General features: G+C 42.1%; 3 protein-coding genes across 4 annotated transcripts; 2 read left to right on the plus strand and 1 right to left on the minus strand.

Annotated features, from left to right (window-relative positions):
- Nucleotides 1–16,396: 16,396 nt before the first annotated feature.
- On the minus strand, nucleotides 16,397–31,310 carry LOC311145570 (putative deoxyribonuclease TATDN3). 2 transcript variants are annotated; one of them, XM_084181837.1, is made up of 9 exons: nucleotides 31,130–31,310; nucleotides 30,977–31,009; nucleotides 29,883–30,041; nucleotides 29,718–29,780; nucleotides 27,872–27,981; nucleotides 27,675–27,730; nucleotides 18,637–18,749; nucleotides 18,298–18,375; nucleotides 16,397–16,940 (listed from the first exon to the last, which is right to left on the minus strand). In XM_084181837.1, exons 1-9 carry the CDS (start codon nucleotides 31,181–31,183, stop codon nucleotides 16,797–16,799), a joined length of 810 nt encoding a protein of 269 aa, XP_084037963.1. In that variant the 5' UTR covers nucleotides 31,184–31,310; the 3' UTR covers nucleotides 16,397–16,796. The 2 variants fall into 2 exon arrangements, with proteins under 2 accessions (XP_084037963.1, XP_084037962.1); XM_084181836.1 differs by having other exon boundaries at nucleotides 18,298–18,378.
- A 72-nt stretch (nucleotides 31,311–31,382) lies between these two features.
- fuca2 (alpha-L-fucosidase 2) lies at nucleotides 31,383–40,748 on the plus strand. The gene is made up of 7 exons (XM_084182497.1): nucleotides 31,383–31,676; nucleotides 31,907–32,094; nucleotides 32,275–32,614; nucleotides 35,518–35,728; nucleotides 36,305–36,495; nucleotides 39,190–39,298; nucleotides 39,587–40,748. The coding sequence occupies exons 1-7, from the start codon at nucleotides 31,483–31,485 to the stop codon at nucleotides 39,722–39,724; spliced, it is 1,371 nt and encodes a 456-aa protein (XP_084038623.1). The 5' UTR covers nucleotides 31,383–31,482; the 3' UTR covers nucleotides 39,725–40,748.
- Nucleotides 40,749–48,224: 7,476 nt separating this feature from the next.
- Nucleotides 48,225–60,099, plus strand: LOC311145501 (transcription factor HIVEP2-like; the record flags this gene model as incomplete). The annotated part of the gene is made up of 6 exons (XM_084181755.1): nucleotides 48,225–52,160; nucleotides 54,191–54,360; nucleotides 57,917–58,092; nucleotides 58,299–58,397; nucleotides 58,587–59,431; nucleotides 59,632–60,099. 6 exons carry the CDS (start codon nucleotides 48,225–48,227, stop codon nucleotides 60,097–60,099), a joined length of 5,694 nt encoding a protein of 1,897 aa, XP_084037881.1.
- Nucleotides 60,100–60,948: the final 849 nt, after the last annotated feature.

Below are 60,948 nucleotides of genomic sequence, written 5' to 3' on the forward strand. Positions count from 1 at the left end.
TCTACACATCTATCACTCCAGTGTTAATACTAAATTATAATTGTAATTATTTTGCACTATGGCCTATTTATTGCCTTACCTCCATAACTTACTACATTTGCACACACTGTATATAGATTTTCTATTGTGTTATTGACTGTACGGTTTGTTTATTCCATATGTAACTCTGTGTTGTTGTTGTTTTTTCTGCACTGCTTTGCTTTATCTTGGCCAGGTCGCAGTTGTAAATGAGAACTTGTTCTCAACTGGCTTACCTGGTTAAATAAAGGTGAAATAAATAAAATAAATAAAGATAGACCTTTATTGTTTCAATTTCTCGTTGCTTCTGAGTAAGACAAAGAGCCTTAGAGTGACCACAGTTTTTCAGTTCATCCTGTCTTTTACTATCTTCCAAGGGCACAGCTGTGTGGAGATATGGGCAGTAACGGAGCTAATGTTATTACTTGTTTGTGCGCTATGATCCGATACACATAGCCACAAGAAGAAAACACGGTGGCTTCTGATCTGCCAGGGAAGGGAGGGCTAGTATAAAAAGCAGAAATTGTTCTAGACACTTTGCAGAATTTATGAAGAGATATACAAATCCTGTTGACTCTGTATTAACTTCTGCCTGCAATTGCATAACTAAAGATATTTTACATATACTCAGAAGCCGTTGTCTGTGTCATTTTCTAAAGTTTAAAGTTTGTTTAAGAATAAGAGAATATCAGCACTGTGCAAAGAATCCTCAACAGGAGACTCAAAGAAGGCAGGCTCTAATGGCCGGACAGTGTGACACGGGAATGCCCCGATGATCCGGACAACCCCGCAAATTAATATTCTTATGAGATAAACCTGAGACTCATCTTTTTCTTGTACAGAAGACAGTTTCATAATCTTTAACATAGAATACGTAGCCTGTAGAGTCCAAACACTTCTTGTGTAAAATCTATACATTTTATGTTACACTGAAATACCAATTATACTTATTTTATAACATAGGAAAATCAGAAGAAAGATATCACATTGTTTCAGGTTACATCAACATGTCATGAGTCCTTCAGTTTTAATACAGTTTAGAAAACATGTTTAAATGTCCTTTTGCGCTCTTGGTGCCATTTTCTCTTTGTTATAAAGAGTAACAATTCCTGATTCTCCTCTTGGGATACACATGCAGATCACCAGGTGGTCTGCTGACTTTGCAGAAGGTTTATGTCTCCTGACCTGCTCAGGGCCATTCAGAGTCGTAAAGAGATAAATGGAGAGAAGTTTATTGGTCTTGTGATGGGTTGAAAGGGGGCACCGTCAATTACAGAACTGTAAATCTTGGCCTAGAATGTGGTATTCTGTCCACTCGTGGGCTCTCATTACAACAACACTTAACTAACTGATTTAAGTCGTTTAAGTTCTGACTAGTATTTTTTCATAACACCCACGACACATTCAAAACCTCCTGCGACCCACCAGTTGAGAATCGCTGGTCTACTGCATGCAGTACCAGGACCCCACGGACTGACACCACTATCACTATGGGGGTTGAGACTGAACTAAAGGGCTATGGTGGAATGACTGAACCCATTATGCGTTCAGTCATAGGGAGATCTTACTGATGTATTCAGCATGAACCCAGAACAAAATCTAGCATGTGCTGGCTGGCTGCTTGATAAACATTTATGTTAACAGTGAGTGACTTAGTTATTCTCTAATACCTTGTTGTATACCTCCTGAATGTCAAATATACAATTCAATCTCTGTAAAATTGCTGTTTAAAAGCAGGCACATTTGTGACTGACAGCCTCGATTCGGTCTTATGTAGCAAAATTTGAAATTGTGTTTTTTAAATGGGATAAAAGTAGAAACTCAGAGCTAGAAAATGGTATATCATACACTACAGTTGAGGAACAATGGGAAAGTAATTCTGCTTTGAAAGTTGATAAACTTGTAACCTCACTTTTGAGAAAATGGCCCTTGAATGTTTTGGTACACCTACTGGAGAGCTCTTCTTTGTCAACACCCATTCAGCATCGTTCACACCCTCTTAAGCCTTAGCCCCACCCATCTCTTTAAGGATTCACGTGAGGCCATGTACTAAACAACCAGAGATTTCAAGACTAAAGGCTGGTTTATACCACGGGTGTGTTCGTAAATTCAAGCTGGAGTGCCAGAGTGTGCTCAGAGTGCGCCCTGGGCGTTCGTGAACTCAGAGCGTTGTCAGATTGTCTGTTTGTAAATTCTGAGTGTTTCGCTCTCGAAGCGCTCAGAGTGCACACTGGATGCTCTGGCCCGAGGAGTAGGGTTGATCTGAGCGTTCTGACCAAACAACAGCAGTCAACACCTAAGCTAACTGGCTAATGTTGGCTAGGTTGCTAGCTACTTCCAGACACAAATGAGGGAACACTGACCATTTTACTCGCCCTAGCAGAGCTGGTTAGGCAGTTTTTATGTTATCCAGAGCATTGGTGACTGCAACTGTGCTGCTGGCAACAATTTACTTACGCTTTTTTGCCAATGTTTACTGACACTGGCCATATATATACATGTATATGTGCTTTCTTGAGCAGGGGGACCTTGCGGGCGCTGCAGGATTTCAGTCCTTCACGGCGTAGTGTGTTACCAATTGTTTTCTTGGTGACTATGGTCCCAGCTGCCTTGAGATCATTGACAAACTGAGATTAGGGAGTGCTCCTAATCTCAGCTTGTTACCTGTATAAAAGACACCTGTCCACAGAAGCAATCAATCAATCAGATTCCAAACTCTCCACCATGGCCAAGACCAAGGAGCTCTCCAAGGATGTCAGGGACAAGATTGTAGACCTACACAAGGCTGGAATGGGCTACAAGACCATCGGCAAGCAGCTTGGTGAGAAGGTGACAACAGTTTGGTGCGATTATTCGCAAATGGAAGAAACACAAAAGAACTGTCAATCTCCCTTGGCCTGGGGCTCCATGCAAGATCTCACCTCGTGGAGTTGCAATGATCATGAGAACGGTGAGGAATCAGCCCAGAACTACACAGGAGGATCTTGTCAATGATCTCAAGGCAGCTGGGACCATAGTCTGTCTGGACCTCTGGCAGTCTCTATGGGGGTGCCACAGGGTTCAATTTTCGGGCCGACTCTATTCTCTGTGTATATCAATGATGTCGCTCTTGCTGCTGGTGACTCTCAGATCCACCTCTACGCAGACGACACCATTTTGTATACATCTGGCCCTTCATTGGACACTGTGTTAACAAACCTCCAAACGAGCTTCAATGCCATACAACACTCCTTCCGTGGCCTCCAACTGCCCTTAAATGCTAGTAAAACTAAATGCATGCTCTTCAATCGAACGCTGCTTGCACCCGCCTGCCTGACTAGAATCACTACTCTCAGCGGCTCTGACTTAGAATATGTGGACAACTACAAATACCTAGGTGTCTGGTTAGACTGTAAACTCTCCTTCCAGACTCACATTTAGCATCTCCAATCCAAAGTTAAATCTAGAATTGGCTTCCTATTTCGCAACAAAGCCTCCTTCACTCATGCTGCTAAACATGCCCTCGTAAAACTGACTATCCTACTGATCCTTGACTTTGGCGATGTCATTTACAAAATAGCTTCCAACACTCTACTCAGCAAATTAGATGTAGTCTATCACAGTGCCATCCGTTTTGTCACCAAAGCCCCATATACTACCCACCGTTGTGACCTGTACGCTCTCCTTGGCTGGCCCTCACTACATATTCGTCGCCAAACCCACTGGCTCCAGGTCATCTATAAATCCCTTCTAGGCAAATCCCCGCCTTATCTTAGCTCATCGGTCACCATAGCAACACCCACCCGTAGTATGCGTTCCAGCAGGTATATCTCACTGGTCATCCCCAAAGCCAACACCTCCTTTGGTCGCCATTCCTTCCAGTTCTCTGCTGCAAATGACTGGAACGAACTGCAAAAATCTCTGAAGCTGGAGACACTTATCTCCCTCACTATCTTTAAGCATCAGTTGTCAGAGCAGCTTACCGATCACTGCACCTGTACACAGCCCATCTGTAATTAGCCCACCCAACTACCTCATCCCCATATTGTTATTTACATTGTTATTTATTTTGCTAATTTGCAACCCAGTATCTCTATTTGCACATCATCTTCTACACATCTATCACTCCAGTGTTAATACTAAATTATAATTGTAATTATTTTGCACTATGGCCTATTTATTGCCTTACCTCCATAACTTACTACATTTGCACACACTGTATATAGATTTTCTATTGTGTTATTGACTGTACGGTTTGTTTATTCCATATGTAACTCTGTGTTGTTGTTGTTTTTTCTGCACTGCTTTGCTTTATCTTGGCCAGGTTGCAGTTGTAAATGAGAACTTGTTCTCAACTGGCTTACCTGGTTAAATAAAGGTGAAATAAATAAAATAAATAAAGATAGACCTGTATTGTTTCAATTTCTCGTTGCTTCTGAGTAAGACAAAGAGCCTTAGAGTGACCACAGTTTTTCAGTTCATCCTGTCTTTTACTATCTTCCAAGGGCACAGCTGTGTGGAGATATGGGCAGTAACGGAGCTAATGTTATTACTTGTTTGTGCGCTATGATCCGATACACATAGCCACAAGAAGAAAACACGGTGGCTTCTGATCTGCCAGGGAAGGGAGGGCTAGTATAAAAAGCAGAAATTGTTCTAGACACTTTGCAGAACTTATGAAGAGATATACAAATCCTGTTGACTCTGTATTAACTTCTGCCTGCAATTGCATAACTAAATAAATTTTACATATACTCAGAAGCCGTTGTCTGTGTCATTTTCTAAAGTTTAAAGTTTGTTTAAGAATAAGAGAATATCAGCACTGTGCAAAGAATCCTCAACCGGAGACTCAAAGAAGGCAGGCTCTAATGGCCGGACAGTGTGACACGGGAATGCCCCGATGATCCGGACAACCCCGCAAATTAATATTCTTATGAGATAAACCTGAGACTCATCTTTTTCTTGTACAGAAGACAGTTTCATAATCTTTAACATAGAATACGTAGCCTGTAGAGTCCAAACACTTCTTGTGTAAAATCTATACATTTTATGTTACACTGAAATACCAATTATACTTATTTTATAACATAGGAAAATCAGAAGAAAGATATCACATTGTTTCAGGTTACATCAACATGTCATGAGTCTTTCAGTTTTAATACAGTTTAGAAAACATGTTTAAATGTCATTTTGCGCTCTTGGTGCCATTTTCTCTTTGTTATAAAGAGTAACAATTCCTGATTCTCCTCTTGGGATACACATGCAGATCACCAGGTGGTCTGCTGACTTTGCAGAAGGTTTATGTCTCCTGACCTGCTCAGGGCCATTCAGAGTCGTAAAGAGATAAATGGAGAGAAGTTTATTGGTCTTGTGATGGGTTGAAAGGGGGCACCGTCAATTACAGAACTGTAAATCTTGGCCTAGAATGTGGTATTCTGTCCACTCGTGGGCTCTCATTACAACAACACTTAACTAACTGATTTAAGTTGTTTAAGTTCTGACTAGTATTTTTTCATAACACCCGCGACACATTCAAAACCTCCTGCGACCCACCAGTTGAGAATCGCTGGTCTACTGCATGCAGTACCAGGACCCCACGGACTGACACCACTATCACTATGGGGGTTGAGACTGAACTAAAGGGTTATGGTGGAATGACTGAACCCATTATGCGTTCAGTCATAGGGAGATCTTACTGATGTATTCAGCATGAACCCAGAACAAAATCTAGCATGTGCTGGCTGGCTGCTTGATAAACATTTATGTTAACAGTGAGTGACTTAGTTATTCTCTAATACCTTGTTGTATACCTCCTGAATGTCAAATATACAATTCAATCTCTGTAAAATTGCTGTTTAAAAGCAGGCACATTTGTGACTGACCGCCTCGATTCTGTCTTATGTAGCAAAATTTGAAATTGTGTTTTTTAAATGGGATAAAAGTAGAAACTCAGAGCTAGAAAATGGTATATCATACACTACGGTTGAGGAACAATGGGAAAGTAATTCTGCTTTGAAAGTTGATAAACTTTATTATTATAAACTTGTAACCTCACTTTTGAGAAAATGGCCCTTGAATGTTTTGGTACACCTACTGGAGAGCTCTTCTTTGTCAACACCCATTCAGCATCGTTCACACCCTCTTAAGCCTTAGCCCCACCCATCTCTTTAAGGATTCACATGTGAGGCCATGTACTAAACAACCAGAGATTTCAAGACTAAAGGCTGGTTTATACCACGGGTGTGTTCGTAAATTCAAGCTGGAGTGCCAGAGTGTGCTCAGAGTGCGCCCTGGGCGTTTGTGAACTCAGAGCGTTGTCAGATTGTCTGTTTGTAAATTCTGAGTGTTTCGCTCTCGAAGCGTTCAGAGTGCACACTGGATGCTCTGGCCCGAGGAGTAGGGTTGATCTGAGCGTTCTGACCAAACAACAGCAGTCAACACCCAAGCTAACTGGCTAATGTTGGCTAGCTTGCTAGCTACTTCCAGACACAAATGAGGGAACACTGACCATTTTACTCGCCCTAGCAGAGCTGGTTAGGCAGTTTTTATGTTATCCAGAGCATTGGTGACTGCAACTGTGCTGCTGGCAACAATTTAATTACGCTTTTTTGCCAATGTTTACTGACACTGGCCATATATATACATGTATATGTCCTTTCTTGAGCAGGGGGACCTTGCGGGCGCTGCAGGATTTCAGTCCTTCACGGCGTAGTGTGTTACCAATTGTTTTCTTGGTGACTATGGTCCCAGCTGCCTTGAGATCATTGACAAACTGAGATTAGGGAGTGCTCCTAATCTCAGTTTGTTACCTGTATAAAAGACACCTGTCCACAGAAGCAATCAATCAATCAGATTCCAAACTCTCCACCATGGCCAAGACCAAAGAGCTCTCCAAGGATGTCAGGGACAAGATTGTAGACCTACACAAGGCTGGAATGGGCTACAAGACCATCGGCAAGCAGCTTGGTGAGAAGGTGACAACAGTTTGGTGCGATTATTCGCAAATGGAAGAAACACAAAAGAACTGTCAATCTCCCTCGGCCTGGGGCTCCATGCAAGATCTCACCTCGTGGAGTTGCAATGATCATGAGAACGGTGAGGAATCAGCCCAGAACTACACGGGAGGATCTTGTCAATGATCTCAAGGCAGCTGGGACCATAGTCACCAAGAAAACAATTGGTAACACACTACGCCGTGAAGGACTGAAATCCTGCAGAGCCCGCAAGGTCCCCCTGCTCAAGAAAGCACATATACATGCCCATCTGAAGTTTGCCAATGAACATCTGAATGATTCAGAGGAGAACTGGGTAAAAGTGTTGTGGTCAGATGAGACCAAAATGGAGCTCTTTGGCATCATCTCAACTCGCCGTGTTTGGAGGAGGAGGAATGCTGCCTATGACCCCAAGAACACCATCCCCACCGTCAAACATGGAGGTGGAAACATTATGCTTTGGGGGTGTTTTTCTGCTAAGGGGACAGGACAACTTCACCGCATCAAAGGGACGATGGACAGGGCTATGTACCGTCAAATCTTGGGTGAGAACCTCCTTTCCTCAGCCAGGGCATTGAAAATGGGTCGTGGATGGGTATTCCAGCATGACAATGACCCAAAACACACGGCCAAGGCAACAAAGGAGTGGCTCAAGAAGAAGCACATTAAGGTCCTGGAGTGGCCTAGCCAGTCTCCAGACCTTAATCCCATAGAAAATCTGTGGAGGTAGCTGAAGGTTCGAGTTGCCAAACGTCAGGCTCGAAACCTTAATGACTTGGAGAAGATCTGCAAAGAGGAGTGGGACAATATCCCTCCTGAGATGTGTGCAAACCTGGTGGCCAACTACAAGAAACGTCTGACCTCTGTGATTTCCAACAAGGGTTTTGCCACCAAGTACTAAGTCATGTTTTGCAGAGGGGTCAAATACTTATTTCCCTCATTAAAATGCAAATCAATTTATAACATTTTTGACATGCGTTTTTCTGGATTTTGTTGTTGTTATTCTGTCTCTCACTGTTCAAATAAACCTACCATTAAAATTATAGACGGATCATGTCTTTGTCAGTGGGCAAAGGTACAAAATCAGCAGGGGATCAAATACTTTTTTCCCTCACTGTATATCCATCCTGCCCTGCCTTTCGAAAGTATTTGAAAGCCAAGTTAACAAACAGATCACCGACAATTTAGAATCCCACTATACCTTCTCCGCTATGCAATCTGGTTTCCGAGCTGGTCATGGGTGTACCTCAGCCACGCTCAAGGTTCTAAACGATATAATAACCGCGATCGATAAAAGACAGTACTATGCAGCCGTCTTCATTGACCTGGCCAAGGCTTTTGACTCTGTCAATCAATGTGTCAAATCGGAGGGCCTGTTGTCTGGACCTCTGGCAGTCTCTATGGGGGGGCCACAGGGTTCAATTCTCGGGCCGACTCTATTCTCTGTGTATATCAATGATGTCGCTCTTGCTGCTGGTGACTCTCAGATCCACCTCTACGCAGACGACACCATTTTGTATACATCTGGCCCTTCATTGGACACGGTGTTAACAAATCTCCAAACGAGCTTCAATGCCATACAACACTCCTTCCATGGCCTCCAACTGCTCTTAAATGCTAGTAAAAATAAATGCATGCTCTTCAATCGAACGCTGCTTGCACCCGCCTGCCTGACTAGAATCACTACTCTCGGCGGCTCTGACTTAGAATATGTGGACAACTACAAATACCTAGGTGTCTGGTTAGACTGTAAACTCTCCTTCCAGACTCACATTAAGCATCTCCAATCCAAAGTTAAATCTAGAATTGGCTTCCTATTTCGCAACAAAGCCTCCTTCACTCATGCTGCTAAACATGCCCTCGTAAAACTGACTATCCTACTGATCCTTGACTTTGGCGATGTCATTTACAAAATAGCTTCCAACACTCTACTCAGTAAATTGGATGTAGTATATCATAGTGCCATCCGTTTTGTCACCAAAGCCCCATATACTACCCACCGTTGTGACCTGTTCGCTCTCGTTGGCTGGCCCTCACTACATATTCGTCGCCAAACCCACTGGCTCCAGGTCATCTATAAATCCCTTCTAGGCAAATCCACACCTTATCTTAGCTCATCGGTCACCATAGCAACACCCACCCGTAGTATGCGTTCCAGCAGGTATATCTCACTGGTCATCCCCAAAGCCAACACCTCCTTTGGTCGCCATTCCTTCCAGTTCTCTGCTGCAAATGACTGGAACGAACTGCAAAAATCTCTGAAGCTGGAGACACTTATCTCCCTCACTATCTTTAAGCATCAGTTGTCAGAGCAGCTTACCGATCACTGCACCTGTACACAGCCCATCTGTAATTAGCCCACCCAACTACCTCATCCCCATATTGTTATTTACATTGTTATTTATTTTGCTCATTTGCAACCCAGTATCTCTATTTGCACATCATCTTCTACACATCTATCACTCCAGTGTTAATACTAAATTATAATTGTAATTATTTTGCACTATGGCCTATTTATTGCCTTACCTCCATAACGTACTACATTTGCACACACTGTATATAGATTTTCTATTGTGTTATTGACTGTACGGTTTGTTTATTCCATATGTAACTCTGTGTTGTTGTTGTTTTTTCTGCACTGCTTTGCTTTATCTTGGCCAGGTCGCAGTTGTAAATGAGAACTTGTTCTCAACTGGCTTACCTGGTTAAATAAAGGTGAAATAAATAAAATAAATAAAGATAGACCTGTATTGTTTCAATTTCTCGTTGCTTCTGAGTAAGACAAAGAGCCTTAGAGTGACCACAGTTTTTCAGTTCATCCTGTCTTTTACTATCTTCCAAGGGCACAGCTGTGTGGAGATATGGGCAGTAACGGAGCTAATGTTATTACTTGTTTGTGCGCTATGATCCGATACACATAGCCACAAGAAGAAAACACGGTGGCTTCTGATCTGCCAGGGAAGGGAGGGCTAGTATAAAAAGCAGAAATTGTTCTAGACACTTTGCAGAACTTATGAAGAGATATACAAATCCTGTTGACTCTGTATTAACTTCTGCCTGCAATTGCATAACTAAAGATATTTTACATATACTCAGAAGCCGTTATCTGTGTCATTTTCTAAAGTTTAAAGTTTGTTTAAGAATAAGAGAATATCAGCACTGTGCAAAGAATCCTCAACAGGAGACTCAAAGAAGGCAGGCTCTAATGGCCGGACAGTGTGACACGGGAATGCCCCGATGATCCGGACAACCCCGCAAATTAATATTCTTATGAGATAAACCTGAGACTCATCTTTTTCTTGTACAGAAGACAGTTTCATAATCTTTAACATAGAATACGTAGCCTGTAGAGTCCAAACACTTCTTGTGTAAAATCTATACATTTTATGTTACACTGAAATACCAATTATACTTATTTTATAACATAGGAAAATCAGAAGAAAGATATCACATTGTTTCAAGTTACATCAACATGTCATGAGTCCTTCAGTTTTAATACAGTTTAGAAAACATGTTTAAATGTCCTTTTGCGCTCTTGGTGCCATTTTCTCTTTGTTATAAAGAGTAACAATTCCTGATTCTCCTCTTGGGATACACATGCAGATCACCAGGTGGTCTGCTGACTTTGCAGAAGGTTTATGTCTCCTGACCTGCTCAGGGCCATTCAGAGTCGTAAAGAGATAAATGGAGAGAAGTTTATTGGTCTTGTGATGGGTTGAAAGGGGGCACCGTCAATTACAGAACTGTAAATCTTGGCCTAGAATGTGGTATTCTGTCCACTCGTGGGCTCTCATTACAACAACACTTAACTAACTGATTTAAGTCGTTTAAGTTCTGACTAGTATTTTTTCATAACACCCGCGACACATTCAAAACCTCCTGCGACCCACCAGTTGAGAATCGCTGGTCTACTGCATGCAGTACCAGGACCCCACGGACTGACACCACTATCACTATGGGGGTTGAGACTGAACTAAAGGGACCACTATGGTGGAATGACTGAACCCATTATGCGTTCAGTCATAGGGAGATCTTACTGATGTATTCAGCATGAACCCAGAACAAAATCTAGCATGTGCTGGCTGGCTGCTTGATAAACATTTATGTTAACAGTGAGTGACTTAGTTATTCTCTAATACCTTGTTGTATACCTCCTGAATGTCAAATATACAATTCAATCTCTGTAAAATTGCTGTTTAAAAGCAGGCACATTTGTGGCTGACCGCCTCGATTCGGTCTTATGTAGCAAAATTTGAAATTGTGTGGGATAAAAGTAGAAACTCAGAGCTAGAAAATGGTATATCATACACTACAGTCGAGGAACAATGGGAATGTAATTCTGCTTTGAAAGTTGATAAACTTGAGAAAATGGCCCGTGAAAGTTTTGGTACATCAACTGGAGAGCTCTTCTTTGTCTATACACATTCAGCATCGTTCACACCCTCTGAAGCCTTAGCCCCACCCATCTCTTTAAGGATTCACATGTGATGCCATTTGCTAAACAGAGTGATTTGTTTAGTTACGTAAACAACCAAAGATTAATCACCCCCAGACACACCTGGCTAACTTGATGGGTCATGTAATCTGGCGAAGTGTTTTGTTTAGACATGTAGCTCGCTAGCTAGCTAGCTAAACAATGAACCGGCATAATCCCAACTCTTACTACTACCAGCCAATACAAACATTGTCATAGCTGTAGTATGAATCTGCAGGTAGCTAAAGCTAACCAACCAGGTTCAATGTTAGCTAGCTAACATTAGGCTATAACTAAGAATGCTAATTTATTTATGATTCTAATAATATTACTACACAGATCATACACGTAATGTTAGCTAGCGAGCCAGCAAGCTAACGTTCGCTAGCTAACAGTACGCTTTAACTTGCAATGAAAACGACTTTCTGACAAAATTAGAAACTTAAAATACCTGAAAATGTAGCTAGACTCTTACCCGTGTACATGGATGAATGCTTCATGGCAGACTGGAACCATTTAACTAAGTTTTTGGTTGGCCAGCGTTGTGTCAAGTCACTCCGGTTCACACTGACTGTGGCATGTGCAGAAAGTAGCAAATCACTTTTATCTGTCGATAGATTCAGGGCATCAATATTGTTGAGAAAAGTAGCAAAACTTTTGTAGTTCTCGATGGCTAGCGTTATATATTTCAAAAGACGGCGCGGTAGAAAGGACTATCAACACATTCTGAGCAGCTCATGTTATAAACAGAAGCATGCTACATGGCATACCAGAACTCCCGGCATGTCCAGCCATTATCTCAGCCAATCATGGCTAGCGGGAAGGTTCCTGTCTTTTTCCGTGGCTAAACCAACTAGGTTTCGTAATTTAACAATTGTATTTGCATTTACGGATGGAATACAAGTTTGTTATTAAGGCACATGAAAGTTCACGTCCAGAAGGAATTTCTGCCAAAAAATGCATTTAGATTAAACATTTATGTTTACGTTCAAATTCCTCTCCTGTGAAGTAGTGACATGTGACATATGCCTAGTTTCCTGAAACAAGTCACATTTGTCCGTAAATAATGAAGTGCTACTGTAATTTCATGAATAAGTCATTACTGTGTATTTATGGTTTTCTCCAGGTTATGCTATAAGGTAGTGTTCCTGGTGTAGCACTTCTGTGGGAAAGCTCCTGTTTCAATCAATATAGATTGTTCTATTAATAGAACAGACAAGGTCTACCGAAACTAAATATATTGTCAGGTGTTGTTGTAATTAGTGCTGTTGCGGTGACCATATTACCGCCACACCGGCGGTTACGAGTCATGAAGGCAGTCAAATTCGACGTGACCGTTTAGTCATGGTAATTAGGCTTCTCCAAGCTCTGATGCTGCTGCTGGTGGTCATTAGTAGCCTACCAAACTTGCTAACTGCCTGGTACTCAGCACTCTATTGTCCCTCTAATTACTCTGACATCAATGCAAATGTAATCGAAAATCTAATCAAACACTTCATGAGAGCCCATGAGCTCATGTTGCGCAACATTTCTATAGGCTATGCAATTGCGTGAGAAAACAGATGGCCTCTACTAAAAAGAGGAGGATCCCATCAGCTTTCTATAGGCTAGGCCTACTATATTTATTTCTCTACTTTCCTAATATTAAGCACATTGCTTATATTTACAACAGGAGTATAGCGTACCTGGCTGGCATGAAAATGAACCATGCGAAAAGCGTCCTCCATTCGCTATTTAAGTGCATAGATTACATGTGTTTTTTCCCGCTGCCCGTTACGATCAGGTGCATGATAATGGTCCATTCTAAATCAAAACAAATTTCACACATATATTATTTAGTATATGTGAAGACAAGATTAAATCAAGAATAGTCTGATGGGTGACAATATTAGCCTATCACCTGTGAATTATATATTATCACTTGTGAATGATGCCCAGCATAAGAAACAATGCCTTTTTTTTGCGACTTTTTCTAATCATAGTCACACACCTCATGTAGCCTAGCCCATTGGCCTATATGTTTTGATAAGGTTTGTATCACAACTAAAGTGGCCAAATAACTTCTTAAAATGAAGCACATTAATCCGCTTTACAATGGGTGTAGAGCCTAACTGGCATACATAAGCAGCGCGTGAGTTTCAAGTTTGGGGAAGATAATTTTCACCATAAAAATGCACCTTTATAATAAAAGCATTACATGCATAATTGCATTTGCAGTCACTTTTGATATACTGTTTTCCGCTAATCAAAAATTCACGCTTATAGCCTACTGCCGTGTGCGCATTGCTGCACTTATAATGTGAAGCATAGCCTAATAGTTTATCAACATTTTAAGCGAAAAGTTCTGATCTGTTGCGTGAAAAAGTTTTTTTTTAATGCTAGTGGTTGTATTAATTTGGGATCTATCGCATCTCACAACTGTCCCAGACTATGTTTGGAATATTTATTTCTCGCACAGAATAGAATAGGTTGACTTTTGTACGATGGGGGATAGTAGATTGACATATACTAGTGCTTTTTCTGTTTGTTAGGCTTACTCATCTTGTTGGCTGATGAAAAGTTATTCCAATATCTTCAATATGCACCTCGGAATTGGATATGGACACGCGCAGTTGCGTCCCCGATGTGTCAGTCTTCACTTGTAGCCTGTGAGAAAGGCCCGATCACCTGATGGAGAGCCATGTGAGTGAGAGGTGATTCGGAGCACTCAGGGAGAAGGGCACAACGGCCACTGGCCGCAAAAGGCATGTGCAACGCAGGTCAACTAATGTTGAATACTTATCGTTACTAGTGATATTCCAGTAACCAAGCATATTATATTGTGATATGTTTACAAGTTGACAGCTATTACAAATCAGCTGTCAGAAGCTGCATGACGAGCAGTTTATTTTGAGCCAATCAAAACTCAATATTCTATCTTAGTCCCTCTCCTAACTTCACGTTCTACACCAGTGGGCACCAACATGTTGAAAACGAGCTAGAACGGAACGTGAAGCGCTACTGCCATTCTATGGAAGAAAAACAAAGTTTCAAATCGTTGTGAGAAGTTGTATAAAACTGAACTAAAAAGAGAAAAACGGATATTAACACTCACTTATCTATACGAACGCGCTGTGAAGGGGTTGAGGGAAAGATTGACGCCAGGATTTGGTGAGTTTTCATAAGAGAACGAGCTGCTAGCGATTAGCCTAGCTAAGCTATTGCTAGCATTTTTTGCATGTTCATACTGAACCAAGCATATGCACAAGCCGTTAACATTTAGGCTAGCTCAGCTATCGATCAATTGAAATAGCAAACGTTAGTGATCATGCTAATCATGCATGCAACTATTTTAGTTTTCATACTTTTATAAAATGTGATTAGCTATTATCATAATCCATTTTGGTACACAGTTATGTTTTAGATTACTTTATAAGAAGTTGTGTATAGGTGTAAGCACTAGTACTTTCCATTTGCCCAGGCTAGTCTATTGTTCAGTTCATGTGAGCCTGGTGCTGTAGTTGTGTAAGGTCCTTTGCATTGCCCAGGCTAGTTTATTGTTTAGTTCATGTGAGCCTGGTGCTGTAGTTAAAGTGTAAAGCATTTTGACTAAGTTTTATTTTCTTATTCCTTTAAGAGATTAAAGCTAAGAGCTATGTTATTCCATCTCATAGTGGTTTATGTCAGTTGTTGTGAATTTGGTTGTGTTTTTCTGTGGATTCATGTTTATTGTATTTGTATTGAACTTTGAAAACTGAGATACCCTCAGATTAAAATAGTTGGGTGCACCCTAGTAAACTATAGGCAGGATATATGACCGATATCTAAGTCTATTGTACTGTTGATGTATTGAATTCATATTGAGCTCATTGTACAAATTTCACATATCAATATTTACAAGGTGATTTCTTTTGTAATAATTTTTATTTACAAAATACAAGCCGGCATTCTTTTCCTAAATTAATCAGTTGTGCGGTCTTCATTTCTCCCTACTGCTCCAGTAGCGAACCTAACTGGTCTAATATAGTTTAAGCTTAAACATACAGTAGCCCATAGTGTTAAGCAATTGTTACACATGGATTTTTTTAGGGTGCATTACAGCCACACAAAGGGGATGCCGCCATGAAATTCTAGGCATTATCAAGTGCTTGTCAAGTTGTGAATGATGTAGTGTTTACAGTCTGCGCAAAAACAAAGCAGAGCTCATGCCTTTCAAGCAACTTTTTTAAAATCATCATTAGAGTCGCATCATGCAGCCTTACAATGTATTAAAAATCAAAACATATAGCCCAACGTTTGTAGAACAACTAAAGTTACATTAATAACTCTAAATTAAGCATATAGGAATACCTATTTCTTTGTTAACCGCTCAACACACAATAGCCGTATGTGCGCACTCCCTCAAATTGTTTGGAGAAAATATCCTTTCTATTTTATTCAGCTTTGTTCAATTGTATTCTTCATGCTATAAAATAATGCCAAATCCTGTCTGCTAAATTAACTAGTGTAGCCCACAGCCATTTGGCATAGCCAGATCAGGACCTAACATAAGGACAACTCAGAGTATGCTATCCTGTTCTTCTGAAATAGACTACATTTTCTTCATATTATGCTTTTTAGACCCGTCTAAAATAAATAATGGATTTATTGTGAAGGTGTAGGCTATATTACATGGATTTATTATACTTTTTCAAATGTAGATGTTCCAGAGGTCTGCATCAGTGGCTTGTAGGCTATGTGTGGAAGCCAGGAGATGCTAAATGAGTTCGTTAATTAACGGTCAATTACCGTGAGACCGACAGTTATTTGCTTGACTGTCACCGGCTGACGGAATTTCGTGACCACCACAGCCCCAGTTGTAACACATAATTAACATATTTATTTAAAGAAATACATTTATCATATTTACTTAGTTTGTTAGATAACAGATGTTGGATATGAACAGAAATACTGAAACATTTCAATCTCAGTTTATTTTTTTAACTGTACACCTCAACTCCAAGGCATACACTGAGAGTCCAAAAGCAGCTCCAACTTGAAAGTCATTATAAATGCTGTTCAGTTTGTAGGCCTTTCGGTTGCCTTATTTCCCTCTACATCCTTGCTGATATAACACCAAGGTGTGACTTTCAGGGACTTCACCCAAGAGGGTGAGATTCAATCCAAGGCCTCTTATAGAGCAGCGCACTGGACAGCTGAACATGCGCCTTTGAAAGGAAATATCCCTGACGTTCGAGGGTATCACATTCACGGTAAACACTGTGCATGTCAGCTCAAGTATAAATTACCTTTAAAAGTCAAGAGCCATGCGCTGCTATATAACGTGCCTTGGATTGAATCCCAGACTTGGTTGTTCAGGCTCTGAGTAATGTCTTGAGCCTGGGGAACAGGCGCAGGGCATTCTGTGTCGTCACCTCCATCACCGTCTCCAAGGGAACCCCTTTGATCTTACTGATGTACTCAGCACAGACAGAGATATTCTTCGGCTCATTTCTCACCTATGTTTAAGACGCAAAAGCATGACTAGTGTTAGTAATACCATCTCTAAAAAATAATCTTAGATGTATAAAATCACTTTCAAACATTCTTTGATGTACAACCACTTTCAAACCAGGATAAAGTCAATGTTCTACACTGAACAAAAATATAAACATTTCAAAGATTTTACTGAGTTACAGTTCATATAAGGAAATCAGTCAATTGAAATGAATTCATTAGGCCTTAATCTGCGGATTTCACATGACTGGGAATACAGATATGCCTCTGTTAGTCACTGATACCTTTAAAAAAAAGGTAGGGGCGTGGATCAGAAAACCAGTCAGTGTCTGGTGTGACCAACATTTGCCTCATGCAGCGCAACACATCTCCTTTGCATAGAGTTGATCAGGCTGTTAATTGCGGTCTGTGGAATGTTGTCCCACTCCTCTTCAATGGTTGTGCGAAGTTGCTGGATATTGGTGGGAACTGGAACATGCTGTCGTACACATTGATCCAGAGCATCACAAACATGCTCAATGGGTGGCATGTCTGGTGAGTATGTAGGCCATTGAAGAACTGGGACATTTTCAGCTTGTGTACAGATCCTTGCGACATGGGGCTGTGCATTATCATGCTGAAACATGAGGTGATGGCGGTGGATGAATGGCACGACAATGGGCCTCAGGATCGCGTCACGGTATCTCTGTGCATTCAAATTGCCATTGATAAAATGCAATTGTGTTCGTTGTCCGTAGCTTATGCCTGCCCAAACCATAACCCCACCGCCACCATGGGGCACTCTGTTCACAACGTTGACATCAGCAAACCGCTCGCCCACATGAAGCCATACACGTGGTCTGCGGTTGTGAGGCCGGTTGGACCTACTGCCAAATTCTCTAAAACAACTTTGGAGGCAGCTTATGGTAGAGAAATTAACATTCAATTATCTGGCAACAGGTCTGATAGGCATTCCTCCCTCAAAACTTGAGACATCTGTGGCATTGGGTTGTGTGACAAAACTGCACATTTTAGAGTGGCCTTTTATTGTCCCCAGCACGAGGTGCACCTGTGTAATGATCATGCTATTTAATCAGCTTCTTGATATGCCACACCTGTCAGGTGGATGGATTATCTTGGCAAAGGAGACATGCTCACTAACAGGGATGTAAACACATTTGTGCACAACATTTGAGAGAAAGAAGGTTTTTGTGTGTATGGAACATTTCTGGGATCTTTTAGTTCAGCTCATGAAATATGGGACCAACACTTTACATGTTGTGTTTATATTTTTGTTCAGTATATATAAACTGTGTTATGTTTTATGTATATTGCACTTTGTTTTTGTGTGTAAATAAATAAATAAGTTAACAATCCTACCTGTTTCTCTGGACCCAAGGCAGGTGAATCGGTTTCTAGACACATGCTCTCCAGCGGCAGCTGTTTCACTAGCTTCTGCTTCTTGTGGGAAAACACATTTAAAAAAAGAAAGAGACATAAGTTCAAATTAAGTGACATAGTTCAGACAGTACAAGACTCACATCTGTTCAGATAAAATGCATCAAAACATTTTTTTTTAACAATGTGTGAACAAGTGCTGTAGTGTTAGTACTACTAAGTGTGAGAAAACAAATCAAATTGCTATTTATTTAAATGCATTTAACAAAAGCCTCAATACACTTAAAGAAAAAGAAAGTTATAATTTAAAAAACTATTTACCTGTTCACTTCTTACTATAGATGGAGGAATGGAGAAGAAATACCCAGCCTTCACTCCCTCCATGGCAACTGAGGGTTTCCCATCAAAAGCATGAAGAAGAGCTTTCTCAACACCTAGTGGAAAGTCAAAAGACATGCATTGTTTTCTATATGAATTATTTTGGCAAAGTATTCACACCCCTTGACTTTTTCCACATTTAGTTGTGATACAAGGTGGGATTAAAATGGATGTCCTTTTTTTGTCAAAGTTCTACACTAAATACTCTGTCAAAGTGGAAGAAAAATTATAACGTTTGTAAAAATAAAAAAACACGAATATATCTTGATTACATACAGTGGGGAGAACAAGTATTGATACACTGCCGATTTTGCAGGTTTTCCTACTTACAAAGCATGTAGAGGTCTGAAATGTTTATCATAGGTACACTTCAACTGTGAGAGACGGAATCTAAAACAAAAATCCAGAAAATCACATTGTATGATTTTTAAGTAATTCATTTGCATTTTATTGCATGACATAAGTATTTGATACATCAGAAAAGCATAACTTAATATTTGGTACAGAAACCTTTGTATGCAATTACAGAGATCATACATTTCCTGTAGGTCTTGACCAGGTTTGCACTCACTGCAGCAGGGATTTTGGACCACTCCTCCATACAGACCTTCTCCAGATCCTTCAGGTTTCGGGGCTGTCGCTGGGCAATACGGACTTTCAGCTCCCTTCAAATATGTTCTATTGGGTTCAGGTCTGGAGACTGGCTAGGCCACTCCAGGACCTTGAGATGCTTCTTACGGAGCCACTCCTTAGTTGCCCTGGCTGTGTGTTTCGGGTCGTTGTCATGCTGGAAGACCCAGCAACGACCCATCTTCAATGCTCTTACTGAGGGAAGGAGGTTGTTGGCCAAGATCTCGCAATACATGGCCCCATCCATCCTCCCCTCAATACGGTGCAGTCGTCCTGTCCCCTTTGCAGAAAAGCATCCCCAAAGAATGATGTTTCCACCTCCATGCTTCACGGTTGGGATGGTGTTCTTGGGGTTGTACTCATCCTTCATCTTCCTCCAAACACGGCGAGTGGAGTTTAGACCAAAAAGCTCTATTTTTGTCTCATCAGACCACATGACCTTCTCACATTCCTCCTCTGGATCATCCAGATGGTCATTGGCAAACTTCAGACGGGCCTGGACATGCACTGGCTTGAGCAGGGGGACCTTGCGTACGCTGCAGGATTTTAATCCATGACGGCGTAGTGTGTTACTAATGGTTTTCTTTGAGACTGTGGTCCCAGCTCTCTTCAGGTCATTGACCAGGTCCTGCCGTGTAGTTCTGGGCTGATCCCTCACCTTCCTCATGATCATTGATGCTCCACGAGGTGAGATCTTGCATGGAGCCCCAGACCGAGGGTGATTGACCGTCATCTTGAACTTCTTCCATTTTCTAATAATTGCGCCAACAGTTGTTGCCTTCTCACCAAGCTGCTTGCCTATTGTCCTGTAGCCCATCCCAGCCTTGTGCAGGTCTACAATTGTATCCCTGATGTCCTTACACAGCTCTCTGGTCTTGGCCATTGTGGAGAGGTTGGATTCTGTTTGATTGAGTGTGTGGACAGGTGTCTTTTATACAGGTAACGAGTTCAAACAGGTGCAGTTAATACAGGTAATGAGTGGAGAACAGGAGGGCTTCTTAAAGAAAAACTAACAGGTCTGTGAGAGCCGGAATTCTTACTGGTTGGTAGGTGATCAAATACTTATGTCATGCAATAAAATGCAAATTAATTACTTAAAAATCATACAATGTGATTTACTGGATTTTTGTTTTAGATTCCGTCTCTCACAGTTGAAGTGTACCTATGATAAAAATTACAGACCTCTACATGCTTTGTAAGTAGGAAAACCTGCTAAATCGGCAGTGTATCAAATACTTGTTCTCCCCACTGTAGGTATTCAGCCCCCTAAGTCAACACATGTTAGAATCACCTTTGGCAGCGATTACAGCTGTGAGTCTTTCTGGGTAAGTCTTTAAGAGCTTTTCACATCTGGATTGTACAATATTTGCACATTATTATTTTTAAAGTTCTTCAAGCTCTGTGAAGTTGGTTGTTGATCATTGCTAGGTGGCCATTTTCAAGTCTTGCCATAGATTTCCAAGCCAATTTAAGTCAAAACTGTAACTAGGCCACTCAGGAATATTCAATGTTGTCTTGGTAAGCAACTCCAGTGTATATTTGGCCTTGTGTGTTTTAGGTTATTGTCCTGTTGAAAGGTGAATTTGTCTCCCAGTGTCTGTTGGAAAACAGACTGAACCAGATTTTCTTCTAGGATTTTGCCTGTGCTTAGCTCTATTCTGTTAATTTTTATCCCAAAAAACTCCCTAGTCCTTGCCGATGACAAGCATACCTATAACATGATGCAGCCACTACCATGCTTGAAAATATGAAGAGTGGTACTCTGTGATGAGTTGTGTTGGATTTGCCCCAAACATAACGCTTTGTATTCAGGACTAGGGCTGTTACGGTGACTGTATTACCGCCACACCAGCGGTTACGAGTCATGACGGCAGTCAAATTACACGTGACCGTTTAGTCACGGTAATTAGGCTTCTCCAACTCTGATGCTGCTAATAGTCATTAGTAGCCTACCAAACTTGCTAACTGCCTGGTACTCAGCACTCTATTGTCACTCTTATCACTCTGACATTAATGCAAATGTAATCGAAAATCTAATCAAACACTTCATGAGAGACCATGAGCTCAAGTTGCGCAACATTTCTATAGGCTATGCAATCGCATGAGACAACAGAGTGATGGCCTCTATTAAAAAGAGGAGGATCCCATCAGCTTTCTATAGGCTAGGCCTACTATATAGCACACTGCTTCTCTTTACAGCAGGAGTATAGCCTACCTGGCTGGCATGAAAATGAACCATGGGAAAAGCGTCCTCCATTCTCTATTTAAGTGCATAGATTACATTAATTTTTTTCCGCTGCCCGTGTTTCGAGACAGGTGCATGATAATGGTCCATTCTAAATAAAAACAAATTTCACACATATTATTTAGTATATGTAAAGACAATATTAAATCAAGATGGGTGACAATATTAGCCTATCACTTGTGAATGATATATTATCACTTGTGAATGATGCACAGCTTATGGCAAGAAACAGCGCATATTTTTTGTGTGACTTTTTCAAATCATAGTGGCACACCTCATGTAGCCTAGCCCATTGGCCTATAAGGTTTGTATCACAACTAAAGTGGCCAAATAACTTCTTAAAATGAAGCACATTAATCCACTTTACAATGGGTGTAGAGCCTAACAGGCACACATACGCAGCGCGTCAGTTTCATGTTTGGGGAAGATACTTTCACCAATAACTCTAAATTAAGCATATAGGTGTACCCGTTTCTTTGTTAACCGCTCAACACAGAATAGCCGCATGTGCACACGCCCTCAAATCGTTTGGAGAAAATATCCTTTCTATTTTATTAAACTATGTTCAAATGTATTCTTCATACTATAAAATAATTCCACAGAATTCGAATCAAATCTTGTCTGCTAAATTAACTAGTGTAGCCAACAGCCATATGGCATAGCCAGATCAGGGTCTAACATAAGGACAACTCAGAGTATGCTATTCTGTTCTTCTAAAATAGACGACATTTTCTTCATATTGTTAACTCAAAATGACACAACGACTAGGTTCCAGTTTAACAACGTATTTCCACAGTCCATAGTTGCCATCACACTCAGGCCAGGTCTATCTCCAGTGAGACTACTGCGCAGATGCACTAATAACAGAGTGATAGTGCCGTCATAATAACATAGGGATATTTAACACATGAACTTAACACATATCATGTTTCTTTAGACCTGTCTAAAACAAATAATGGATATATTGTGATGGTGTAGGCTATATTACATGGATCTATTAGACTTATTAAAATGTAGATGTTCTGAAAGGTCTGCGTCAGTGGCTTGTAGGCTATGCGTGGAAGGCAGGAGATACTACATGTGTTTGTTAATTAACAGTACATTACCGTGAGACCGGCAGTTATTTGCTTGACTGTCACCGGCTGACAAAATTTCATGACCGCCACAGTCCTATTCAGGACATAAAGTACATTTTTTGCAGTATTACTTAAGTGACTTGTTGCAAACAGGATGCATGTTTTGGAATATTTTTAATCTGTACAGTCTTCCTTCTTTTCACTCTGTCATTTAGGCTAGTATTGTGGAGTAACTACAATGTTGTTGAACCATCCTCAGTTTTCTATCACAGACATTAAACTCTGTATCTGTTTTAAATTCACCATTGGCCTCATGGTGAAATCCCAAAGCAGTTTCCTTCCTCTCCGGCAACTGAGTTAGGAAGGACGCCTGTCTCTTCGTAGTGACTGGGTGTATTGATACACCATCCAAAGTGTAATTAATAACTTCACCATGCTCAAAGGGATATTTAATGTCTGCTTTTTTTTTTTACCCATCTACAGTACCTATAGGTGCCCTTCTTTGCAAGGCATTGGAAAACCTCTCTGGTCTTTGTGGTTGAATCCGTGTTTGAAATTCACTGCTCGACTGAGGGACCTTAAAAATAATTGTACAGTGGCTTGCGAAAGTATTCACCCCCCTTGGCATTTTTCCTATTTAGTTGTCTTACGACCTGGAATTAAAATTGATTTTTGGGGGTTTGTATCATTTGATTTACACATCATGCCTACCACTTTGAAGATGCAAAATATTTGTTCTTGTGAAACAAACAAGAAATAAGACAAAAAAACAGAAAACTTGAGCGTGCATAACTATTCACCCCCCCAAAGTCAATACTTTGTAGAGCCACCTTTTGCAGTAATTACAGCTGCAAGTCTCTTGTGGTATGTCTCTATAAGCTTGGCACATCTAGCCACTGGGATTTTTGCCCATTCTTCAAGGCAAAACTGCTCCAGCTCCTTCAAGTTGGATGGGTTCCGCTGGTGTACAGCAATCTTTAAGTCATACCACAGATTCTCAATTGGATTGAGGTCTGGGCTTTGACTAGGCCATTCCAAGACATTTAAATGTTTCCCCTTAAACCTTGAGCGTTGCTTTAGCAGTATGCTTAGGGTCATTGTCCTGCTGGAAGGTGAACCTCCGTCCCAGTCTCAAATCTCTGGAAGACTGAAACAGGTTTCCCTCAAGAGCTTCCCTGTATTTAGCGCCATCCATCATTCCTTAAACTCTGACCAGTTTCCCAGTCCCTGCCGATGGTGTTCTCGGGGTGATGATAGGTGTTGGGTTTGCGCCAGACATAGCGTTTTCCTTGATGGCCAAAAATATCAATTTTAGTCTCATCTGACCAGAGTACCTTCTTCCATATGTTTGGAGAGTCTCCCACATGCCTTTTTGCGAACACCAAACGTGTTTGCTTATTTTTTTCTTTAAGCAATGGCTTTTATCTGGCCACTCTTCCGGAAAGCCCAGCTCTGTGGAGTGTACGGCTTAAAGTGGTCCTATGGACAGATAATCCAATCTCCGATGTGGAGCTTTGCAGCTCCTTCAGGGTTATCTTTGGTCTCTTTGTTGCCTCTCTGATTAATGCCCTCCTTCCCTGGTCTGTAAGTTTTGGTGGGCGGCCCTTTCTTGGCAGGTTTGTTGTGGTACCATATTTTTTAAATTTTTTAATAATGGATTTAATGGTGCTCCGTGGGATGTTCAAAGTTTCTGATATTTTTTATAACACAACCCTGATCTGTACTTATCCACAACTTTGTCCCACACCTGTTTGGAGAGCTCCTTGGTCTTCATGGTGCCGCTTGCTTGGTGGTGCCCCTTGCTTAGTGGTGTTGCTCTGGGGCCTTTCAGAACAGGTGTATATATACTGAGATGTGGATATGCTCTGATGTACAGTTGAAGTCAGAGGTTTACATACACTTAGGTTGGAGTCATTAAAACTTGTTTTTCAACCACTCCACAAATGTCTTGTTAACAAACTATAGTTTTGGCAAGTCGTTTAGGACATCTACTTTGTGCATGACACAAGTAATTTTTCCAACAATTGTTTACAGACAGATTATTTCAATTATAATTCACTGTATCACAATTCCAGTGGGTCAGAAGTATATATACACTAAGTTGACTGTGCCTTTAAACAGCTTGGAAAATTCCAGAAAATGGTGTCATGGCTTTAGAAGTTCTGATAGGCTATTGACATCATTTGAGTCAATTAGAGGTGTACCTGTGGATGTATTTCAAGGCCTACCTTCATACTCAGTGCCTCTTTGCTTGACATCATGGGAAAATCAAAAGAAATCAGCCATGACCTCAGAAAATAAATTGTAGACCTCCACAAGTCTGGTTCATCCTTGGGAGCAATTTACAAACACCTGAAGGTACCACGTTCATCTGTCCAAGCAATAGTACGCAAGTATAAACACCATGGGACCACGCAGCCGTCATACCGCTCAGGAAGGAGACGTGTTCTGTCTCCTAGAGATGAACGTACTTTGGTGCGAAAAGTGCAAATCAATCCCAGAACAACAGCAAAGGACCTTGTGAAGATGCTGGAGGAAACAGGTACAAAAGTATCTACAGTAAAACGAGTCCTATATCGACATAACCTGAAAGGCCGCTCAGCAAGGAAGAAGCCACAGCTCCAAAACCGCCATAAAAAAGCCAGACTACGGTTTGCAACTGCACATGGGGACAAAGATCATACTTTTTGGAGACATGTCCTCTGGTCTGATGAAACAAAAATAGAACTGTTTGGCCATAATGAACATTGTAATGTTTGGAGGAAAGAAGTGGTGGCTTGCAAGCCGAAGAACACCATCCCAACCGTGAAGCACGGGGGTGGCAGCATCATGCTGTGGGGGTGCTTTGCTGCAGGAGGGACTGGTGCACTTCACAAAATAGATAGCATCATGAGGAAGGAAAATTATGTGGATATATTGAAGCAACATCTCAAGACATCAGTCAGGGAGTTAAAACTTGGTCACAATTGGGTCTTCCAAATGGACAATGACCCCAAGCATACTTCCAAAGTTGTGGCAAAATTGCTTAAGGACAACAAAGTCAAGGTATTGGAGTAGCCATCACAAAGCCCTGACCTCAATCCTATAGAACATTTGTGGGCAGAACTGAAAAAGCGTGTGCGAGCTATTATTATTATTCTATTATTCTGACATTTCACATTCTTAAAATAAAGTGGTGATCCTAACTGATCTAAAACAGGGAATTTCTACTAGGATTAAATGTCAGGAATTGTGAAAAACTGAGTTTAAATGTATTTGGCTAAGGTGTATGTAAAAATCAGACTTCAACTGTATATACTGAGATCATGTGACATCATGTGACACTTAGATTGCACACAGGTGGACTTTATGTAACTAATTATATGACTTCTGAAGGTAATTGGTTGCACCAGATCTTATTTAGGGGCTTCATAGCAAAGGGGGTGAATATATATGCACGCACCACTTTTCTGTTATTGATTTTTTCGAATTTTCTGAAAAAAATTGTTTTTTTCACTTCACTTCTAAGCTGAAATATGCTTTAAATATTAAATATGAGTGTTCGTGACTATCGTGTTCGTAAGAGCCTTCCACGGAGTGGTCATAATAGTTTGTAGGTCAAACCATTCGGACGCTACAGACGTTTTCATGAGAAGACCGATTTTCAGGATGTCTCATGGTCTGATAAACACCGCTCTAGCTCTGCCACCTTTCACTGCAGATGCGGAAGTGTGACATAGGCGGATGCGGTTGATTGACACGGATTTTGATGGGGATTTTTTTATTATTTTACTTAGATTGACGCACCGCTGCGTCAATTGACTCTAGGGGGTTAAACACTATTATTGCACACAGAGTGAGTCCATGCAACTTATTAAGCACATTTTTACTGCTGAACTTATTTAGGCTTGCCATAACAAAAGGGTTGAATACTTATTAACTAAAGACATTTCAGCTTTTCATTTTTAATTAATTTGTTTTAAGAAATCTGGGAAAATGTGGAAAAAGTCAAGGGGTGTGAATACTTTCTGAAGGCACTGTATATGCATGTGAACAGAAATATGTAATATTGATCATAACCCAGAACCATATGGAGATACACTATATATACAAAAGTATGTGGACACCCCTTCAAATTAGTGGATTTGGCTATTTCAGCCACACCCTTTGCTGACAGGTGTATAAAATCGAGCACACAGCCATGCAATCTCCATCAACAAACATTGGCAGAATAATGCCTTACTGAAGAGCTCAGTGACTTCCAACATGGCACCGTCATGGCACCTTTCCAACAAGTCAGTTTGTCAAAATTCTGCCCTGCTAGAGCTGCCCCGGTCAACTGTAAGTGCTGTTATTGTGAAGTGGAAACAGCTAGGAGCAACAATGGCTCAGCCGCGAAGTGGTAGGCCCCACAAGCTCTCCGAATGGAACCGCCGAGTGCAACACTCACTACCAAGTTCCAAACTGCCTCTGGAAGCAACGTCAGTACAGTAACTTTGTCGGGAGCTTCATGAAATGGGTTTCCATGGCCAAGCAGCCGCACACAAGCCTAAGATCACCACGCGCAATGCCAAGCATCGGCTGGAGTGGTGTAAAGCTCACTGCCATTGGACTCTGGAGCAGTGGAAACGCGTTCTCTTGAGTGATGAATCACGCTTCACCATCTGGCAGTCCGACGGACAAATCTGGGTTTGGCGGATGCCTGGAGAACACTACCTGTCTCACGGTAACTTGACTGGCCTGCACAGAGCCCTGACCTCAACCCCATCGAACACCTTTAGGATGAATTGGAACTCCAACTGCGAGCCAGGCCTAATCACCCAACATCAGTGCCCTACCTCACTAATGCTCTTGTGGCTGAATGGAAGCAAGTCCCCTCAGCAATGTTCCAACATCTAGTGGAAAGCCTTCCCAGAAGAGTGGAGGCTGCTAAAGCAGCAAAGGGGGGACCAGATCCATATTAATGCCCATGATTTTGGTATGAGATGTTCAATGAGCACGTGTCCACATACTTCAGGTCATGTAGTGTACATAGAAATATGTGCAATTACCTTGCTCCTTTAGCAGGTGGATAGTAGGTCTGCCTGCAGATCTTGAATGGACATTTCTAAACAATGGATACATGTTACAGAAACCATGTGACAATATATATTGATTAAAACAAACAGGCGTTGAGGAAAATGTATCAATACAAACAACAACGCATGCTCAATCATTTTGATTTGGTTTATATTAGTGTGAGACTCACAGTGGAAGGTCCAATTGTTTTGCAATCTCTGCCTGCCGAATAAGCACCTGTCTTTGACTGTCTTTGTCCGTGTCACCACTGACAAATCTGGGGGTGAAATCCAAGCCTACCTGTCAGTGAAGGCAATGAAGACTGATTATCAGTGATGTAAGATCATCAACCAACCACTTACTACCGGTGTCGCCCCGCTTACTGCTAGCTACTCCGGGAGGCGGGGGCGACACCGTTTGCTACGAGTTACTGTCTAGTGTGGCTCTAACTCCAGCCTCATATAGTGCCTTGCAAAAGTATTCATACCCATTGGATTTCTTCACGTGTTATTGTGTTACAAAGTGGGATTAAAATGGATTTAATATAAAAATCTGCAATCTACACAAAATACTCTATAATGTCAAAGTGGAAGATATAAAAAGCAGAAAAAAGATGAATAGACATTAAATAACTAAGTTATTAGCTCCCCGAGTCAATACATGATAGAAACACCTTTGGCAGCGATTACAGCTGCGGGTCTTCTTGGGAAGGTCTCTAAGAGCTTTACACAACTGGATTGTGCAATATTAGCCCATTACTATTTTCATAATTCATGACTAGACAGCAATTTTCAAGTCTTGCTATTGATTTTCAAGCAGATTTAAGTCAGAACTGTAACTTGGCCACTCAGGAACATTCATTGTCTTCTTGGTAAGCAACTCCAGTGTAGATTTTGTCCTGCTGAAAGGTGAATTACTCTTCCAGGGTCTGGTGTAAAGCAGAATGAAGCAGGTTTTCCTCTAGGATTTTGCCTGTGTCTAGCTCCATCCTGAAAAACGTATTGGTATTTGCCAATGTCAAGCATACCCATACCACGATGCAGCCACTACCATGCTTGAAAATAAGGAGGCAGTTACTCAGTAACGTGGTGTGTTGGATTTGCCCCAAACATAAAGCTTTGCATTTAGGCCAAAATGGTTATTCCTTTGCCGTGTTTTTTTGCAGTATTACTTTAGCGCCTTGTTGCATACAAAATGCATGCATTTGTATTCTTTTCACTCTGTCATTGAAGTCATTATTGTGTAGACACTACAATGTTGTTGATCCAACCTCAGTTTTTTCCTATCACAGCCATTGTAACCGTTTTAAAATCACCAATGGCCTCATGGTAGCATCCCTGAGCACTTTCATTTCTGTCCTGCAGCTCAGTTCAGAAGGACGACTGTATCTTCAATGTGTCTGGGTGGTTTCATACATAATCCACAACATAATTATTAACTTGACCATGCTTAAAGAGATATTCAGTGTCTGATTTATTATTGTTACCCATCTACTAATCACTGCCCTTCTAAATGAGGCTTTCGAAATGCTCCCTGGTCTTTGCAGTTTAATCTCTGCTTGAAATTCAATACTTGACTGAGGGACCTTACATATGTTGTATGTATGGGGGACAGAGGAAGGGTTAGTCATGAAAAAAAGCATGTCAACCCCTATTATTTCACACAGAGTGAGTTCATGTAACTTATTATCTGATTTACTAAGCCAAATTCGACTCCTGAACTAATTTAGGCTTGCCAAAAACAAAGGGGCTGAATACTTATGCAACAACTATCTTTTAGTTATATTAATTTGTATTAATCTTTTTTTTAAATATACATTTTCTACCACTTTGACATTACAGAGTATTTTGAGTAGATTGTTGACAATGAAATTACAATGAAATACATTTTAACCCCACTTTGTAACACAATAAAATGTGAAGAAATCCAAGGGGTATGAATACTTTTGCAAGGCACATAGAGAAATTTGCCTGCTGGACGAGATTAGTGTGGATCTGTTTCAATCTGCACACAAAATCAATACAAAGACTACTTACCTCCCCAATAGCAACAAGATGGTCTTTATATTTCTCTATCAGGGGCAAAGCAGCATCTAAATCCTGCATAGAGAAAATATGACCATTTAACATACAGTGCCATAGTAGACAAGCATTATGATGGTGATGGCGATGAAGATGATGATCTTTGTTTGGGGCACATACCTGGAGTAAGGCTCCTCTCTGTGGCTCAGGAGCTGTCCCCTGTACAGGATGGACACCTAAACAAGGGAAAATAAAGCCTGGGAACCTCTGTGACAGCTGTATGATCTTTTCAAACTCTCCGGCATTTTCTGCTACTGCTAGTAGTGCTAAAAGCCCAGCCTGAAACAAAATAAAGTTGTATTGGTCGCATACACATATTTTGCAGATGTTATCGTGGGTGTAGCAAAATGCTTATGTTCCTAGCTCCAACAGTGCACTAATACCTAACAATACAAAACAATACACGCAAATCCAAAAAATCAAAAGAAAGCATTTTGTAAATATTAGAGTCCGGAATATAAATATATATTTACACTGAGTGTAGAAAACATTAAGAACACCTGCTCTTTCCATAACATAGACTGACCAGGTGAATCCAGGTGAAAGCTATGATCCCTTATTGATGTCACTTGTTAACTCCACTTCAATAAGTATAGATGAAGGAGAGGAGACAGGTTAAAGAAGGATTTGTTCAACCTTGAGACAATTGAGACATGGATTCAGAGGGTGAATGGGAAAGACAATTGATTTAAGTGCCTTTGAACAGGGTATGGTAGTAGGTGCCTGGCGCACCGGTTTGTGTCAAGAACTGCTGAGTTTTTCACACTCAACAATTTCCCGTGTGTATAAAGAATGGTCCATCACCCAAAGGCCATCCAGCCAACTTGGCACAACTGTGGAGGGGTTCCTAATATTTTTATGGTGTGTATAGACATTATGGACAGTATATGAACCGAAAAGGTGTGTACAGCAGTAGTTATATAGAATGAGCCTTGACTAGAATACTGTATATACATATGAAGTTGGTAAAACAGCAACGTAAACATTCTTAAAGTGACCAGTGTTCAATGACTATGTACATAGTGCAGCTGTCTCTAAGGTGCAGGGTTGAGTACCGGGTGGTAGCCGGCTGGTAACAGTACTAAGGTTCAGGGCAGGGTACTTGGCAGAGGCCGGCTAGTGGTAAAAATGTATATTATTAGGACTTGCCAATGACTAGGGGCCCTCCCCAGGACGACGACATCAGCAACAACAACTGAACAAGTTACAGTTACCTTTTTAGAATTCTCAATCACATCTTCTATGTCCTGAAAGATAATACAATAAATTGATTCAAGCATTAGACAAAACACACAGACTGTCATATCTAACACAGAACCAACAATTGGTAAAACTTTAATAAAATATCCGTTATGTAAAAGTCCTACCTTGTCAAAATCTCCTGCAGAGATGTGACAGTGGCAGTCAATAAAGCCCTTCATGGATAACTTATTTAATTTAAAATTGAAGCAATTGGGACTAAATAGGCTATCATTTTCATAGAAACATCCTCTGCAAAAGCTCACCGCAAAACGTCATGTAAACGAAATATTGTGGATTCCATTTCCTGGTTCGTCACTGTTTTCATTGTCCAATCAGCGTCCAATGGGCAGAGTAAAGGTGTTCCTGTTTTTGTCATGTGATTAAGGTGCGGGTAGCATCATGTGATATCAGCAAGCTATTTTAGTACAAAACTCAACTAATTGAACGCTGCATTCGGCTGCATGACTTCGTAGGAGCCATGGCTTCCTTAAAGTTAGCCCTAATTTCTGTCGCACTGCTCCTGATGATTACCGTATGCAGTTGTAAATACGAGCCTACCTGGGAATCCATCGACTCCCGACCTTTGCCAGAGTGGTATGACCAGGCCAAGTTCGGAATATTCATTCACTGGGGAGTGTTTTCTGTTCCAAGCTTTGGCAGCGAGTGGTTCTGGTAAGCTGGTTAGCCAATACTTTTGTGCAATACAGAAAGTAATGAGTTGTTTCTTCATCATAAGGCCTACTTTAAATGCACAATCTACATTTCCTGTTGTGGTCAATTCAATAAATGATATAAATTATTGAAGAATTTAAATGCTTTTGATGCAACTGTACCTCACTCCCCAAGCCCATTTGTTTAGTTATTATAATTTTTTTAATAATTTGTGTGGATGTTTATTCCAGGTGGTATTGGCAGAAGCAGAAGCAGAAGCCCTATGTTGACTTCATGCAGAAGAACTATCCTCCAGACTTCAAGTATCAAGACTTTGCCCCACAGTTTACAGCTGAGTTCTTTGATGCCAAAGAATGGACTGACATATTTGCCTCATCCGGGGCAAAATATATTGTCCTCACCACGAAACACCATGAAGGTAGGCTCTTTGTTTGTGTGTGTGTGTGTGTGTGTGTGTGTGTGTGTGTGTGTGTGTGTGTGTGTGTGTGTAATGAATTATCTACTGAAGCCATTTTAATAAAATAATCATTCTTATGATTCCACTGGATTAGGCCTATAAAAATGTATTTGTGGTTTATTGTTATTGTCCTATCTGCAGGCTTCACTCTATGGGGTTCTAAGAACTCCTGGAACTGGAACGCAGTGGATGTAGGTCCTAAACGTGACCTAGTCGGAGAAGTGGCTGGAGCACTCCGAGCCCACAGCGACCTGCATCTGGGACTGTACCACTCTCTGTTTGAGTGGTTTAACCCGCTTTTCGAGCAGGACGCTGCCAACCTGTTCACTACCAACCTCTTCCCCACCACTAAGACGCTGCCCGAGCTCTATGAGATCATCAACAAGTACAAGCCGGAGCTGCTGTGGTCCGATGGAGACGGGGATGCTCCTGATAAATACTGGAACAGCACCGGATTCCTGGCTTGGCTGTACAACGAGAGGTACAGTCATAGAGATAATAGGCTGAATCTACCGCACTCCCAAAAACTATTAGTGAAGGTGCTGGAGGCAAAATGGCAAAATTGGAGAAAGCAGAAAAGTCTGCACACTTCCAGTCGCTTCATTTTAAGGGGTCCTTATTACATGTGTAATTACACTGTAACAAGTATTGTAGTTAATTGTAATCTCATAGTTGCACTGTGTTAACATTTGCTTGTCTGTAGACCCTGCCGCTTACGTCTCGTGTCTGAGCCGTTGTATTGCGACACCACTTTGTCTCTGTACTGACGTTTTGCATGTTTGACTGCCTTACGGAGGGAATAACTACACTGTTTGTATTCGACCATATTCCCAGTCACCTTGCCATGGTTAAATGTGGTGGTTCGCGCTTTCAGTTTTGCGCGAATGCTGCGATCTATCTACGGTTTCTGGTATGGGGAAGTGTAATTGTCACAGTGGGAACAACATCACCTATACACTTCCTGATGAACTCAGTCTGTGTATAAGTCAATGTTATTCTCAGAGGCTACCCGGAACATATCCCATTCCACGTGATCAAAACAATCTGTAACGAGTATTGTAGTTAACTGTAAGAAGGACCCGTTCAAATAAAGTGAAACACAAATGTATTTTAATAGTAGCTGAGCTTTCGGTCAGTCGACCTACAGTTGAAATCGGAAGTTTACATACACCATAGCAAAATACATGTAAACTCAGTTTTTCACAATTCCTGACATTTAATCCTTGTAAAAATCCCCTGTCTTAGGTCAGTTAGGATCACCACTTTATTTTAATAATGTGAAATGTCAGAATAATAGTAGAGAGAATGATTTCAGCTTTAATTTCTTTCATCACATTCCCACTGGGTCAGAAGTTTACATACACTCAATTTGTATTTGGTAGCATTGCCTTTAAATTGTTTAAGTTGGGTCAAACGTTTCGGGTAGCCTTCCACAAGCTTCCCACAATAAGTTGGATGAATTTTGGCCCATTCCTCCTGACAGAGATGGTGTAACTGAGTCAGGTTTGTAGGCCTCCTTGCTCGCACATGCTTTTTCAGTTCTGCCCACACATTTTCTATAGGATTGAGGTCAGGGCTTTGTGATGGCCACTCCAATACCTTGACTTTGTTGTCCTTAAGCCATTTTGCCACAACTTTGGAAGTATGCTTGGGGTCATTGTCCATTTGGAAGACCCATTTGCGATCAAGCTTTAACTTCCTGACTGATATCTTGAGATGTTGCTTCAATATATCCACATAATTTCCCTTCCTCAGGATGCCATCTATTTTGTGAAGTGCACCAGTCCCTCCTGCAGCAAAGCACCCCCACAGCATGACGCTGCCACCCCCATGCTTCACGGTTGGGTTGGTGGTTTTCGGCTTGCAAGTATCCCCCTTTTTCCTCCAAACATAACGATGGTCATTATGGCCAAACAGTTCTATTTTTGTTTCAATCGACCAGAGGACATTTCTCCAAAAAGTATGATCTTTGTCCCCATGTGCAGTTGAAAACCGTAGTCTGTATTTTTTATGGCAGTTTTGGAGCAGTGGCTTCTTCCTTGCTGAGCGACCTTTCAGGTTGTGTCGATATCGGACTCGTTTTACTGTGGATATAGATACTTTTGTACCGGTTTCCTCCAGCATCTTCACAAGGTCCTTTGCTGTTGTTCTGGGCTTGATTTGCACTTTTCTCACCAAAGTACGTTCATCTCTAGGAGACAGAACGCGTCACCTTCCTGAGCAGTATGACGGCTGCGTGGTCCCATGGTGTTTATACTTGCGTACTATTGTTTGTACAGATGAACGTGGTACCTTCAGGCGTTTGGAAATTGCTCCCAAGGATGAACCAGACTTGTGGAGGTCTACACATTTTTTTTCCGAGGTCTTGGCTGATTTCTTTTGATTTTCCCATGATGTCAAGCAAAGAGGCACTGAGTTTGAAGGTAGGCCTTGAAATACATTCACAGGTACACCTCCAATTGACTCAAATTATGTCAATTAGCCTATCAGAAACTTCTAAAGCCATGACATCATTTTCTGGAATTTTCCAAGCAGTTTAAAGGCATAGTCAACTTAGTGTATGTGAACTTCTGACCCACTGGAATTGTGATACAGTGAATTATAAGTAAAATAATCTGTCTGTAAACAATTGTTGGAAAAATGACTTGTGTCATGCACAAAGTAGATGTCCTAACCGACTTTCCAAAACTATAGTTTGTTAACAAGAAATTTGTGGAGTGGTTGAAAAACGGGTTTTAATGACTCCAACCTAAGTGTACACAACTAAAAAAAACTTCCGACTTCAACTGTACATCAGAGCATATCCACAAACAAAAGTGGGACCAGTCATAGAGATACATTTACATTTGAGTCATTTAGCAGACGCTCTTATCCAGTGTGACTTACAGGAACAATTAGGGTTAAGTGCCTTGCTCAAGGGCACATCGACAGATTTTACACCAAGTTGGCTCTGGGATTAGAACCAGCGACCTTTCGGTTACTGGCACAACGCTCTTAACCACTAAGCTACCTGCCGCCAAAATATAATGTAATATGTTTAGGCATATAATATGTAAAACAAGTGTTCTATTTCCACTTGGTTGTACAATGAGAGGTAGGGACATTATGGGCTAAGACACAAATTAATCCTGGTCCTGGACTAGAACGCACTTTTAATGGAGATTCTCCATTCAACATGCTTTTTAGTCTAGGACTAGGCTTAATCAGTGTCCAGGGAAACTGGCCCTAAATGTATATAAATATACACCGATGACTTTTTGCAGTTATAGGTCTATTTAAAGTGTCAGTTAGTGCTATGGAGTATGCTGTATGCACCAACAGTATGAACATCACATGCTTCATGATATGTTTTAATTTAATGTTTCGTCTTCCCTCCCCCCAAAGCCCAGTGCGAGAGACCGTGGTGACCAATGATCGTTGGGGCTATGGCAGTATCTGTACCCATGGAGGCTACTATACCTGCGCTGATCGCTACCAGCCTGGACACCTGCTCAAACACAAATGGGAGAACTGCTTTTCAATAGACAAAGCTTCCTGGGGTTACAGGAGAAACGCCCAGCTTAAAGACTACTCCACTATCGAGCAGCTTGTTGCGGTCAGTTTTAAATGGTTCGGATAGCACTTTAGTTTTTACGGTAAACAGGAGATTCAGAACCTTAAGATCACTTACTACCCCACAAAACTTCTTCCACTACCATAACAAACTGTTTGTAGCTGAATCAGTCATAATCCTGTTTGTATATGATATAGTATAACTCATAAACAGCATAATTTAGCTGTAAAGTGCACTCAAAGACTAAAGTCTTTTGACTTGTTTTTGAAATTGCTGCTGGTCCCGTGTGTTTCTTGTGTAACACTTTACAACTGTGTTTTTTGGGTAACCTAAATGCTGTACTCTACAGCATGACTTGCTTGGCTTCATTCTTCTCTCCTAGATCGAAAGATTGTACACTACAGTAGAATATGTGCGAAGCTAGTAGGAATCTATTTTGTTATAGGGGAGACTGAAATGTGGTTACTTTTCCAGCCCCACACAACTAAACTACCCAACAAAATGTTGCTGGGAGCAGTGCAGGGTCGGCTGTATTCCTGCCTATGGAAGATGTTATAATATTTAATGTAGCTGTCATAAAGGCTTTATGAGTGCATACTTGTGTCCTGCGTGATTCAGACGTTGGTGGAGACCGTGTCCTGTGGAGGGAACCTGCTGCTGAACATTGGACCTACGCACGACGGACGCATCGCCCCCATCTTTGAGGAGCGTCTGAGGCAGATGGGTCAATGGCTGGTGGTCAATGGAGAGGCCATCTACAACACCACCGCATGGAGGGCCCAGAACGACAGCATCATACCTGGCATTTGGTCAGTTCATAATGCTAATATTAATAATAACTAGAAATTGTACTTTTTTCATGAAGAAAAATTGACTTTCTTCAGCTGTCCAGAAGTCGTTTTGTGTTAGTGGAAAAAGTTTAAATTGTTGGAGGCTAGTTTAAAAACAATAATGAGGGTAGTGTAGTAGTGATTTGTATTTTAAATAGTAGTGGGAGAGTAGCATTTAGTGACTGTAGCCCAGAAGTAGTAGAAGTTGGAGTATTGACTGTGGTAGAAGTAGGCCTAATATGACATTTCAATTTTATTTTACCAGGCTAGTCTCATTGAGATTGAAAATCTATTTTGCAAGAGAGACCTTGCCAAAAAAGCAACATTTACAACATAAAACACAAAGCACTACAGTTTAATAACATCAGTTTACATATTGAACACTTTGGCACATGGTTTTGGGAAGAATGGTTCAGTTAGGGGTCAAAACATTGACAGCCCCCTAAATCATTTTCCACCACAGATTTTACCCTAGCTTTAAAATCATTTAAGGAGACGAACTCCTTTACTTTCAAGTCCTTTTGTAGCGCGTTTCAAGTAGAGGGGGAGCAGAGTACTGGAACGCTTTTTTACCTAGCTCTGTACAGGCCTTAGGAACCGTCAAAGAGATACAGTCCTGTGAGCGTAGGCGATAATTGTCAAACTTACCAATGACTTAGTCTCCGAAGAGCTAAGGAAGGCCAGCCCACTCCCGAATAGAGGGTACAGTGATGGGTGAGCGCTTTGGAGTTTGTAACAAACCTCAGCGCCCCATGGTACACAGTGTCCAGCATACGTAATGACTCCACTGGGGCAAAAATGTACAAGGTATCACCATAGTCGATTTTAAAAGCAAGAAGGTAGAAAAACAAGTCTCCTTCTCGCTTCAAAAGAAAAACATTACTTATTTCAAAAATAAAAACCCAACTTGAGCTAGATCTTTTTCACAAGACCTACAGTATAGTATGTGGGGTTTAAAAGTAAGACACTCATGTAACAAGAAACCCAGGTACTTGTAAGTTGATACCCTTTCTATTTGCTTGCCCTGCATAGTGACTATACAGGAAGAGTCTTGAGGTTTCATCAGAAATTTCCTGAAAACCATCAACTTTGTCTTATCAGCATTTAAAAGCAACTTCAGCTGACAGAGCTGAGCCTGGACAATAGGAAAGGCACATTGCAGTTCAGCAAATGCCTTATAAATGTAAAGTTTGGGTTATGTCGAGGCAAGATAAAATGGTCAATTTGACTCACGAACACCAGACTACAAACACTACCACAGACAAAGCCTGACATTCTGCCATCTTGGATTCTCAGTCTATGTAGATTGAGTGTAATACTAGTGCCAGTTACTGTTGGCGGGTTCTACAATCCTGACGAGTTTCATCAAATTTGACAAATCGGAAATGGCCATTATAGCCCTAAATGGAGTGGCCATATGACCACAATTACTATTCCTTCACAAACTGTCAGACAGTACAGAGACTGTGTCCGAAATCTGTACTACTTACTAAAATTACATACTGTGTACTAATCGTAATGCGTACTGTTTAGTAAAAATGTGCTAGGACCCTTAATTAAAGCTGCATCAACATTTCAGGGTCCTAGAAAAAAGGCCAGAGCCCCACATTGTTATGTTTAGTCTTGAAATACTTTACTGTTCTGAGAGATCTGAGGAAACCGGTTTATTAACGAGGGGTAGATTCCCATAGAAGTACAGTACCTGCTAGGCTGCATTTCATGTGGTTGAAACCAGAGTTAAGTTGGCGAGCCAGCATGGTTTGTGGAGTTTGTGATGAGGATGCTTAAAGCCACACTCCTTAATTTGTCAATACCCTCAGACTGGGCCACCAACAAAAATGTTAAAAATGGAGCAAATGCATCCTATTACATTTTTGCATGCAAATAGCACTTGATTTACGTGCTACATCTGTAGTTCTTAAGTAATGACTCCTTGGCAAAAAGAGTTAATCAGATCAGCCAGCACGCAGGCTCTTTCAACGTGATGGAAAATTCAACATTCTGACTGGTGTGCCCACACCCACACCTGATGCTTACTTACAACAGAGGCACTGTGTGCAGATAAATGAAAGTTTTTAACCCTTTCCACATTTCATGGATTTTTTTCTGTTTCATGTGCTGAGAGATATGAGGAAGCAAAGGTTTAATAAAAAGAGGAATAGATTACTGGTCACATTTTCAGTTGTGTTTAAGAGTTGAGAGAAAAAGTAGTTCACACCTTTACTAAAACAGCTGTATTGTTTGATTGGTAGGATATATTTCTGTTTTATTTTTAAGTTTGAATGGCATTTCAAGTCAGTAATAAATACAATATTTAAAGTGTGACTGCTAAAGCTAATAATAATAATAATAATAATAATAATAATGTATTATTAACACCACAGCATGGGCCCAGAATGACAGCATCACCCCTGGCGTCTGGTCAGTTCTTAGCTAGTCATTTAGTTCCCAGATTCGTGTGGAAGAAAGGATAGCCCTATATGTTATATGGTCACAGTATGCCTACCAGACACTCTCTCATGACAGGCTTTCAATATAAGCCCACAAAAGTGACCATATCTTCCAAAGCTTGTTAGTACTCTAGTATAAATCAAAGTTAACATTTCTTATAAAAAAAGGCACAGCTTTTCACTAATAAATGGCTCATTATTGCTTTTGACTGCATTTCAATAGGTACACTGCTAAACCACAGGACAAGGCCATCTATGCAGTTTTCCTGGACTGGCCTCCGAGTGGATCTGTCGTTCTGAATGAACCTGTTGTTTCTACAGGAAAGACTCAGGTAAGATACAGGATCACACGGCTACTTTTTGTGTTCTTCGTTTCATACCTTTTCACATGTACAATGTGTAATTAGATTGAAAATATTGTATTATGATTTGTGAAAATAAAATGTATGATATACTGACTGTCTATTTAAACATATACAACCAGGTAGTGTTGGTTGACAGTTGATGAAAGGGAACAATGCACCAGGTTTTTTTACATCTGGAAAACAGGACAGACTGGTAGAACAAACAAGCTACCAAAGCTGCATTTCCACTCTGATTGCCTGTTGTTATTTGAACAGGTGGTGCTGCTTGGTCACAAGCCACTGGACTGGGAGCCGGTGAAGCCTCGTGGTCTGAGGGTGTTTCTGCCTCAACTGTCTGATAGTCAGATGCCATGTCACTGGGCCTGGACCCTACGCCTGACGGGTGCCGCATAGGAAAGAAGGCAGGGTCGTGTTCATTACTTTACAGTTTTAATAGGTTTTGCAACAGAAAACAAAAACAAGAGGTTCTTATTGAACAAGTTCAGATATTAGGCGATCTCCCTGTTTGAGTCCTTTTTCTTCTGTTCCGTGCCTATTGAATATGACCCAGTTTTAAGCAGAGGGGTGCAGTGCTAGGCTGCTGCAGACCTGGCGGGAGGGTCTCAATGTTAGGCTAGCTGGTTTTTCTTGCTTCTCAACTATGGGCGCATTTGTTTTGCATTTCCTGGTGCCCTGGTTCCAATGGTCCTAAAGTGAAACCTCCACCCACCTGGGGCACTGGGCAATTCAAATGAGCACACCCAGTTTTATAGAATTGTGAGGAAGTGAAAGAGCTTGTAGAGCATGTGCCACTCCTTTACAGAGGGGCCATTATTGTGAACTTTGCTTAGACCATGGTTTAAACCATTGGTCTAAAATGGTTAGCTGCTAGCTTTTCTCATAGGCCAACCTAGCCTATGAGAAAAGCTAGCAGTTGGCCATTTTAGACCAATGGTTTAAAACATGGTCTAAGCAAAAGTTCACAATAATGGCCCCAGAGTTTTTTAAAGTGTGTGGGGAGGACCTTTCTTTGTGTAGAACTGATGGTAATTCTGAAACTCAAGAGGCCAGTATATAACCTGAATGTAAACAAAATTGTCTCATCTGTTTTTATTTTAAGTTAAGATGGGTAATGAAATTGATTTTTAATTAATTGAATAATTCTTGACAGGTGTTTAGTTTGCTTTTCATTAATTACTTTTGCACTTTTTTAAATAAGGGGTTGATACTGTACTGTAATTGAAAATGTGAATTTCAAAGGATTTTATCAGATTACTTTTTGATTTTCTGTTATTGCATTGTGACTGACCTTCACAGCAACTTTTTAAACGAATCACAATCCATATGTAATTTTTATTAGGAATTGAATGCATTTGATACGTTTTAATTTTGTTGTATGGCTTTACAAATTACAGAAATAAAGTACATTTTAATTTAATTATCCTTTTAACTGTTATCAACTATTTTGGACAACAGAATTGTATCCATAAATGCCACAGGTTTTTGTAAAACTGCAATGAATGCATAGCATAGCCTCTTCCAGTTTCGGGAGAGAACGGAGATTATCATCGGTCAAATGCTTGGCCGATCAGCGGTACCCGAGCCCCCCCTACTGGCTACGGTCAGCCATATGAGGTACAATTTCTAATGAACCGACGCATGTGACAAATTGACAGACCAGCGCGTGCAGCTATAGAGAAGGGAGGCAAATATTCACTGCATCGCTCTCCGACTTTAAAACCAACCTTGAATAGGATACGATTAGATTATAACTAGTCTAGAACGAGTCAAGCACACATGATTCCAACACAGCTCCTGTATTCCGATATGAGTATGCGGTCTTTTTTTGTTGGTGTCTGCATGCTCAGTCGTTGTAGCCTACTTTAATTTAATTTCCAAAAGTAAAAAGGACGATTTTTTTTATTCGAAGCCTTCAATTGCCAATTGCGAACGTTATCTATCTGTCCAGTCTTTGCGAGCATTGCAACGTGTCTCAATGTTGTCAATCTACCCCTATCTGTAATGCACGCTCTTGTGCCTTGTGACGTAAAAAATAGGGGTTTCGCAAGGGGTTCTCATGTTCCATCCGTCTTTTTTTCATCACAACCTTATTCTAAAATGGAATAAATAATTGTTCCTCATCAATCTACACACAATACCCCACAATGACAAAGTGAAAACAGGTTAATAAATGTTTTGGCAAATTTACAAAAAACTGAAATACCTTATTAAGTATTCAGACCCTTTGCTATGAGACTCGGAATTGAGCTCAGGTGCATCCTGTGGTAAATTAAAATGATTGGACATGATTTGGAAAGTAGTAGTACTTATATCATTATTGGCTCACTACTAGAGGGTGTTGTACAGCATGCGTGTGTGTGTTTGGTTTTACTATCCTTGTGGGGACCAGAAGTCCTCACAAGGATCATAAAACAAGGAAAATTGGGACAGTTCACCGGTCCCCACAAGGAAAAAGGCTATTTTAGGCTTAGGGGTTAGGTTTAGGGTTTGGGTTACAATTAGGTTTAGGTGTTAGGGTTAGGGAAAATACGATTTTGAATAGGAATAAATTGTTTGGTCCCCACAAGGATAGTAAAACAAATGTGTGTGTGTGTGTGCACAGAGCACAGATAGTGGGAATGCCAAGCAGTGTGTGTGTGTGGAAGGTCTAGGGGACAGACCATGGGTGCATCCCAAATGGTACCATATTCCCTATATGGGCCCTGGTCAAAAGTAGTGCACAATATAGGGAGTAGGGTGTCATTTGGGACAGAGCATTATATTTATAGACTGGCAACTTGACCTTCACTGCACAGTATCAGCCATTTTAGTGTCGCTCCTCCAGATACTGAATACAGACAGGTAGCATAATGGATTTTAGCTGCAATGCAGTGCACTCATGTTTAACTTCAAGCCTAAATTATTATCCCTATCTGTACTAGTACTACACTTAGTAAAGAAGTCCCAAATATATTGGCACTTTTTCTTCTTGATATGTTGCATTTTGATTAATTTCATTTAGGGTAAATGTAGGTGGTTTTGTGGCTATGTTTTAAAAGAGGAATTTAATGCAAACATTGCAGGTCTATTATCTGGACAGAACTATAAAGTTTATGTATAAAGATAAGTGCATTTATATTATTCTCATATAACTGTTACATCAGTTGAGTAAGCAACCCTTCGATATGCTGTGTAGGTTTTATGTTACCAATAAGCATCTCCTAAAATGTTTTTAACTACAGTACTTAACTGGTGCAAACCCTACCAAAGACTCCTATTCATAGCAATTTCCAGTTGTTCTCACCCAATAGCACCTACTGAAACTGAAGAGGGGGGTCACGGCAGGTATGGTATTCACAGTTGTGTTAATTGTATTGTATGAAAAGGGCAAAGATTCACACAAATGACAGATGCACATATTGTATCCATACAATTATGTTACACGTAATGATTTTGAGGAACACTACTGACGATTTGTGCACTGTAGTTCAAAAACACTATATATACAAAAGTATGTGGACACCGCTTCAAATTAGTGGATTCGGCTATGTCAGCCACACCCATTGCTGACAAGTGTATAAAATCGAACACACAACCATGCAATCTCCATAGACAAACATTGGCAGATTAATGGCCTTACTTAAGAGCTCAGTGACTTTCAACGTGGCACCACCTTTCCAACAAGTCAGTTCATCAAATTTCTGCCCTGCAAAAGCTGCCTCGGTCAACTGTAAGTGTTGTTATTGTGAAGTGGAAATGTCTAGGCGCAACAACGGCTCAGCCGCAAAGTGGTAGGCAACACAAGCGCACAGAACGGGACTGCCGAGTGGTAAATCGCGTAGCATGTAAAATCATCTGTCCTCAGTTGCAACACTCACTACCGAGTTCCAAACTGCCTCTGGAAGTAACATCAGCACAAGAACTGTTCTTCGTGAGCTTCAAGAAATGGGTTTCCATGGCCGAGCAGTTGCACACAAGCCTAAGCTCACCATGCGCAATGCCAAGCTTCAGCTGGACTGGTGTAAATAATGTTCTGGGGCTATTTTTCATGGTTCGGGCTAGGCCTCTTAATTCCAGTGAAGTTGAAATCTTAATGCTGCAGCATACAATGACATTTTAGACAATTCTGTGCTTCCAACTTCGTGGCAACAGTTTGGGGAAGTCCCTTTTCTGTTTCAGCATGACAATGCCCCTGTGCACAAAGCGAGGTCCATACAGAAATGGTTTGTCGAGATCGGTGTGGAAGAACTTGACTGGCCTACACAGAGCCCTGACCTCAACCCCATCGAACACCTTTGGGATGAATTGGAATGCCGACTGCGAGCCAGGCCTAATCGCCCAACATCAGTGCCCAACCTCACGAATGCTCTTGTGGCTGAATGGAAGCAAGTCCCCACAGCAATGTTCCAACATCTAGTGGAAAGCCTTCCCAGAAGAGTGGAGGCTGTTATAGCAGCAAAGGGGGGACCAACTCCATGTTAATGCCCATGATTTTGGAATGAGATGTTCGATGAGCAGGTGTCCACATACTTTTGGTAATGTAGTGTAGATCAAATTCAGTTTAAATTAGAAGATACCACTTTTTTTTTAAGATGAAAGAAATAATCTTAATTATGTTCCTAAACAATTCATGCTTAATAATTACTGATTTCAGTGACAGCAGATTGTTGATTGGGATCTTCTTGGTGGTATAGACGTGACTGTTGTAGTATAAAGGCTGCACAGTATACAGCCAGCTCAGACTGAACAGAGCATGGATAAGGGAACAGAACGGAACAGAGCTGTATTGTCCATCCAAGGATGGAAAAGTTCCTTTGGCATCACCTTACAAGCTGCATGCTGCACGTCTATATAATAAGACAGTTTGCTCTCCTGAGGTTTGTGTCCTAATTTTAGCCAACAGATTATGCTTTGGGACATTTTCACTGTTGTTGGTCCACTTCTGAATTCAAACAGTTTAACCACCAGGTCAGGAAGATAGAGAGAGCATGGCGTAGGAGCTAACCAGACCGTGGAAGAGTTGTGTTAGGCTATAGTGATTAAATCTCATTCAAATTGCACCCCCCTCTTTAATATTGTAGAAGTGCATACTGGTTTGATGAGGATGCATGTCTTTGTAGTTGTCAATGATCACAGTGAATATTTGCCCATCACCCAGAGGTGAAGTAAGTGTCTGCTGTGTTTTGGCCCACTGAGGAGGGTAAAATCCCTAACTACACTGCACTATGAACCCTGATTTTACTTGGGTCTAGCTTCCCAGGTTATCAGACTAGTGTAATCAGGGATCCCAGACCCTGGGAAAATCCCTTTTGGTGTATTAAGGACCCACACTGAGAAAGTGTAGCTGAATATTCTATTCTATTCCCTCCTGGACCCACTGAGAACGTTTAAGTGTCTGCTGTGTTTTGAAAATGTTGCTGCCTGTTGTGTTCAAGACGCTGGTAAAAGCAGAGTTTTGGTATATGAAGGGTTTAAACATTGCTTTACCCCTACACTGAGAAAGTGTATCTGTCTGCTGTGTTTTGGACCCACACTAAAAAAGTGTAAATGCTGTGTTTGAGAAAGTGTCTTTAAACGTGGGCTGTTGTATAATCCCTCACAGGGCCCCTTTGCTATTTTTGTGGTTGGGTCTGTCCGCGTCATGCTTGGGTATTTTCTCTGGTGACTAGCTCACATCAATATATCTTATAATGTGTACTCAGTCAGCCAGCAGCAGCGGCAGAAAATGTAAGATTGATGAGATTTGACCCATCGCTAAATCTGATCATAATTGTTTATTGTTGTTATTACTATAACCAAGGGATGGAGAATGGACAGCTGGAATTTGCAATATGAGGTATGTCACATGTGACTGGCGATATGGGACAAGAAGGGAGTATACAAATGTCAGGTTTGTATGAGGATTATATTCGATATCTGCATGTCTACCTGTCTTGCTTAAGGATATACTATTTTCTTACCACAGACCTTGTGGTTTAACTGCATGTGTTCTGAGTAGAAAACCGTCTCTCACCTTGCATTGGTGTTCATTCTGTATGTTGTGTTCTGTGTGGGCTGTCATGCCATGGGCTTTCTGACTCAGTGTCCCTGGCACTATGTATTTTCCTTATAAGAGGTATAGATGAGGGGCTAGTGTTGGACTACATGACTGTCATATCCCTGTTGGATAAGAGCGTCTGCTAAATGACTAAAATGTAAATGTAAATATGTTCTGTATAGCTTGAACATGATATGATGCAGTGGCATTATAAAGACGTTTTCCATAACCTACATACAGTATGCTTCCCATTGTCTCCATGCAACATGCTGCAGCAGTGTGGTTGTTGCTGTACCATGTCTTATCAGCATGTACAGTCAGGTCCATCATTATTGGCACCCTTTATAAATATTAGCAAAAAATACTGTGTAAAACAGATAATACAAATACTGAGCTATGCTATATGCTAAAAAAAATGGGGAAATTATATTATTTCATACTGATACAATTGCTCAGAGAAAGAGATTTTGTTTAATTACTAATTTTAAAAAAAGATACTCTAGCATCCCCCACTTGCAAGGATAACCACACTGAGCCTTTTTCTAAAATGTTTTATGAGATGGGAGAACACCTTGGGAGGGATCTTAGACCATTTCTCCAAACAGAACCTTTCCAGATCCTTAATATCCTTCGTCTGCATGGACTGCCCAATTCCATTCAAACCACAGGTTTTCAATGGGGTTCAAGTCCAGAGACTGAGATTGGTATTGCAAAAGGCTGATTTTGTGGTCAATCAACAATTTCTTTGTGGATTTTGATTAGTGCTTGGGGTTATTGTCTTGCTGGATCCACTTGTGGCCAAGTGTCAACCTCCTGGTAGAGGCAACCAGGTTTTTTGCTAAAATGTCCTGGTACTTGTTAAAGTTCATGATGCCGTTGACCTTAACAAGGGCCCCAAGACCAGTTGAAGCAAAATAGCCCCATAACAGCAAAGATCCACCACCATATTTTACCGTAGGTATGAAGTACTTTTCTACATTTGCTTCTGTTTTTCAACATCAAACCCACCACTGGTGTGTGGGTGTGGCCAAAGAGCTCTATCTTCATGTCATCTAACCATAGCACCGGTTCCAATCCAAGTGCCAATGCTATTTACCAGGCGGTGCTATGTTCAGATTAAATGAAAATAGAGCTCTTTGGCTATGCACACCAGTGCCACAGTAGCACTGACTCACCATCTTTCTGTGAACAGTTTTGATATACCATGAATGAGATATATTACTGTAATGTGCGACACGACCGTTAGCTTTACCTACATGAGGAATATATAGACTTAAAAGAGGTTGGGAAGTGTACATACTAAAGTGTCTGTTCCCTTTCCTCTCTCTCTCTCTGGGGTGTAGTTTCAGAGGGGAGGTATGAATTGTTTCAGTGAGGCAGGCTTATCTCCCTGACACCCGGCACTTGTAGTTCCTCCTCTTATTGCTTTAGTTGGGAAGGATGGAAAAATACACAGCTATGAGGTCAGAACGACCTTGAGGATAGATAGATCCCCTGTACCCTCCCTCTCAAGGCTTACAATGTTGTCACCTCTGCCCTGAGTGACATGCCACTTTGGTTACCTCTGGAAACCTTCTCTCGTAGAATGTTCCAAAAAGCCACCTTTTACAGTACACAGTATATACTGGATTCTCCTCTTTGGTCTGTCTGTCTAAGCGAGGAATGCAAAACTCTATCTGATAACTGTAGTCTTTAGCCCTATGTCAAGTGGGTGGATAAAGCACTTCCCATTCGAATATTAATTGGACATTCTTGCAGTATATGCGCAGCCTCTTTGATTTAATGCATGTGTTATCTCTGCATCTTGAGTCACCTTGGATTTGTATCATCTCTCCGGTCTGAGCCTGGAGAGAGTACAATAGGATGTAATGGAGAGAGAAAATACTAGGATGGTTGTAACGAATAGAGAAAGAGAGAAAGAGTGCAGTAGGAAGTAACAAAAAGAGAGAGCGTCGCTCATAGAATGTCCTAATTAAGTGTAGCTCAGTGGATTTGAACCAGATAATCTTACATAACCTTGTTAAAGAGCACACAGCCTTTGATACTGAGAAGATGAGAATGATGTTCCCTCTGAGACCCAGCATACCATGGAGCCCCATGGTATAGAGCTGAGGTATAGGACAAGATTACATACCCGACCCCATTGTATATTGCTGAGGTATAGGACAAGATTACATCCCATTCTATGGGCCCTGGCCAAAAGTAGTGCACTATATAAGGGATAGGATGACATTTGGGATGCAGGCGTAGTGTAATAGCTCATAGACCCAGGTAGCCCCATGGTATGGAGCTGAGATATAGGACAGGATAATCTACAGTACGCACATCCAGTATCTTTGATGAGTTTAGAGTCCAAGTGCACACACATACAGTATGCACACACACACACATTGTGATTGTAGTGCACCGGCCAGCAGTAATATGAGGTAACAGTATTTGAGAGAGTCTAGTAAAGAGCCTGATTCTTCTTTCCTGGTGTGAACACTGGTCATTATGTACCAAGTTTATTTGAGGAAGTAACTATTTTGGAAAATGAATTTGTGAGGTTATGATACTGTCTGGAAAGAAATCATTTGACAAATGTTTATATGACCTGTTTTTTGTTTCTTGTTGGGAGGAAGGGGTTTGCAAATAAAGTACAGTATTTTTGTAAGTAAGCTATTTTTGCATCTACTGATTAATCTTGTATTCTGTCTTTGGTAGGGATAATGCATGGGTGTCCTTGATGTAATATTTTGAGGTATGCACTAATAATAATTTCAGTTTTCTGATTTCTTTCAGATGACACTTTCTCTCCATATATTACTACATTTACATAACAGACATTATTGTCTGTTGGATATCAACCCTGACGAGGAAGGTGACATTGGAATCGTCATGGAGTCACTAGAAACTACTGCAGAGGTGAAAGGCTCTAAAGAGGGTCTGGAAAAGACAGTTACACAGAGAAAGTGGGCAGCACCAGAGCCTATGACTGCCCAAACTAAAATAACCCCTACGGCTGATTCTGAGGGGGAGGGGAGGCACTTATGCCCACAACCTGAGGAGGACCAGAGTAGAACCACATGTGGTTCAACAGAAAGGTCTGACTCAGGGAAACTAAGACCATTAGAAGGGAAATCACTACGCCAATTACAGGATCAACCCTCCAGTCATCCTCATTACAATGTATTAACCTCGTATCCACCACAGGAGAGACAGACCGTTCCCTTTGCTAGACAGAAAACGGCAGATCACTTGGTTTCTGCGCTGCCACTATCCCATGGAAGCTGTGCAGGGCCCTCTCTTCAGAGGAGCTCCCCCAGTTTACCTAAGTCTCTCCAACACTGTTCCCAGTCAGGGATAGAGGAGCTATCCAAGGACGTGTGTAGTAAGATGGAGCAGAAACAGCAGCAGAGGCCTGGGAAGTATGTTTGTGATTATTGTGGGAGGGCATGTGCCAAACCCAGCGTACTTAAAAAGCATATCCGCTCACATACTGGGGAGCGACCCTACCCCTGCGTTCCCTGCGGCTTCTCTTTCAAAACCAAGAGCAATTTATACAAACACAGAAAATCTCATGCTCACTCTGTCAAAGCTGGGACAGTGGCAATTTCAGAACTGGGTTCTTACAATGCCAACATGGAGGACCAGGGATCTTTAGAAGGAGAAGGAGAGTTATACTCTGATACTGAGCAGAGCTCTGACACGGATGAGGACGATTCATCGCTCTTGGACTCTGTATCAGTCGAGGAACCAGATAGCACCACTGCTGTAAAAGTACTGAATCTCATTGCCCAGAAACAGGGAGTTACATCAACATTATCTGAGGAGCGTTCATCCAGTCTCCCAGAGATCAATGGTGCTCAAGCTCCAGCTGTTTCTCAGGTCAGCCGTGCAATTCAATCTAGCGCCATCAAGCAGAGACTGGCACTCCGGCTCTCAGAGAAAAGGAGCAGTGACACTGACACATCTCTCTCCCTGCCTAGCCAGGGAAGCAAAAGCAGCACAGACTCAGGCTACTTCTCACGCTCTGAGAGCGCAGAACACCAAACCAGTGGTCCTCCCAACACAAATGCAAAGTCCTATCAAGAGATTATGTTTGGGAAGTGTTACAAACCGAACCCGAAACAGGCCATAACTGTTGTGACTTGCACTACAGACTTAATAAGTGATCGTAAGTCTTCGGAGCGAGGTGTTTCCCGTGTATTCACACAAGAAAAGGAATCAATGATTGAATCGATTAGAATAAACACACGTTCATTTACAAGGGAAGGAATTAAGGAGGCTCAACTAGAGCTCTCTGATTCTGGACAGCTGGTGCGGAGCAACTCGATGCCCACGTCCTCGGCTGCGTGTCTGGACATGCCACAAGGCCTGCGAGGCAGCCACTCCTTTGATGAGAGGGCGTCCCCTGGAGGTATTAGGAGACTTAGGAGACAGGCTGCCTTTGAACACTCTGCACATGATGGAAACACAGAACTTCCTGACCACTATGGAAACATCTCTGATATTTCCAACCTTGGAGTAGAGACGGAATGTGCGACGAGGAAACGACGGAAGGAAAAATGTGTTAGGGAGGAGGAAGATGTAGGAGGCCAGTATCACACAGACTATGGCCACTCTGAAGAGATGAGGGACAATGATTCAAAGCAAGCCTCTCAAGGTGCTCTAACCACTACTCCTTCAGTGAAAGGACATGCCCAAAGCGTGCATACACAGAATAGACTGGACATGGAAATGTGGGAAGACACCACAGAGAGGAGAACTTTAGGTAATGTCATCTCTGTGATTCAACACACAAACTCCCTAAGCAGGTCTCACTCTGACGAGTCTTACAACTACCAGAGACAGGAAAAGCCTTCCTCAATGAAAGTGGTGGAGCAAACCGAAACTCGTGAGATGCGTAAAAGGACTGAGATCTTTGCACACCAGTTGAGTGACAGTAGATTGTTAGATCAATCATATCAAATGACACCTAAGCTAGTCCGTCAGTCCAACATACAGGTCCCAGAGATCAGGGTGACTGTAGAACCTGACAGTCCAGAGAAAGAGAAAGCAGCTGAGGTAAAACAGGTGAAGGCGAAGGAGCCCGATAGACATGTAGAGGAGTTCCAATGGCCTCAAAGAAGTGAAACTCTGTCTCAATTCCCTCCAGAAAAACTCCCTCCAAAGAAGAAGAGACTGCGCTTAGCTGACTTGGAGCACTCCTCTGGTGAGTCTAGCTTTGGATCGACCTGTACGAGCCTCTCCCGAAGCCCCAGTCAGGACAGCAACCTATCCTACTGCTCCACCTTCTCGTTTGACCGAGAAGAGAGAGAGCGAGAGCTTATCCCCAAGCCAGCTTCCCCGGCTGCTAGACAGGATGAGTTTGGAAAAGCGTTGGAGTTCTTATCTGTGCCAGGAAGCGGCCACTCCCTCTCTGTCCTGAACCAGCGTCAACAACATGAAATGAGACGCTCCTCTTCAGAACAGGCAGCGTGCAACTCTCAGCGTAGAGAGCTCCCAGAGGTCCGCAGTGTATCGTTTGACTACGGCAGTCTCTCTCCAATGGCCAAAGTTAGACATGCGGAACTCGGCGCCAGTTACTCAGAACCCAGACGGAGTAACTTGGTAAGACAGGCGTCCTTGAATGTTGACCCTGAATTTACACATCCAGTCCTTCCGCTAAATATTCTTCCTCAGTACTTCAGAAATGCCCTGTCGTTCTCAGCCACTGCTCTGCTCTCTCAGTCTCTGCCAATGTTTGCCCCTCAGCCACCACACTCCGGTCTCCTAGTTCCTGTTAGAATACAGACTCACGTGCCGTCTTACGGTAGCATTACGTACACCACTGTGTCACAGGTTGTATATGATCCATATGAAAACTCTCTCACTTCTCACTTTGCACATTTATCCACAAATTTAGATGCATCTAAAGCATTATTAGGACACCCCCGAGGACTGTTGACCAACCCAGCCCAGGTTCAAGTTCTAGATATGTCACCAGCTAAGCTCAAGACAGGCATCCCTCTCTCCCTGACCTCCAGGACTATCTCCACCACCAACTGTGGATCCAGTGGTGGATCCAACAAGCGCATGCTATCGCCAGCCAGCAGCTTGGACCTGTTAATGGAGGTAAAACAGCAGAAACGCGTCAAAGAAGAGAAAATGTACGGTGAGATAGTGGAGGAGTTGGGTGCTGTAGAGTTAGGGAATTGTAATGTGACCGAAGAGAGCAAGTACAGTTTAAAGACAGAGTTTAAAAGTGACACCAACCAGGGAGCATCACTGTCAGGCCTTCCTTCTATATCCTCTTTGTCTGTGCCATCCTCACTTCATTCTCAAGACGAGCCAGCAAGTGGAAGCTTCAGCTCACCTCAGCAACAAGGGTCAGAATGTCCTCATTCCCATATGGATAGCTCCCCAACCGAAACAAGCCTACATCCACCCTCTCTGCTTTCTCTAAATGATTTCAAAGAGTCTGGCATGGACAGCAAGGCACATATGGACATGCTGGTGCAGTTAGTCAAAGGTCAGGGCATCCTCATCTCTGACGGTGAAAACACCAAACTGATATCTCAGTTTCCAAGTCTTCGCACAACGACAGGTGTGAGTTGGTGCTATCTGAACTACACCAAGCCAAACAGCACTCACTACACCTCTCCTATGTCCTCTGTGTACACTATGTGGTGCGTCAGTTCCCATAACCCCAACCCTCCTAACCTCAACACCAGTGCAACCCTGGCTCTGCTCTGCTCCAAACAGAAGACTAACACATGGGTGTACACCATGGCTGCCATGTACCAACCTGGGACTGGGAAACTGGTCTCCTCCAAGCAGAGGTTTGAGCTGGTGAGAACCTTTATTGTTAATTAATTATTTTGTCCAAATCACCCTTGCATTTCTATATTGAATGTACACTACCGGTCAAAAGTTTTAGAACACCTACTCATTCAAGGGTTTTTCTTTATTTTTACTATTTTCTACATTGTAGAATAATAATGAAGACATCAAAACTATGAAATAACACATATGGAATCATGTAGTAACCAAAAAAGTGTTAAACAAATCCTAATATATTTGATATTCTTCAAATAGCCACCCTTTGCCTTGATGACAGCTTTGCACACTCTTGGCATTATCTCAACCAGCTTCATGAGGTAGTCACCTGGAATGCATTTAAATTAACAGGTGTGCCTTCTTAAAAGTTAATTTGTGGAATTTCTTAACTTCTTATTGCGTTTGAGCCAATCAGTTGTGTTGTGACAAGGTAGGGGGGGTATACAGAAGATAGCCCTGTTTGGTAAAAGACCAAGTCCATATTATGGCAAGAACAGCTCAAATAATCAGAGAAACGACAGTCCATCAGGAGGTGTTATGGTGTGGGGGTGCTTTGCTGGTGACACTGTCTGTGATTTATTTAGAATTCAAGGCACACTTAACCAGCATGGCTACCACAGCATTCTGCAGCGATACGCCATCCCATCTGGTTTGGGCTTAGTGGGACTATCATTTGTTTTTCAACAGGACAATGACCCAACACACCTCCAGGCTGTGTAAGGGCTATTTGACCAAGAAGGAGAGTGATGGAGTGCTGCATCAGCTGACCTGGCCTCCACAATCCCCCGACCTCAACCAAATTGAGATAGTTTGGAATGAGTCGGACCGCAGAGTGAAGGAAAAGATGCCAACAAGTGCTCAGAATATGTGGGAACTCTTTCAAGACTGTTGGAAAAGTATTCCAGGTGAAGCTCGTTGAGAGAATGCCAAGAGTGTGCAAAGCTGTCATCAAGGCAAAGGGTGGCTATTTGAAGAATCTAAAATATAAAATATATTTTGATTTGTTTAACATATTTTTGGTTACTACATGATTCCATATGTGTTATTTCATAGTTTTGATGTATTCACTATTATTCTACAATGTAGAAAATAGTAAAAATAAAGAAAAACCCTTGAATGAGTAGGTGTTCTTAAAGCTTTGACAGGTAGTGTATGTTTACAATCCTTGACTCAAGTTACATCATAAACATATCATCTAATATTGTAACAATATTACATTGTTATTATCCTGTATTACTGAACTGCATTACCTAAACATATCTAAACTGCATGTTAACAGAATGTTTATTCTTGGCCTCCGAGTGTCGCAGCGGTCTAAGGCACTGCATCGCAGTGTTGCGGCGTCACTAGAGATCCTGGTTCGAATCCAGGCTCTGTCGTAGCCGGCCGCGACCGGGAGACCCATGGGGCGGCGCACAATTGGCCCAGCGTCGTCCAGGGTAGGGGAGGGAATGGCCGGCAGGGATGTAGCTCAGTTGGTAGAGCATGGCGTTTGCAACGCCAGGGTTGTGGGTTCGATTCCCACGGGGGGCCAGTATGAAAAAGAAAAAAGAAATGTATGCACTCACTAACTGTAAGTCGCTCTGGATAAGAGCGTCTGCTAAATGACTAAAATGTAAATGTACTACAGCCTGGGGTTCGATCCCAGGCTGTATCATTACCGGCCGTGACTGGGAGTCCCATAGTGCGGCGCACAATTGGCCCAGCGTCGTCTGGGTTAGGGGAGGGTTTTGCTGGGGGGGCTTTACTTGGCTCATCACGCTCTAGTGACTCCTTGTGGCAGGCCGGGCGCCTGAAGGCTCTTATGTTGAACGGTGTTTCCTCCGACACATTGGTGCGGCTGGCTTCCGGGTTAAGCGAGCGGATGTTAAGAAGCGCGGTTTGGCGGGTCATGTTTCGGAGGACGCATGACTCGACTTTCGCCTCTCCCGAGCCCATTGGGGAGTTGCAGCGATGAGACAAGATCGTACTCACGAAATTGGGGAGAAAAAGGGGGTACAAATTACCAAAAAAAATCATGTTTATTAATCTATCTAATTTAGCTACAGAGCAAACCGGAGCTCAAAGAGATGGATGTGATCTCCTATGGAAGGAAAGTGAAGGATGCCAGCTGCAGGGTAAAAGCAGCGAAGGAGGACTGGAAAGACATGGAGGTCTCCTCGAAACAAACAGCAGTGCTAACACCAACCCAGATCAAAATCTTTGAAGGAGGGTCAGTTATGATACTATCACATTAAGCAATAGAATATTACTTATAATGTTAGTTCGTAATGTGTACATGTTTTATATAGGGGTAACGCCTGGTGGTACAAATTATTTAACCCGGTAGTCCTATTGTGGTCAGAAGACCTCTTTCCCAAGGGAGACCTGGAATTAGATTAAATATACAGTACCAGTCAAAAGTTTGGACATACAGTGAGGGAAAAAAGTATTTGATCCCCTGCTGATTTTGTACGTTTGCCCACTGACAAAGACATGATCAGTCTATAATTTTAATGGTAGGTTTATTTGAACAGCGAGAGACAGAATAACAACAAAAAAATCCAGAAAAACGCATGTCAAAAATGTTAGAAATTGATTTGCATTTTAATGAGGGAAATAAGTATTTGACCCCTCTGCAAAACATTACTTAGTACTTGGTGGCAAAACCCTTGTTGGCAATCACAGAGGTCAGACGTTTCATATAGTTGGCCACCAGATTTGCACACATCTCAGGAGGGATTTTGTCCCACTCCTCTTTGCAGATCTTCTCCAAGTCATTAAGGTTTCGAGGCTGACGTTTGGCAACTCGAATCTTCAGCTCCCTCCAGAGATTTTCTATGGGATTAAGGTCTGGAGACTGGCTAGGCCACTCCAGGACCTTAATGTGCTTCTTCTTGAGCCACTCCTTTGTTGCCTTGGCTGTGTGTTTTGGGTCATTGTCATGCTGGAATACCCATCCACGACCCATTTTCAATGCCCTGACTGAGGGAAGGAGGTTCTCACCCAAAATTTGACGGTACATGGCCCCGTCCATCGTCCCTTTGATGCGGTGAAGTTGTCCTGTCCCCTTAGCAGAAAAACACCCCCAAAGCATAATGTTTCCACCTCCATGTTTGACGTGAGGATGGTGTTCTTGGGGTCATAGGCAGCATTCCTCCTCCTCCAAACACGGCGAGTTGAGTTGATGCCAAAGACCTCGATTTTGGTCTCATTTGACCACAACACTTTCACCCAGTTCTCTTCTGAATCATTCAGATGTTCATTGGCAAACTTCAGACGGGCCTGGATATGTGCTTTCTTGAGCAGGGGGACCTTGCGGGCGCTGCAGGATTTCAGTCCTTCACGGCGTTGTGTGTTACCAATTGTTTTCTTGGTGACTATGGTCCCAGCTGCCTTGAGATCATTGACAAGATCCTCCCGTGTAGTTCTGGACTGATTCCTCACCGTTCTCATGATCATTGCAACTCCACGAGGTCAGATCTTGCATGGAGCCCCAGGACGAGGGAGATTGACAGGCCTTTTGTGTTTCTTTCATTTGCGAATAATCGCACGAACTGTTGTCACCTTCTCACCAAGCTGCTTGCCGATGGTCTTGTAGCCCATTCCAGCCTACAATCTTGTCCCTGACATCCTTGGAGAGCTCTTTGGTCTTGGCCATGGTGGAGAGTTTCGAATCTGATGATTGATTGCTTCTGTGGACAGGTGTCTTTTATACAGGTACTCCCTTTAAGAGTGTGCTCCTAATCTCAGCTCGTTACCTCTATAAAAGACACCTGGGAGCCAGAAATCTTTCTGATTGAGAGGGGGTCAAATACCTATTTCCCTCATTAAAATGCAAATCAATTTATAACATTTTTGACATACGTTTTTCTGGATTTTGTTGTTGTTATTCTGTCTCTCACTGGTCAAATAAACCTACCATTAAAATTATAGACTGATAATTTCTTTGTCACTGGGCAAACGTACAAAATCAGCAGGGGATCAAATACTTTTGTCCCTCACTGTACCTACTCATTCAAGGGTTTTTCTTTATTTTTACTATTTTCTACATTGTAGAATAATAGTGAAGACATCAAAACTATGAAATAACACATATGGAATCATGTAGTAACCAAAAAAGTGTTAAACAAATCAAAATATATTTTATATTTGAGATTTTTCAAAGTAGCCACCCTTTGCCTTGATGACAGCTCTGCACACTCTTGGCATTCTCTCAACCAGCTTCATGAGGAATGATTTTCCAACAGTCTTGAAGGAGTTCCCAGATATGCTGAGCACTTGTTGGCTGCTTTTCCTTCACTCTGCGGTCCATCTCATCCCAAACCATCTCAATTGGGTTGAGGTCGGGTGATTGTGGAGACCAGGTCATCTGATGCAGCACTCCATCACTCTCCTTCTTGGTCAAATAGCATTTGAATTAACAGGTGTGCCTTGTTAAAAGTTAATTTGTGGAATTTCACTCCTTATTGCGTTTGAGCCTGTCAGTTGTGTTGTGATAACGTAGGGGTGGTATACAGAAGATAGCCCTATTTGAAAAAATACCAAGTCCATATTATGGCAAGAACAGGTCAAATTAGCAAAGAGAAACAACAGTCCATCATTACTTTAAGACATGAAGGTCAGTCAATCCGGAAAATTTCAAGTGCAGTCGCAAAAACCATGAAGTCCTATGATGAAACTGGCTCTCATGAGGACTGCCACAGGAATGGAAGACCCAGAGTTACCTCTGCTGCAGAGGATTTATTCATTAGAGTTACCAGCCTCAGATTGCAGCCCAAATAAATTCTTCACAGAGTTCAAGTGACAGACACATCTCAACATCAACTGTTCAGAGGAGACTGTGTGAATCAGGCCTTCATGGTCGAATTGCTGCAAAGAAACCACTACTAAAATACACCAATAAGAGGAAGAGACTTGCTTGGGCCAAGAAACACGAGCAATGGACATTAGACCGGTGGAAATCTGTCCTTTGGTCTGACGAGTCCAAATGTGAGATTTTTGGTTCCAACCGCCGTGGCTTTGTGAGACGCGGTGTGGGTGAACGGATAATCTCTGCATGTGTATTTCCCACCGTAAAGCATGGATGAGGAGGTGTTATGGTGTGGGGGTGCTTTGATGGTGACACTTTCTGTGATTTATTTAGAATTCAAGGCACACTTAACCAGCATGGCTACCACAGCATTCTGCAGCGATATGCCATCCCATCTGGTTTGTGCTTAGTGGGACTATCATTTGTTTTTCAACAGGACAATGACCCAAAACACACATCCAGGCGGTGTAAGGGCTATTTGACCAAGAAGGAGAGTGATGGAGTGCTGCATCAGATGACCTGGTCTCCACAATCACCCGATCTCAACCCAATTGAGATTGTTTGGGATGAGTTGGACCGCAGAGTGAAGGAAAAGCAACCAACAAGTGCTCAGCATATGTGGGAACTCCTTCAAGACTGTTGGAAAATCATTCCTCATGAAGCTGGTTGAGAGAATGCCAAGAGTGTGCAAAGCTGTCATCAAGGCAAAGGGTGGCTACTTTGAAGAATCTCAAATATAAAATATATTTTGATTTGTTTAACACTTTTTTGGTTACTACATGATTCCATATGTGTTATTTAATAGTTTTGATGTCTTCACTATTATTCTACAATGTAGAAAATAGTAAAAATAAAGAAAAACCCTTGAATGAGTAGGTGTGTCCAAACCTTTGACTGGTACTGTATTTTTTCACTTACCTTGCATGTCTAAAGCTACTTATAGAACATCACATTAAGGATTGTTTTCCTCCCTCAGGTTCAAGTCCAATGAGGACTATGTGTACGTGAGGGGCAGAGGCCGAGGAAAGTATATTTGTGAGGAGTGTGGCATCCGCTGTAAGAAACCTAGTATGCTAAAGAAACATATACGCACCCACACTGACGTCAGACCCTACGTTTGCAGGGTCTGCAACTTCGCTTTCAAAACAAAAGGTGGGTATCCCTTCTTTTTATTCCATTGAAATGAATGAAACAAGAGGTATAAAAGCACTTTGTGACAACTGCTGATTTAAAAAGGGATTTATACATTTGATTGATTGATGACAACAGGAACATTTATTTCCAAAAAGGTACAATTGAATGGTAATGAATATAATAAGCTCAACAAGATGAATCTTTAAATGTTTGTTGTCCTACAGGAAACCTGACCAAGCATATGAAGTCAAAGGCTCACATGAAGAAGTGTCTTGAGCTTGGGGTGTCAGTCATAGTGGATGATACAGAGACACATGAATCTGGTAAAATATTGACCAATGACCAGGATACTATACTTTACTCCCTAATATGAATTATTCAGATATTTAACACTGATTGTGTCATCCATGGTAACTGTTTGAAATAGCAATTGATGTTCCACAGAATTAATGACAGAAAGGAATTTGATATATCCTTTGTCTTTCTTTTTTCTGTTCTTTCAAACAATACAGATGACGTCCAACAACACTCGAAGACCGGGGTCTTGAGCTCAGCCAAACACCAGTTCTCAGATGCAGACGACTCCGATGGCATGGATGAAGAGATAGATGACATCGACGAAGATGACGATGATGACTACGACGGTGGCTCCACTCCAAAGATCCGCTCTCGGAGCACCAGCCCTCAGCCCTGTGGCATAGCCTCTCTGTCGGTCACCCAGAGTGTGTCGTCAGCTCTCCATGGCTGTACCCTCAGTACCTTCCGTTCTCTCCCCAGCTGCCTCACCAACTCCATCGTGCCTGGCATCGATGTCCATCCCCATCCCTCCATCTCAGGCAGGAGGACAGGGCCAGACCGGAGGACTGTCTTGGCCTCCAGCCTGGACAAGGAGCAGAGTGAGAGAGAGAGGCTTGTGGATGAGGACTGTAGCCTGGCCATGCTGTCTCCTGACCAGGGTTGTCTGTTCTTCGACCACACCTGTCTGCTGTCCCCTGGCTGGGAGTCCCCTCTGAGGGAACCGTCCCCCTCCCGGCTCTGCTACCCATCACCCCGTAGAGACCTCTCCCCCCGGGGTCGCTCCTCACCTCGATGGGACACCTCCCAGCTGAGGCCCAGCTCCCCCAACCTCACCCCCATCCAGCACCTCTCCCCGGTCTGCATGGAGAGGCCCCTGTCCACAGGCGGAGTGGACCTGGCTGGGAGGAGGGAGCCATCGGCCCGGGGCAGACAGAGGGTGGTGCTGAGGGCTGTGTCTCCACGTAGAGGGGGCTCACAACAGAGAGGGTCTGGCGATAAAACCAGGCAGCAAGCCAAGGCTGAACTGGTCCACAAGGGAGGAGCCATTGAAATGGATTTGGTATGTAATTGACTAGATTGACTAGTATGCTTGTCCATGCAAAACTAGTTGCACTGACTTCATTTCAACCATCTTTGTCAGCTGGGTTGTTAGTATTCTTGATATAAAACCTTTATTAATGTTTTTTCCACCATTGGAGTCCCTGCATTAAAACTGTAGAAAACTGTCTTCTGGTAGTCACTATAACTTGTTGTTTTTAGGATCAGAGGAGAAGCATGCCCCCCAGCCTGCCTGGTCCCTCCAGCTCCAGTTGTACCCATCAGAACCTCCTCAGCCACCTTCCCCTACACTCCCAGCAGCAGGCTCGAACTCTTCTCCCCATGGTCCCTATCGGGGGGATCCAGGTACTGCGCACTTTGCCCTCCTGCAGCTCTGACCGGACCCATCTGTCAGCCCTGTCCCCTCAGAAGACTGAGCAACACCAGGACAGCACTAAGGAGGGATCTGTCTGCGTAGCGGGCCCAGGTGCAGAGGACTCAGTAGCCCAGCAGCAGGAGAAGGAACGGGAAAGGGAGAGGCCGTCCCCCTACCAGACACCCTGGGACTCTGAGGAGGAGAAAGACCCTGTCTCTGTCCTCACGGTCAGGGACCCTAAGCAGGAAGAGGGTCTTCAGACCTGCACCAAGGCCATCGCCTCACTCAGGATCACTTCTGAGGAGCATCTATAGACTGGGGTTGCATACCAAATGGCACACAATTCCCTATATAGTGCACTACTTTTGACCAGGGGCCCATAGGGCTCTGGTCAAAAGTAATGTGCTCTATAGGGAATAGTGTACCATTTGGGACATACACTACATTACCAAAAGTATGTGGACACCTGCTTGTCGAACATCTAATTCCGCAATCATGGCATTAATATGGAGTTGTTCCCCCCTTTGCTGCTATAACAGCCTCCACTCTTCTGGGAAGATTTTCCACTAGATGTTGGAACATTGCTGTGGGGACTTGCTTCCATTCAGCCACAAGCATTAGTGAGGTGGGGCACTGATGTTGGGCGATTAGGCCTGGTTCGCAGTCGGCATTCCAATTCATCCCAAAGATGTTCGATGGGGTTGAGGTCAGGGCTCTGTGCAGGCCAGTCAAGTTCTTCCACACCGATCTCGACAAACCATTTCTGTATGGACCTCCCTTTGTGCACGGGGGCATTGTCATGCTGAAACAGGAAAGGGCCATCCCCAAACTGTTTGCAACAAAGTTGGAAGCACAGAATCGTCTAGAATGTCATTGTATGCTGCAGCGTTAAGATATCCCCTTCACTGGAACTAAGGGGCCTAGCCCAAACCATGAAAAACAGCCCCAGACTATTATTCCTCCTCCACAAAACTTTACAGTTGGCACTATGCATTGGGGCAGGTAGCGTTCTCCTGGCATCTGCCAAACCCAAATTGTCCTTCGGACTGACAGATTGTAAAGCGTGATTCATCACTCCGGAGAACACGTTTCCACTGCTCCTGAGTCCAATGGCGGCGAGATTTACACCACTCTCCAGCTGACGCTTGGCATTGCGCATGGTG

The sequence above is a fragment of the Coregonus lavaretus genome (assembly GCF_964263955.1).
Source record: "Coregonus lavaretus genome assembly, chromosome: 18".
Taxonomy (NCBI): Eukaryota; Metazoa; Chordata; class Actinopteri; order Salmoniformes; family Salmonidae; genus Coregonus; species Coregonus lavaretus.

Coding starts and splice junctions, on each gene's coding strand:
- fuca2 (XM_084182497.1), top strand. CDS start 31,483: ATGGCTTCCTTAAAGTTAGCCCTAATTTCTGTCGCACTGCTCCTGATG. Junction 31,677..31,906: donor TTTGGCAGCGAGTGGTTCTG/GTAAGCTGGTTA, acceptor TGTTTATTCCAG/GTGGTATTGGCAGAAGCAGA. Junction 32,095..32,274: donor CACCACGAAACACCATGAAG/GTAGGCTCTTTG, acceptor TCCTATCTGCAG/GCTTCACTCTATGGGGTTCT.
- LOC311145570 (XM_084181836.1), bottom strand. CDS start 31,183: ATGAAGGGCTTTATTGACTGCCACTGTCACATCTCTGCAGGAGATTTT. Junction 31,010..31,129: donor CTGCAGGAGATTTTGACAAG/GTAGGACTTTTA, acceptor ATTATCTTTCAG/GACATAGAAGATGTGATTGA. Junction 30,042..30,976: donor TGATTGAGAATTCTAAAAAG/GTAACTGTAACT, acceptor ATTTTGTTTCAG/GCTGGGCTTTTAGCACTACT.